This window comes from Cicer arietinum, chromosome 4 (genome assembly GCF_000331145.2).
Source record: "Cicer arietinum cultivar CDC Frontier isolate Library 1 chromosome 4, Cicar.CDCFrontier_v2.0, whole genome shotgun sequence".
Classification (NCBI taxonomy): domain Eukaryota; kingdom Viridiplantae; phylum Streptophyta; class Magnoliopsida; order Fabales; family Fabaceae; genus Cicer; species Cicer arietinum.
Genome location: NC_021163.2, coordinates 50,234,973 through 50,307,061, shown reverse-complemented (window position 1 = coordinate 50,307,061; position 72,089 = coordinate 50,234,973). Strand labels below are relative to the sequence as shown.

Below are 72,089 nucleotides of genomic sequence, written 5' to 3'. Positions count from 1 at the left end.
TCTGTATTTAATTCTTCATCTACTTTTTCTTTTCCCTCTTTTATTTCCCATTACAAAATTTAAATACTCAAATTTTAAATATGTTTTACAAAAAAATGATTTTTTTTAAAACACTAATTATGATTTACTCAAATTCTCTTCTACTTTTTCTTTTCCCTCTTCTCTCTTGTCCTTTCAAATTTCAAAAGTTCAAGACTTTAATTTTCCCTCTTTTTTTTCCCACATTCAAAAAAATATTTGTCATTGATCAATTAGGTATGAGAGAAAATAACAATTTGACTATGAATATGTCTATTGAAATTTTTTAGATGAAAGTGAATAAAACATTATCATAACTATATATATAATGTAATATATAAATCATACACGGAAATATATGTTTGTCACTAGTCAATTAGTTAAAATGTAATTATTCATGAATAAAATAGTTAAGAAAAGAAATATGTATTTTATTACTTGTGTATTTCTTCAAACAGGGTACTTTATTAATCAATTAGTCAATAGATAAATGTGTATTTTATTATCACTGATTCTATTGAAATTACACTAATTATAGTTTAATATAAAATTATCATAATAAATGTTAATTATTAATTAGTTAAGTTGTGATCATTCATGAATCAATTAATTAACAGACAAATGTGCATTTGATTATTTGTGTATCTCTTTAATATTTAATAGACATAAGTGTAGAACATTCTAATACCTAATTAAAATTTATGGTACAAATCTTACACGTGATTAATATTTATCACTAATCAATTGGTTAAAAGATGTAATTTTAGACACCAATTAATTAAGAGTATGGTGTACATTTAAATATTTCAATGTCTCTGGAATATATATACACAATAAGAAAGAATTTTAGAAAAATAATATTAAATGGATAAACCATGTGTTCAAATGATACACGTGACAAATATTTATCAATGATCCATTAGTTAATACATAATCATTTACAGATCAATTAATTAAGAGAGAAATGTATATGATATACTAATTATAATTTACTATACAAATCACACACGAGATCAATATTGTCATAGTCAATTTTTTGAAAAATGATTTATCACAAATCAATTAGTTAAAAGATAAAAGTCTAGTAGATTTTTATTGTGTCTCTTGAATATCTATTCGATATAGATGTGAACAAAATTATAGTTATAATTGTAATTGACGAGTTATAATTTAATGTAAAAAATATTCATCGGACAAACATTACAAACTAATCAATTAGTTGAAAGGTGGTCATTCACAAGTTAATTAGTTAAGAGAGAAAATGGAGAAGAAAAATGCTTGTCCCGACTCTTTTTCAAAATATGTTTGTCCAAGTTACTTAGAGCATCTACAACGGGAGTGAAAATGAGTTCGTCCGCCAGCGTGTAATTACTTAACTTCCAGTTTTTTGTGGGTTCACCGTTAGAGTTGTGCCAATGTGTCATCACGGTACTGTCAGGAAGGAACGGTGCTTCATAGCAGTTACCTTTTTTTTTGTTTTTTCTATCTACTTTCACAATTTAATAATAATATAATTATAACCGCTACCTTTTATTAATTTATTAATAATAATAAATTTATCATTTTTTATTAATTTATAGCCGTTAACTTCTTTTTAATTTATTAAATAATAATAATTTTGTAACCATTAGCTTTTGTTTAGTTAATATACCACCGTTAGCCTTTTTTTCTCATTTAATTACGATTGTTAACTCATTAATAGAAACAATTTGTTACTCATACTTTTTCTTCACAATTTTTGTTACAAAAGTTTATTAAAGTTTTTATTAACGTACTTTTTTATTTATTTTTCCATTTAAATGAATATTTTAAGTTATAATAAAATTAAATATTAATGTATAAATTAAAGTAATGGAATATAGTATGATTTTTTAAAAGTTAAACCGTAAAAAATGAATGAGTTGATTTAAGGTGATGTGGCATAGTAGAACTTGAATTATGTTGAGTTCACCGTTGGAGTAGAAAATGAGTGAATTGCTTCAAGATGATGTGGCACAGTGGACCCCATCTAAAGAACCCATATTGAGTTCACCGTTGTAGATGCTCTTAGTTAATAGATGGTCTTAGGTTAATTAAAAGAGAAATATATATATATATATATTTGATTTTTTTTTTATGACTCAAAATATATATTTGGTTATAGTGTGTCTTTTGAATATTATAGATTAAAGTTAAAGAAAATTATAATGCATTAGCTATAATTTATTGTACAAATCATACTTAGGATAAATGTTTATTGTCGAACCATAAAAAATGTTTAAGATGTTATAATACAATTATAATAGTTTACTATACAAACATACACAAGATAAATGTTTATCGTTAATTAAATAGTTACAAGATTGTTATTCACAAATAATCAAGTTAATAGATAAGATATCACGTTTATATTTAGTAACTGTTTTCAATTTTTTTTCAACTTTGTTTTATATTTTAATTATATTAGACAGATAATAAGTTTCACTAATGAATTTTTTATTTTTCATTTTGATTTTAACTTCCAATTTGTATTCACTACTTCAAGCCAAATAAAATTTTCATGACTTCCAGTGTAGTATTTTGTCGACAAATGATTGAAATAATCTTCGTGTTGAATATTAAGTTTCTTTTTACTATAGAAGTCATACACAAAATGAATGTTTCTCACAATCAATTATTTAAAAGATAATTTTTCATGGATCAATTAATTAAAAGATAAATTAGCAATTGATTATTATAGTGTCACTCGAATATGTATTTTATAAAAATATAAAATAATTAAAATACACTTACTAACATTTACTTACAAGTGTAAACTACTTTGTAACTGCTTGATAAGCCATGAGATTTTCTCTACCTTGGATTGAAGTATCATCCTACAATATTTTCATAAAAAAAGCATTTACTTAAAAACATACATGCGACACATATTTGTCATGGATTAATTAGTTAAAAGTTGACTATTCGCATGTTAATTAATTAACATAGAAAGGTGTATTTGTTTATAATTTATGTCTTGAATATCTTATTGATATCATATAAGGAAAATTATAATATATTAATTATGATTTTTCGTACAATTCATACGCGGAATAACAATATTGAAAATTTATAATACATTAGTTATAATTTTCTCTTCCTTTGACAAATAATATACAAAATAAATATTTGTCATTGGTCAATTAATTCCAAAACATAAATCAATTAGTTAAAAGAAATGTATATTTAATTATTAACATATATATTTTGAATAACTAATTAAAGACAAAAATATAAGAAAAATTATAATACATCAATTGTAATTTATTATACAAACTATACACATAACAAAAGTTTATCATTGATACATAAATCTAAAAATTTATAATTTACAAATTATAATTTACTATACAACCATACTAGAGACATTTGTCTTATCACAAAAAAGATAATTAATAGGAACATTTGTAAGGATTAAATCAATCCATTTTTAAATTAAAGAATAATTTCAAATTTCTAATATTCAATTTTATCTAAATTTTTTATTACTATATCTATTCTACTATTAAAATTATTTCTAAAAATTAATATTTATTTATATAAAGTTGGACTATTTAATTTACACTCGGGTATTTTGGTAGTTTAATCTATAATAATAACAAATAGACCCAATATGGTAAAAAAAATTCAAATAATACATGTTTACTATCCGTACAAATTAGAATTTGCGCTTGCGAAGTCAAGCAAACTGTGATTCCACTTGCATTGATGTACATTGCAAATTTTTATATACACTCATTTAATATCTCATTTAATTTTCTTTCTTTCTTTCTATCACATAATCAACTTATTACATTAGTTTATTTTTATCTTTCTCTCAAACCCTTATATGACTAAACATTTTTCTTCCACGAGTGGGTTTAATTATCCAATCACGAAAAGGAGAAAAAAATATGCTTAATTTAGACCAAGAAAATCGATGATAATTCAGTCAATACTCAGGCCCACTATATTACAGTTTGATATTCAGCACTGATTGATGAGTTATAAGCACTGAGTTTTTGTCCCTTCTCATTCAAATGAAAATTGAACTAAAGTTTGCACAAAGATTAATTATAAGAAGACAAAAGTCCCACAAGTGTGCTCAGAATTTCCTTTTCAACAAACCCATTAGCCATTTTCTAAGGGTCAAAGCCACACTAAATGGATCATGCTTATCTTATTTTTTTCTTTTGGTGTAAATCTTTTTAAAATATATAATATAAAATGGAATATATTTTCTGGCAAGCTAATCTCTCAAGTATTGTGAAATTCAGACTTTGAATTTTTAAAAAAGTTTAAATTCACACTCATTTAAAGTAGGTTTAATTCGTTGAAGTCAGATGTTTAATAAATACCTACAAATGCATACTGTGTTGTCATGTTTAATCAGTAAATTTATTTATTTCTGATCGAAACAAATAAAATCATGGCTGCACTAATAATATTGAATAAAATCATTTGTAAAAAATTAAATGCAATGTAATGAAAGATAAACTATTGAATGTTTGTTTGATCACATACATATAGAAATATATGTTTGATTGTGCTGACTAATTAAGTTAAAAATATTCAGATAAAAAATAATTAGTGAACATTCAAACACTTATTTAATTGCTTAAAAGAGAAAGAAATAGAAATAATAGTGTAATAAATTAGTAATATAATGCGAAGACAGATAAAGAGTAAATAAAATATAAATGAGTTTATAAAAATTTAGGGTATAGAAATATAAATATAAAAGTGGATTCATATAAGCTTATCTCAAGGCTCTTCTATTGCTAAGCAAATGAGAGGAATTAAAAGAAACACCATAATGAGATGGGACACAACTACATAGATGAGGAAGCAAAGGGCAAGACTAATGGGAAAATGGTGCCCTCTTCTTATGGGAAACTCTCATTGAGTGGATGAAATGGAGTCTTGTACTATATTCAAATTCCAAAGATGGTGAAACAACTACCCAATTGTGCATATATGAAAAATGACATGATTCGCATATTTGTTCAATTTTCAAATAAGGTTTTAGTGGAATATTTGATTATGAGCACCAATACAAGTAATGTGTAGACACTAGGGGGGACTTAATTTGACTTGAAGATGACATATCAATCACAAAGTGCTTGACTTCTAAAGTGAAGATTTCAACAATTTCCAAATCTTACATCAAATTAATCCTTCTCCAACTTTTTCCAATAATGAGTCTGATTGATATAGATTTGTAATAAGTGACATTAATTTTATGTTTTCAAAAATAATTTTTATCACAACTTACTCAAAAATAGAAGAAATTATTTCGTACTCATTTATTAAAAATTAAAAAATAATTTAATAATTTATAATTTAAATATTATATATTTATTATTAAATATTATGATACAATAAAAATTGTATTTTAAAAAAATATTCATAAGACAAAATTAATCTCATATTTAAACTAATAAAAAATAATATAACATCAAATAATTGAATATTGAGTAATACCATACTCAACCATAGGTACTACCTAAAACCAATTTTCTCTCTCAAAATTTGAAATTGTAATATGAAACAAAGAGAATCAGTCCCAAGAATTTCAACTAAAAAAAGGTCATTCCCCCTTCTTTTGAGAAAATTGCACTATCTTCAATCATTGTAAAATTGGGACAGTGACCAGTTACAAAATTATTTTATATGATCTAAATTTAATAGAGCTACACAGGTTACCATAATTGCATCCTATAAATGGAGCTAAATTTAATAATATTAATTGCTGCCGCTTACTATAATTGTTAAATATTTGTGCATATTGTCGGTTATTTTTTTAAATTATAAAGGAAGGTAGTACATTTGGATTAGAAGTAAAGATTTCATTCTAAGTTTATGTATACTTTTTTATGCTCTTAAAAAAATTCTAGTTGAATATAAAATTATTGATGTTTGAATATAATTATAATGTTAAATTTATGTTTAAAATTCAAAAATTATAAATTTTAGTTTTAAATTAAAATTAATTATAAAAACAAAATTATATTAATTTCTTATCGTTAACAAATACAACCAAGCATGCACAGCTCAAGAAGAAAATGAAGCAATTTTATATTCTTTGGAATCTTTGGAATATGTTGCTCAAAGCCACAGGTGCACGCTTCAGCTATTTATTTGATAACAAAAGATTCCATGTTAGCGATCACGATCACTGCCACTAATTTCAAGTGTATAAGCTCCTACTTACCTTAATTAGGAATAGTAATAGTCTTTAGTTGTTATATTCATAAATAGTATTTGATGATTGATGACATTATTTCATTGATAGTGGGGTGGACCTATGTGATGTGATGGGTGCATTTTTTTTTATTAAATGATAAGTGTATTTTGTTTAGGCTTGTCATAAGATCAGATATCTAGTTTCATGTTATAATTTTTGTCAAAAAAAAAAAAAGTTTTGAAAATATTTAAAATGTAGAATTTAGGAAAAAAATAAAAATTAATGTGTTAATCAACTATCTTAATTTTTAATTTAAAATTAATTTTTATCATTTTTTAATATAGTTTTGTTAAGATCTCTTCTAATAAATAAATTATTTGATTAGAACAATACATTTATTTCCGTGTACTTTTTATTTATTATATTCATAAATAAATAAATAATAATTGATTTATTATAAATAAATAAATAAATATTACGAGAGTTTGATTTTCATTATGAATTACCTTAATAATATTCATATGGACAAAAAAAATAATATCAATTCAAGTATTTTGAAATAAATTAAACATAATTTAGAAACATGTGACAACAAGCCTCCAATGGCTATATTGTGTTTTTTCAAGAATCAAAACATGTATCTATTTATTTATCTAGATATTGTTTGTTTAAGGTATTGTGTGAGTCCTTACGGTTTTATCGTTTTCGTAAAAGGCATATTGATAAAATGAATGTGAATGTTTATATATTATGTTTAGTCTCAATTTACAAGTAATATGAGATTTTGTGTGTGTATCAAGACAGTAGTAGTCTTCGACTTGAAACTAAGAGGGTAAAGGATTTGTTAGTCATATTGTGTGAGAGACCTTCGAGGGTTCTTTCTAAAAGTTAGTGCCAACATTCCAACCTCAAGTTTGCATCACTTTATTTCTAATGTATTGTCCGCTTTAGATCTTACGTGAGTTCTCATGATTTTGTCCTTTATGAAAATATATCTCAATGTATTAATGAGTAGGTGTGTTTATAAACTATCGTTTGATTTGATCCCCAAACAATATTAGCATATTATTTATCTAAGTAATATGAGAATCATTTACAAGAATATAGTCATTCAAACTCATAATTATTCTCTTAATCCTATCCACAAAAACATATTAGAGGAACACCCCTGTCAAGTGTGTTAAAAATCAACTCTTTATTCTCATCCTATTACATAACAAAGTCACAATCTTCTTACTTATATCATATTATTTTTACATTATTTTCATTTATTTGAACTAATATCAACATGATAATTTTTACAATCTAACTATTCTCACTCCATATTTTCCTTAAGAGTATAAGTTTACTGTGTATAGCAATGAGAATAAATCAGACCAATCAATAGGAGTCTATGGTCTAACTTACGTCAGACTCAAACCAGACTTTTTTCTTAAACAGATAAAGCCAAATCTTCTAAAAAAAATATATTTAATTAAAAAGACCAGACTACATGGCATATAATAAGCATTTTAGGCCTACTAGGACGACCTATTTAAATATAAATAATAAGCATTTTATATAAATTTTATTCTTTTTGTTATATATTTAATTTTGAGTACTTTACGCATATTAATCTCATTTAGTTTATGACATATTTAAATGTATTATTATAAAATATAATTTAAGTATAATGTATATAAAGTCACATTCTTCAAAATGTGATGTTAAATATCAAAATAAAACTTAGCTTCATTGACATATTAACTCGTTAATCTATTTAGAGATATGTTTGATTACTTATTCAAAAATATTAAAATAAAATAAAATTTTAAGTAGGTTAACACGTCATATCAGACTTTTATGAAGGTTAGATATAAAAAATAAGCATATGACAGATCACAGGTCAAGCTTAGACCTTGAAATTTTTGTCAGGCCAGACTCAGACTTACTAAAGTCTAGCTCGGTCCAACCTATTTTTACCTCTAACTATGTAAAAAGGGCCATATTTCAACCTTTTCTCTTATAAGTTCAAGATAAACTTGGGGATGAAAAATGCATGTGCACTGTGAGTTATAATTTAAAATTTTGTCTTAGGAAAGAAAAAATAAGCTAATTGTACAAATATTGTTAATGTTATAAAACATGCCCAATTAAATTGAATCTGAGAAAATATAAAGGGCTAATTAACTTCAAATCAAAAATTAAAGATTTACGGAGAACTCATGCAATAAGTAAATCATAAATTAAAGGAATATATTAACATAAATATACAGGTAGTATATCATAGGTTTTTTCTCTCTCTATATTACCACTAATAAATTATTGGTATAATTGATCTTGTGGCCCTTTAATTAAATTTCAAATAATATTTCAGTTTTTTTTTATTTGGTCCTTTATTTAGCTTTAAGTAAATAATTTGTGTTGAGACAAAATCTCTCTCAATTGGTTTTAATGATAACAAAATTAATTAATAGATTATGATTGAGGTTAATGACTAATTTGTGCTTTTTTGAGTGTATTCATATAAGAAAACAGGTTATCATTCATTAAGGAAAAAGAAGAAAATTATGAGTTAAATGCTAAGTATGGAAAATGCCGAGGATGGCCTCACGAGCTGGTGAAACTGCAGTTCTGCATCCTCGCTGATTTGAATTCATTAAACAAAGGCATAATAGTATTAAAGAATGAATTATTTGAATTCATTCAACAAAGGCAGAATAGTATTAAAGAATGAATTGTTTGATTCATTCAATAAATGCAAAATACTATTAAAAAATGATTAAAGAAAGGCCTTTGAAGAAAAGGAGCAAGATTGCAAAAGAAAGGTACGAGGAATGATTATATTAGCACGTGCCTATAGTCAACATCTTGAAAAGTATCCCAACACTTTATGAAAGCAACTCATCATGTCATAGGCAAATGCTACATGTACTATTGTGTGATTTAAAAAGATTATAAAGTCAATCTTCAAAAAGGCAACAACAAACAAGTCCAAAATAATTTGCTCACATGTCTTAAGGCAAGGAAAGAAGAAAAAGACTTCACGTGAAGCCTTTACAAAGTCTTGAAGAAAGGAATGAAAAGAACATCATATGTTCTTACAAGCATTAAATGAAGGAAAGAGAAAAAAGCTCACATGTGAAGCTTTATCAAGGCATTGAAGAAAGGAGAATGAAAATGACTTCACATAATCTTCAAACATTAAAGAAAGGAAAGAGAAAAGGACAACACGTGTCCCCAAGTACCCAGAAAACAGCTACCTCGTACTTGAACATGGAATGCATATATCCAATGAGTTGAATGACATTTTTGTAATTATGAAGAAAAACCTTGGCATTTCTAAAATGGATTTTCCAACTGTCATAAAAGGCTTGGAATATGAAATGAACATTACAAGACCTCTATAAATTGCAGCAAGCTGGTCTTCATCAACACATTGCATTAAAAAGATCAAAGATCTTAAAGCTTTCAAGAAGCAACATCCATTATATCTTCATATTTTCTACAAATCCTACATTAGATCTTTGTTAATCTTTTGAGAAAGTATTTAGAAACAATCACTCTCTTATCATACTGTAATTTCCACGTGAGATACACTTGAAAACATTTGAAATCTGATTGTAAGCTTGGTGAAGCTTAAGAATACACAAGTTGTAATCATCCTCTGTCTGAGGTTGATCTGTTTGAACATTAGTGAAATCTCACAAGGGTGTGAGGACTGGAGGTAGCCATCTTTGGGTGAACCAGTATAAAAACAAAGTGTGTCAATCTTATATTTCTCCTTCACTCTTTAACTCAGTTCGAATATGAAGTTTTTGAAAATCCATCATCGGGCTTGCCATCCTCTACAAGAGGATAGTTTTTAAAACACTTGAAAACTATTTTTAAACAGCAAAATCCCTATCCAACCCCCCTTCTAGTGATATTTAGCTACATCAATTGGCATCAGAGCAAGGTCCTCTATAAGAATACACCTAACAGTGTAAGAGAAAAAGATCCAAAAATGTCTAAAGCTAAGTATATTCCGGAAGGAGGATCATCCAACCGACCTCCCTACTTTGATGGTACAGATTACTACCACTGGAAAGGTAAGATGAGACTATTTCTCATATCACAAGACAACAATATATGGTCTATGGTGGAAAATGGAGATCATGTCATCAGAACCAACAACGCAGATGCAACCTCTGATGTGAAACCTCAAGCACAATGGACAACTGATGAAAATGCAAATGTACTCCTAAACTCTAAAGCTCATTTATTTCTAACGTGTGCTTTGTATAGGGAAGAGTATGATAGAGTCGAAGAGTGCAAAAGCTCTAAGGAGCTCTGAGACACTCTAAGGATCCATCATGAAAGAACAAGTCACGTGAAAGAAGTAAGAATTGACATGGGAGTAAGAGATTTCTAACTATTCGAAATGAAGGAAGAGGAAACTATTGATGAAATGTTCTCAAGGTTAACAATCATATTAAATAACTTGAGATCTCTTGGAAAGGTATACTCCGTTCAAGAAAGGATAAGAAAAATCCTAAGGAGTTTACCAAAAGAATGGAGGCCAATGGTGACTGCCATTACATAAGCAAGAGACTTGACCAACATGAAATTAGAACATCTAGTTGGTACTCTAAGAGCTCATGAACCATTGTTGCTGGCTGACAAACCCAGCAGAAAAGGAAAAATGATAGCGCTAAAAACAAGCCAAGCAGAAAGTTCATCCCTTAAGAAGACGGAAGAGGTCATGAAAAAGGAAAGCTCGGGGTATCCTCTATCTGAGGAAGAGGATGAACTGGCTCTGATTTCCAGAAGAATCCAGAGGATAATAAATCGAAGAGGACAAGATAGAAGATCTCCTCAAAAAGAAAAAAACTGACAAAAGTCAAATAACGTGTTTTGGATGCAACAAGATGGGAAACTACATAACTGAGTGTCCTCTCAACAAAAAGAACTCAAGAAGATTTCCATACAAAAACAAATCCATGTTGATTACTTGGGATGACAGTGACGAGTCATCCTCTGAGCAAGAAAAGGACGAAGAAGCCAACCTATGTCTTATGGCTAAATCAGAAACTAAAAAAGTAAGTATTTCAGAACTATGTCCTTCTTGTGAACAATTAGAAATTGAATTTGACAATCTTTTAAATGACTCAAATACTTTATCTCATAAATGTGATTTTCTCAAAAATCAACTTTATGAAATAAAGAAACGCAATGAGGAACTTCAAGCCAAGAATGAGAAATATGAAAAAATCATTCTAGATTTGCAGTTATCTCATGAGAAATTATCTGAGCAGCAAGCAATTTTAAATAAAAATAATGTCAAAATTCATCCTCTAGAAGAGGACACAGAAAAGGAGATTTTAAAAGTAGAATTTGAAGAACTAAAAAATGACATTACCAACTTTGTTAAATCTACTGAAACTTTTCAAAAGATAATGGGATCTCAATCTGGAATATTTGACAAAGCTGGTATTGGCTTTAAAAGTTCTCAAAAACAAAAATTGTATGAAAATTTTTTCTTGCCTAAAAAATAAGAGGATAGGCCAAAATGTACTTTTGCAAAAAAACTTGGGCACACTTTCAAAATCTGTCACGCTAAGAAGAAAGCTGAAAATATAAAGAAAGTTTGTTCATTTTGTGGTAAACATGGGCACCATGATTCTATTTGTTATCACAAAAGAAAAATCCTCACAAGAGGAAAAACTAACCAACAAGGTCCTAATGCTATATGGGTACCTAAGTTATTTTTAAAACCTAACACAGGTTCATCCTCTGATCAACAAAAGAAAGCCTTGGTACTCGGACAGTGGTTGCTCAAATGATATGACAGGAGATAAGCATTGCTTTATTTCCTTGGAGATAAAGGATAGAGGATCAGTCACACTTGGTACATGTATTATTGGTAAAAATAATTCTGCTAAAATAAAAAATGTCCAGTATGTGGATGGTCTAAAACATAACATGCTAAGCATTAGTCAATTATGTGATAGCGGTTTTGAAGTTATTTTTAAGCCTACTCTTTGTGAGGTTAAACATTCATCCTCGGGTAGAGTTTTCTTCTCCGGTTTTAGAAAAAAGAATTTATATGAACTTTATCTGGATGATTTACCCACTGAATCTTGTTTTGTATCCATTGATAAAGATAAATAGATTTGGCACAAAAGAGTTGGTCACACAAGCTTAAAAACTATTTCTAATTTATCAAAGTTAGAATTAGTTAAAGGTCTTCCAAAAATTAATTTTGAGAAAGACAAAGTTTGTGAAGCTTGTGTTAAAGGAAAACAAGTTAAAAGTAGTTTTCACTCAAAAAATATTGTTTCAACAAAACATCCTCTTGAACTTATTCATATTGACCTTTTTGGTCCCATCAAAACTCGAAGTCTTAGTGGTAAAAGATATGGCTTTGTTATCGTTGATGATTTTTCTCGTTTTACTTGGATTTTATTCTTGAAACATAAAGATGAAGCTTTTGAGGCGTTTCACCATTTTTGCAAAAAGATTCAAAACAAAAATGGATCAAAAATTGTCTCGGTAAGAAGTGACCATGGGGGTGAATTTGAAAATGAATCCTTTAAAAATCTTTGCAATGAAAATGGTATTTCTCACAACTTTTCTTGTCCAAGAACTCCCCAACAAAATGGGGTTGTTGAAAGGAAAAATAGAACTTTACAAGAAATGGCTAGAACCATTTTAAATGAAGCCAATATTGAAAAATATTTTTGGGCCGAAGCCATTAACGCTGCTTGTTATGTTTCTAATCGTGCATCCATTAGAAAAATTTTAAACAAAACTCCATACGAGCTATGGAAAGGGAGAAAACCAAATATTTCCTATTTTCATATTTTTGGGTGTTATTGCTACATTCTCAATAATAAAGAAAATTTGGGAAAGTTTGATCCAAAATCTGATAAAGGAATTTTTCTAGGATACTCCACAACGTCAAAAGGTTATAGAATATATAATCTTAGGACTCAAACTGTGGAGGAATCCATGCATGTTATTTTTGATGAGTTTGATGACTTGTGTTTAGAAAAAATGGATAAAAATGAAGAAGATGAACCTTCATCCTCTCGAGTACCCGGTCCTCATGATGAGGATGAGTCTGACCCAACCTCACAACAACCTCCAAGAGGATGGAGAACAGTCACACATCATCCTCCAGATCTAATCATTGGAAATATTGAAGATGGTGTTAGAACCAGAAATTCTCTAAGGGAAAACACTACCAACATGGCGATGATATCACAAGTTGAACCCAAAACGATTGATCAAGCTATTGGTGACAAATCATGGGTTGAAGCTATGATGGAAGAACTCTCACAATTTGAAAGAAACAAGGTTTGGAATCTTGTACCCCATCCTCCGGATAAATCCATTATTGGGACTAAATGGATATTTGGAAACAAACTAAATGAGGATGGAGAAGTCATTAGAAATAAAGCAAGACTAGTGGCACAAGGGTACAATCAACAAGAAGGAATTGATTATGATGAAACGTTTGCACCCGTAGCAAGACTTGAAACAATAAGAATCCTCTTAGCTTATGCTACTCATAAAGGTATAAAACTATTTCAAATGGATGTCAAAAGTGTCTTTTTGAATGGGTTCTTAAATGAAGAAGTGTATGTTCGTCAACCTCCGGGTTTTGAGGATTTGAAGAGGCCGAATCATGTGTCCAAACTCTCAAAAGCTCTTTATGGCTTAAAGCAAGCTCCTCGAGCTTGGTATGAGAGGTTAAGCTCTTTTCTAAAAGAGAATGGATTCATTAGAGGTCAAATTGATACAACTCTTTTCAAGAAGACTCTTGAGAAAGATTTATTGATTGTTCAAATATATGTCGATGACATAATATTTGGATCCACAAATGAAATGATGTGCAAAGATTTCTCCAACCTCATGCAAAGTGAGTTTGAGATGAGTATGATGGGAGAATTAAATTTTTTCCTTGGTTTGCAAATTAAACAACGAGATGATGGTATCTTCATATCTCAAAAAAAAATACACCAAGGATCTACTCAACAAATACAAAATGAGTTCAACCAAAAGTATGGGAACTCCTATGCATCCATCCTCCATACTCCACAAAGATGATGAAGGAACTCCAATATCTGAAAAAGAGTATAGAGGGATGATTGGATCCTTGCTATATTTAACAGCCAGTAGGCCGAACATAGTCTTTGCAATCGGTCTTTGTGCAAGATTTCAATATTCTCCTAAAGAATCTCATCTTACTGCAATAAAAAGGATTTTTAGATATCTTGTGGGCACTATTAATCTGGGAATTTGATACAAAAAATGTTCAAATCTTGATCTCACTGCTTATTGTGATGTCAATTATGCTGGAGATAAAGTTGAAAGGAAGAGCACAAGCGGAGCTTGCCAACTTCTGGGTAAATCTCTAATAAGTTGGTCATGCAAAAAACAAAGTATTATCGCTCTTTCAACTACAGAGGTTGAATATGTGTCAGCTGCTCAATGTTGCTCACAACTACTATGGATAAAGAACCAACTAGAAGATTACTCTTTAAGGTACACAAAAATTCCCATCCTCTGTGATAATACAAGTGCCATTAATCTTTCTAAAAATCCCATTCAACATTCAAGATCCAAGCATATTGAAATTAAACATCATTTCATAAGAGATCATGTTCAAAAGGGTGATATAGAATTAATTTTCATTGACACTGAAAATCAATTGGCTGATATTTTTACCAAACCTCTCCAAGAGGATCGGTTTAAATTAATCTTAGAAGAACTCTCCATCATAAATTTTCCCAAAGTTATTTAAATATTTTAATTCTGTTATTTTTTTTTTTGTTATTTGTTATTGTTAATGTTATTTTTAGTTTTTATTATTTTAATTTTGTGTGGCAAATATATGACAAATCTGATCCCTCAAATAAAGTCAAAAAATTAGATAGGAAGACTTTAGGTACTTTTAGGTGAAACTTCCTCTTGACAAGTCAGGCCATGCACATGCCTCCCTTTTCCATTGGTCAAATGGATGACACGTGTTGGATACTTCCCATTCCTCATAAATGCGCAGACTGTATTAAATGCAGTTCATCGTGATTCCCGCATCATCATCATCACGCCTCATCAACGGCTCTCGTTTCTCCTCTCTCTCACGTTTTTAATTTTTTTTCTCTTTTCTCTCTCATGTTTAATTTTTTCTCTCTCCATCAATCAATCAGTTTTCCCTCTCTGTCACATTTTCAACTTCCCACTCAAATCTCTCTCTCTCTCATTTATTATTTTCTCTCTCCGTTTTATTTCTTTCTCTCTCCGTTTTAATTTTTTTCTCTTTCTCTTCCATACGTTTCTCTCTCTCAAATTAATCAGTTTCCATTTCTCCCTCTCTTCACCACGAACCCCATTCTCGTCCGTTTCTTCCTCTCAACAAAAATGGCACGCATCAAAACTACTGCCAAGAGAAAAATGTCTCCTTTTGATCCAGTAATAAACTCACAAAACTATTCAAGCTCTGAATCCGCTGGCCAAAGAATAAAACACAAGTTTGTCTCTCCTCCTAGGGCACCTCCTCAACCTCCTTCTCAAAAAACCAAAAAACCCTCATCTTCAAAACCCACTGCCTCAACCAGACGATCTTCAAGAGTTCAATCTGGGGTTGTCCATTCAAACAAAAAGGTTACTTAGGACTCTACTGTGCATGTGATTGATTCGGACGATTCCAAAGGAAATACCTTGGCTAAATGGATCCCTAAATCATCCTCCAAACCTTCCACTCCAAAAAGGTCAAAAACTAAGTCATCTGAACAAAGTAAACCGACTCCAAAGAAATCTCGTTCATCCAAACCAACTCCTGTTCATCTTTTTGACTCCACAGATTCAGAGTTAAATTACACCTCAAAATGGTTTAATAAATCTGTGGTTCATGGCAAGCACATTGACCTAATTAATTTGAAAAATGGTGGATTTAATGTTGTAGAAGTGTTTGATAAGTTAGGATGGACCTCCTTTTTTAGAGTAAATGAACCACAATACCATCGACTGGTAAAGGCATTCTATGCTGCATGCAATGGCTGTAAAGGAAGCCCTGGTTTCAATTTTGTACGTAAACCCCACTTCATTATGCAAAATCCTTGACATACAAGATGTTGGAGCCCACTGTTTTGCTGAAACTTGGTATATGCAGTATATGGTCACTCGAACCTCCGTTCTTCAAAATATCCTGATAAATCCTCGTAAACCTCTCGTAGCTTCAAACCTTCCTCCTATGTGTCGAATTTATCACAACATATGTGTTCACTCGATAGTGCCTCGAGCTGGGAGCTTTGAAAAGGTAACATAACTTGATATTATGATTATTCATCATCTGTTGACTGGAACACCCCTTCATTTGGGCAATATTATATTTAGCTACATGTTGAATGTTGCCATTGTGGGTCGATCAGCTCCCTATGGATGATCTTGACCAAAATCTTTAAGTTCTTTAAGGTACCCTTGATGATGAAGAGAGTATTCAGTGCAATAACTTCTTTTCTATGAAAAATATCAAAAAAATGCGTATTGATCTGCCTGAACAAATCCCCACCTCAAGGAAGAAGAAAACTGCCTTAAAGAAACAGAAGTCTGCCTCTCCACTATCTCATTCTCGCACCCCCTCATTTAACTCCGTTGGCTCAACACTTCCTCAATCTCCACAAGTTAGTAACAATCCATCAACACATACTGCCGCTCCTTCAGTTAAGGATGGTGAAGACTTATTCTTTGATCTGAACGTATCATATGATCACCATACTTCAAAAAGCCCTCATAGGAACATGCATGCGGAAGAATCCACATTACCATCTCAAGTAAGTATAAACTCTTCTCATATCTCTCCAAAAATTGCTCCATCTAATTCTAATCCGGATTTACAAGAAAAATTCAAATCTCCTTCGGCTCCACATTTTGAAAATTTCTCCAAGGATAAGGCTAAAAGTTCAAAATCCAAAAGTGCACGTGATGATTCAACAACCAGCATGAAATCGGCAGGAACTGAGAACAAAAAGTTTTTAAAGCTACTAAAGACCATTAGGAAAGACCAAAAGAAATTGTTGGTTAACTTTTCTCACTTTCAAAAAACCATCGCTCAGTTTGGACTCATTCTGGAATGGGTTACCAAACATTTGGGTTCATCAGCTGCTGCCAATGATCAACCTCCTGTGCTACCGGCCCAGTTCTCCTTTGCCCCCAACTCTACATCTTCATCATCTGAAGATTCATCATCCGCTGAATGACTATGTTTTAATTTTTTTTATACTTTTTGATGTTGACTTAATTCAGGGGGAGTCAGATTATGGATTATATTTTGTCTTATGTTGGTTAACTCTTTGATAGTATGGTTAAACTCATATTATGTTTTGCTGACTGATGTTATGGTAGTTTAAACTCAAAGTATGTTTGCTGATGTTATGGTTGAATTCATGAACCTATGGTATTTTGCTTAAGTTGCTGGAATTTATTTTAGGTGTTTATGAATGTTCTATTTACCTCAATATTGCATAATTTCAAAAAATTGCTTTTACTTGAATGTTAAAAGGGAAATTTTTCACAATTATCACTTGTATGATTAAGGGGGAGTTTAATTATTTCATTCTTACATAAAACAAAAATTATAATCTAAAGAATTTTGTCATCATAAAAAGGGGGAGATTGTTGAGACAAAATCTCTCTCAATTGGTTTTAATGATAACAAAATTAATTAATAGATTATGATTGAGGTTAATGACTAATATGTGCTTTTGAGTGTATTCATATAAGAAAACAGGTTATCATTCATTAAGGAAAAAGAAGAAAATTATGAGTTAAATGCTATGTATGGAAAATGCCGAGGATGGCCTCACGAGCTGGTGAAACTGCAGTTCTGCATCCTCGCTGATTTGAATTCATTAAACAAAGGCATAATAGTATTAAAGAATGAATTATTTGAATTCATTCAACAAAGGCATAATAGTATTAAAGAATGAATTGTTTGATTCATTCAATAAAGGCAAAATACTATTAAAAAATGATTAAAGAAAGACCTTTGAAGAAAAGGAGCAAGATTGCAAAAGAAAGGTACGAGGAATGATTATATTAGCATGTGCCTATAGTCAACATCTTGAAAAGCATCCCAACACTTTATGAAAGCAACTCATCATGTCATAGGCAAAGGCTACATGTACTATTGTGTGATTTAAAAAGATTATAAAGTCAATCTTCAAAAAGGCAACAACAAAGTCCAAAATAATTTGCTCACATGTCTTAAGGCAAGGAAAGAAGAAAAAGACTTCACGTGAAGCCTTTACAAAGTCTTGAAGAAAGGAATGAAAAGAACATCACATGTTCTTACAAGCATTAAATGAAGGAAAGAGAAAAAAGCTCACATGTGAAACTTTATCAAGACATTGAAAAAAGGAGAATGTAAATGACTTCACATAATCTTCAAACATTAAAGAAAGGAAAGAGAAAAGGACAGCACGTGTCCCCAAGTACCCATAAAACAGCTACCTCGTACTTGAACATGGAATGCATATATCTAATGAGCTGAATGACATTTTCGTAACTATGAAGAAAAACCTTGGCATTTCTAAAATGGATTTTCCAACGGTCATAAAAGGCTTGACATATGAAATGAACATTACAAGACCTCTATAAATTGCAGCAAGCTGATCTTTATCAACACACAACACATTGCATTAAAAAGATCAAAGATCTTAAAGCTTTCAAGAAGCAACATCCATTATATCTTCATACTTTCTAAAAATCCTACATTAGATCTTTGTTAATCTTTTGAGAAAGTATTTAGAATCAATCACTCTCTTATCATACTGTAATTTCCACGTGAGATACACTTGGAAACATTTGAATTCTGATTGTAAGCTTGGTGAAGCTTAAGAATACACAAGTTGTAATCATCCTCTGTCTGAGGTTGATCTGTTTGAACATTAGTGAAATCTCACAAGGGTGTGAGGACTGGAAGTAGCCATCTTTGGGTGAACCAGTATAAAAACAGTGTGTGTCAATCTTATATTTCTCCTTCACTCTTTAACTCAGTTCGAATCTGAAGGTTTTGAAAAACCCATCCTCGGGCTTGCCATCCTCTGCAAGAGGATAGTTTTTAAAACACTTGAAAACTATTTTTAAACAGCAAAATCCCTATTCAACCCCCCTTCTAGTGATATTTAGCTACACCAATTTGATCTTTTATGTTTTAAAATGTTATCATTTTTTTACAAAAGTTCATCAAATTTTCAAACAAAACTCATAAAATTAATTATCATCTTCAATATAATGCAAATTTCATCAAGTTTATAATTGAAATCTTCAAATAAACAAACTCATATTTTCATTCTTTATATTTTTAAATTTTTATAATAAAATTAAATAAAGGACCAAATCAAAAAGAAAAAAAAATGACTGAAGTGTTATATGAAATTAAATTACAGAACCGCATAAGCAATTGTGTCAAAATTATTTAAGTACCAATGTACCCCTTTTTTCAAAAAAGAAAACTTAAAAGTAAGAAATCATTTTGCAATAAATCAATGTGTCATATGACTTTTTTTTTTTCAATGAAAGAAGGGAAATCGGTTCTCACCATCCTGATTTTTCAATGTGCACTTTTTTTTTTAAAGGAAATATAGGTATTTGTTTATTATTTGTATAAATTTTTTTATTAGCAATGTTAATTAGTTCGAAAGAGAAAATTAATGCACAAATATAGGAGTTTGACTCATGACATAACTGTACGAGAGTAGTAGTTATTATTTGTAAGTGTAAGGTAGTTTTAATTTATAATTTGACCGATCACAAATTATTCTTCTCTTTCATAATAATTAGTAAATTATTTTCTTTCTTTATTTTAATTAAATAATTTAGATAAGTTTTATTATTATTTAAATTAAATAAATAAATATAAAGTTAATTATTTTTATAATAATTATTTAATTAAATTTTAATTTTATTAAATAAATATTAAAATAAATAAATAAACATAGCCTATTAAAATAACAAAATTTAATTAAAAATAAAAAAAAAACAAAAAAAGTGAAAATAAAATAAATACAATTTTGATTACAATTAACTAATTTTCATCGGAAGAATCAGTATGGTAAGAACATTTATTGTTATTATGTCTTTTATTCCGAGATAAACCACATCTCTTTGGGGGTGTATTTTTCTCCTTTTGATTATTCATTTCAATATGATTGCGAGTAGATTATGGATGACCTTTTGGATCTTTTCTTATGGTTGGATTGTGACACAATTAAATTCTATTATATTATGTCCAATATGATTGAAGAGGAATTGCTTGGAAATATTCTTTGTAAGTGCCAAAAATATATTGCAATGTGTATTTGGAAGACATGTACATCATTTAGTCACAATAAATAAACGAACAAGTGACGATGACATGTGAACATGGATAGTGTAATGCTTGAAATTCACAACAATTACACAATCGTTTGTCGAGGTCTACCTTGAATGTCTCCACAGGACGACCGCTTGGTGGACAAAAATTCGTTATTCATATATGGGTTGATGTACATTGCTCCTTCAATCATGGGAATAGTATCGCATGTCGTTCATTGCTCTATATTACAATAGAGATATATCATTTCCAATAGCAAAGCGGTAAAAAAAACTTTTCATATTAACACAATATATTAAGTATAATATACTTGCTAAACTATGGATACATTGTCAGTTATAGTTCAAACATTTATCACATGCAACATTATTAGGTTAAAAAATTCATTATTCAACAAATTTATATTACTTATAATTTTGTCGCCTTACTAATATATTTGTTTTTATTTTTCTCTAGTTTATATGGATGTCTTACAAGGGTCTTGAAAACATCATGGACTGCCAAAACCGTTTTAATTTATTTCTCAATGGTAGAATGACATCAAACAGGCAGAGTCAAACTGTAGTTTAGACTTTTCCAGTAATACTAGAGGATCCTGAAAATATTGATACACTTCAGTGACAAGATATCAGAGGGAATCACCTAGAAAATTAGAAAGATATACATGTTGCATGTATTCAGTTTTGGAACGAACGCCAAAGTCGTTGTCTTACCGATCAACCGATACGTGGACACCCCATACTGACATAAGAGTATATGTTGTGGTTTAGACACAACTTCAATATGAAACTATTAGTTCTGCAACTACTGCGGGACCTATGATGTGGTGTTGCAGAAGAGCCAAATATTGGTCCGAGTAAAACGACCCAACCATCAAAGCGACAAAGGGGTAATAGGCCTCATCCTCCGACTCCCCATGTGCTTTTTGAAAATGAAACGCTAGAACCACATCACCATTCATTTTCTTTCACCCAACACATCAACAATTTGAACCACCAAGACAATTATTTCAATTTACGTCAACTCAACAATATGATCGCTAATAATCTCTACATTCAAACGACCAAGATTTTGTGAATAATTTATTTGGTGTAGACCTCGGTATGCATGAGTCGATTGCTCGTTATATTGTTAATTTGTACTCATTTGGTGTTTCGTCGTTCCCCTTATAATTTGTACTCCTTTTGTGTTCCGTCGTTCCCCAAATAGATCCTAGTTCTTCCATGCATGTCCATCTGCTAAGTGAGAATGTGCAGAAGATGCATGCCCCTGTTGACAAATGAAATCAACCTCCGCATAGTCCACGCCATATTTGGCTAGCACCATGATGTGGAACTGAACACCATATCAGATATTAATGTAATAAAATTTATGTTTATTTTATTTTCACTCATTTTATATTTGTGTTTTTAATATTTAATCAAATTTTGTTATTTTTATGGGCTGCATTTTATTTAAATTTTTTAATAATTACTTAATGAAAGGAAAATTTAATTAGATAATCATTATAAAAATAAATAAATTTGTATTTATTTAATTAAAATAATAATTAATGAAACTTACCTTAATTATTTAATTAAAATAATAACTATATAATTAAAATAAAGAAAAGAAAATGTTTACTTATTATTATCGAAGAGAAGAATAGTATGTGGCATACATTTACAAATTATAACTACTCATTATCTCACATATGGTTATGCCATTAGTTAAATTCTCTATGCATTCTTCTCTTTCGTGCTAAATAGCACTGCTAATAAAAAATTTAATACAAATAATAAATAAATATCTATATTTCTTAGTTAAAAAATTAAATAAATAAGTGCACATTGGAAAATTGGTGTGATCAGAATCGATTTTCCTGCTCTCCTTAAATAAAATTCATATGAAAAATCGGTATATTGAAATATGATTTATTAACTTAAAAAAAAGTAAAAAGTGGTATAGTGGTATTTAATTAAAAAGTACCGATAGTTTGGTAGTTAAATAAATTTTTAGTGGTAATATAAAAAAAGGTCTATCTCTCAAGTGAGGAAACTCTTTTTATATGGGAGTGGGAGGAATCTTTCTTGACCTTTATATGATAATACACAATTGAGATTATTAAGTTTAATTAGGGGTGATAATTGGATCTAATTATCCATCACTCATTTATAGGGGTGTAACAGGTCGAGTTTGTTTGATTTTTTTTTGTAAGAAATTAATTCAAATCAATGAAATTTGCACGAATAGGTTTGATTTGGTTTTACTTGTTTTTTATGACTGAATCTGAACCAAACTATCCTGATAATATAGGGGTGATTGAAAATAAATTATTTTAAGAATAATTAAAATTATTATTTATCTTTTTGCTACAATAAATAAAAAACATTATTATTATTGTAGGTATATAATTTTATTAATATTAAAAAAAAATTATTAAGTCGACTGGATGAATATCCATCCATTAAAATATAAAAATTGATGGATTGAATGATTTTTAATTTTAATGAATAGTTTGGATTGACTTTTTTTAAATAATTTTTAGTGGATTGTAAATGGGTTAATGAATTATTTTGATTCACCCATTACAATCCAAATTCATATCCATCAATTTTGCCACCTCTAAGTTCAATTAAGTGTGAGAGGACTTTTATAATGATAGTTTAAGATGACTTATATCAAATGTGAGAACAATGTGGGAGTCGATTATATATTTGCAGCATAAAAATTATCAGTCTCTCGTAGATAGTATCTTTAGGAGTATTCTATAGGGATGACCCATTCTAATTGGTGCAGTGGGTGCACATTTATTGTTTGTGTTCCTGTTAACTTGTTAATGGTCGTGATAATAATAAAATTAATATTGTTCGTTTTATGTATTATAGTTGTTAAGTTTTTTTGTATTATATTTTATTTGATCTCAGTGGAGTGAAATTTTTAAGTCATTTATTTAAGTTGATTCGCTTTATTTTACCATTTTTTAGACAAAATGACAACAAACGAAATAAACAAAATAGATCAATTCACTTTGACGCCTCTTAAAAATAGATAGCAATTGCATTCTAATAATAAATTTGGTGGTGTGGAAAGTAAAACTCAAAATATACTTCCTTTGGTGAGTATTATAACCATTTTTTTTTTTAATAAATATTAGTGACTATTATAAGTAAAAGACAACTTTTAAATTATTTAATGTTATTATTTCTAATATAGATTTTATTTAGTTTAAAATATTTAATTTCATAATTAGATATCTCACAATAAAAAATGACAATTTAGTAAATTTGATTTGTTTTTTACATAAAATATACAAAATTAATTAGACTTAACTATTTTTCTTAATATATGTAAAAGTTATTTTTTTTACTTGTAATAATGAAGGGAGGGAATAAGTTAGTATATTGGGCCTTGTTGCTTCTTATTTGAACAGCAGAAGTAAAAAAGAATTGGGAAAAGAAATGAGAAATATTGACAAAATAAAAAAACAAAGAAATGAGAACAATGTTGACCAAAAACAAAAGAGAACAATAAAACATATCATAAAATAAATATAAATATAAATATGAATAAAATAAAAGTTATACCATACCACTCACGTCAAGTAGATTCAAATCCTTCTTGTGATAACAACAGTAGAACAGAAACGAAAACCTAAAATCTCATTTCTAAGTCTCAAATCTTGAAACCCTAACTTCGGAATTCGCAGCACTTTGTGAAAAAAATGAGTATACGGAAATTGGGCTTCGAAGAATCGCGAGGACTCTATGCTCTCCTCAAAGCTGAGCAGCGTCCAATCAATGAAATCCTCTCCGAATTCAACTCCACCGTCCCTCACTCTCGCCATTTCACTATCTGTTCTTACCTCCTCATGCTCCTCCAGGTAAATTTCTCTTCAATTTCAACCTTTCTTCTTGTATTTTACTTCATTAGGGTTTTAGGATTTTAGTTTTTCTTTTAGGATTTTGTATTAATTTTTTTCTAATTAATCACAATCAAGGTTTTTATTGAGCTCATGTAGCTAATGACCTTTAGTTAAAGACGAATTCTTTGGGAGAACCAGAGTTTGAATCTTCCCTGTAACAATTTTTGGTCAGTTTACTTCCCTCCATTCCGAACTTTGCATTACTACAGCCAGATTCCCCCAAGAACCAGAGGTTAAAACAAAACTAAGGTTTTAAATCGCATCATGGTAATTATTATGGTCTTTGATATTGTGAAAAGTTGCTGTCAACTGCGACTTCGTTCGCAGTTGCGTTCCGATTGCAGAGACATGAAATTCTTGATGCTGCTCCCAAAATTTGACCTTTGTTTAAAACATAGATTGCAATTCAGGTAATGGTGTGCTGGGGTTTTCGTAGATGCAAATGGTAATGAGGTAAAATAATGGGGTAGACTGAGGATTTCTTTCTTTCTTTTATTTGTTCTCTGATCATTGTCAAGGTTTTTAAATCATGGTCATATCATTATTGTGGTCATGTTGTGGTATTATATATTGTGACAAATCACGGTCCTGCAACCTCAATTGCAGAGACATACAATACCCTAATTTTGCAGCCAGATTCCAATCTTTATTTAAAAGCTTGATTGGTTTCAATTTAGGTAATGGTGTGGTGGGTTTTTCATAGATGGAAATGGTATCAAGTGAAAATAATATAGGGGATGGGGTTTTTGTTGTTGTTGATATTATTGCATATATGATTGTGTGTGTTTAATTGGTTTTTTTGCCTTTCTATTGGAAGATAGTTTTAAATGTTCTTTAATTGGAATCTTTTACGTGCAGGACAATAAGATACTCAGCACTACTGAACGATTAATAGCTTTTGCTCTACTAGTTGATGCTTATTCATCCCAGAATCCTGCTTCAAATCCCTTCATAAGCTTTATCATTAATGTGAGCTACTTTTTGAATAACTCTTATCTTTTTTATCTGTTTATTTTTTAATAATTGTGCACTACACGGCTTGTCCAAATGTTAGAAATTAGAACCATTTTTTAAATTAAAGGAAGAAGACAAAGGTGATTTGCTAGGAGGATAAGATTCCTTCACAAAAACACAATGAAGAATCAAAGAAATAATGGACAAATCTCTTAAATAAAGCTTTAGCATTGAAATTAGTTGAAAGATTGTCAATATGATCAGAGAGATAGTAAATGGCTCTACAAAATGGTAAAAACTGTTCATTAGAAGCACATTTGTAGCGCTGTACATTTATGCCTGATCAGGGAACCTTCCTTATGGAACCTGCCTGAATCTAGGGTAAAACTTGCGAAGAAACTGTCTTTTGGACTCGGAGCTACAGAGAGAAACTGCTGATGGAGCTAGTGTGTTGAAAATGCATTACCCCTGATGATTAAATTACTGCTGCACATAGAGGAAGCATTGCAACAAGAAGTTGATGAGAGTTTTGTTGATCAGAAACACCCTGTTTGAGAGAATGTGTGTCGATGCCTGGATAGGCTTTACTATCTCATATAAGCTGGAATTATTTGAGAATATGCAGTCTACAAATAAGTTAAATTCACAAATTTATCCTTGAACTCTTGAGTTTATGCAAGTAGAATTTAGACCATGTACACCGAGTTTATCGTATGGTGAGTGTCCTGAGTTAAAATGATTTTTTTACTTATTCATGAACTTTACAAGTTTATGGTTAAGACTTGTGATTTGACATCCATGCTTGCTAGAAAAATGGACTAAATGGATGATAGTCTAATTAAATGGAGAGAAAGGCAAAACAAATTAGGAAGAAACAGTTAGCAAAAACATATTGCAAACGTTATTTTGTTGAAATTTCAATTTTCGTTTACCCATGCAGTCTTTGGCGATTTATGTAGCCAATCTTGCCTACTAAGATTATAGGTTGTTGTATGTTCTTTAATTTGTGTTTTTTTCTCTATGCATGTTCTATAATATTTTATTAATATATCTAATGGATTTTTGCGGTGTTATTGCACATGTGATGTTTGAGACAAGGGTAATTTTTTTTTTTTCAGGCGTCCAGTCTTGAAGGGTCCAAAAAAGTTGAGAAGGCATTTATTCTGCAACTATTAGGCATTGATGGCTCAAAAAATGGCAAAGAGGTTATATTCTGTCTTATTTTCTTATTAACACCACTGATATGCATTGTCATCACTTACTGTCTATATCGATTTTTTTTTTCCATTCAATGTTGTCTTTTCCTTTTTATTTTGTTGAACCTCTAACCTATTAGCTACAGTTTTTTTCAACTTGTCTGGGATGACATAAGGAGACTTGTGGACATTATTGTTAGGCATGTAAACAGAAAAAAATTGATAAAGGTGTGCATTGTTTTCAGTAACTAGGGTGCTGTGCATTGTTTTCTGTAACTAGAAGTTTTAATCAGATGATGTATGTTTAGGAAATCAATTTTTTACAGGATATATTTATAAGAGGCTGCTGGTTTGATTGTTCTAATATATTTCGTTTCAGCTAGTTTATTTGTCTGATTTATTTGTTGTGGTTCTTATCCTCTCTGAAACAAGTACCTTGATAAAGCTGTCCTCTTATTATCCGTTAAATTTCATTTTAGATTGAAACATTTGTATATGAGATGTTCTTGTTGGTTAAACATGCTATTAGCAAGTTTCCTGTATTAGACTCTAGTGCTTGTTTCACCTTCAACATGCATGTAATTTTTCTGTGTGCCAGTTATACATGGCATCATGTGTTTGCTGTTTGTGCACGCATGATCAAATGTTTATCTTAGTGGTTTATAATTCCTGATATTAATTTTTATTTTGCTGGAGGATTGCAGTTTCTTAAACAGTCTGCATCAGATTATGTGACAAAATTTGATCAGTCATTAAATGTAAGTTATTTGTATATGGCAAAGTACTGACCCATAATATATCTACTATTTCCCTTCCATAATATCTAAATTTTATGAGATGCACTCCTAGTTTTCCAAGGGTTTGTTCTTCTCTTGCTTTACAACATTTGAACTTTTATACTTTCTGTCTTCTCTCATTCCAGGAGTTGCCTCCACTAGATCAGTTGCAGCAGCAGTTTTCTGATAAAGTTCATCAAGAACCAAATCATTGTTTATCTAAAGATGGTTCTGTAAAAAATGTAGTCCCTGACCCGGATGTTCCTCCAAATTGTGATACAGATTCATCAGAGTATGGCTATATCCAGTGGATCGTTGAATTTATGAACCATTTCATTTTTTTTATTTCTTTTACTCTCATCAGTAGTTTTGGATAGCTAAAATCCAGGTTTATGTGCATTATACTAATGATGATCTGTTAATAGGTTTGATTTGCGACCTGGAACAAAACCTAAACTTGGCACTGGAAATAAAGATGAAGCAGTAGTTGGCTTATTGTCAAATCTTTCACTGGAAGGACTAAATCCTCACTGGATCAGGCCTCTTCCACCAAGGCTCCCAATACTTGATGGGGAGGTACTGCATATCTGTGTCTGCAATGTTTAGTTTTTGAGGCTTAATTATTCTAAATTGTTATGCTGGGAAATCCGTTTCAGCTAGTTTGGGTCAACCCTGAAGAAAATCACGAGCTTATGTGGGATTATGCTATGTGCGTTGATACTAGTAGAGGGGCTGCGATAAGGGACTTAATTTCAAAAGCTCTGAAAGGAGCCCTTGCTCCCACACAGCAACAGGTAATTATAATTATTCTTTAATTATTATTTGATAGAAGAAATTCATTAAGAATAAGAGAAGAGATCAAAAGAGCAAAGATTCCCAATGCTGTGGATATCTGTTGAGGACCTTATGATATGCACCAGATTTGGCTCCTTTTAAAATGCATTCACTTTTTATTTGTAGAGAAAAGTGAGGCATCTAAACCATTAATTAGAAAATTAAGGATTGATGTCAACAAATCTATGATTTGTTTTCAAGTCATTGATTACATATTGTTGGTTTTCTTGTCAATAGTTGAAATTTCTTACTTTTACATCTTAGAGTGTTTTCTCACGCAGGCCGTCAAATCTCTCTATGCTTTATTAGAGATGGCACCTAACATAACATATTTAGGGAAAAGAGACTTGTATCCTGCAACTTTGTTTGTAAAATGAGATCGCAAAATGGTCGTTTGCTTGATTTGTAAGGAAAACATTTTTTCTCTTTTAGGTTGGGTTTCAAAGGAAAGAGTCTTCCTTTTTTCAATAGCACAGATGATATGCTTGACAAATTCCTTACTGCAAATTGAATCACATTGCAGTTTGAAAAGTGATTTATGTGCCTTAGTTCTTCTTTTCTCAAGTGTTTATTAAAGAATAAGTTGTTTTTGATTCTTTTTACCCCAATTCAGCAAGTCCTGGTGCAGCTGGTAAAGGATTCAAAGCTCGTATATCACTGTGGACTGACTCCAAAAAAGTTACCGGTGTGTGTTTTTGAAATCTTTTTGATGAATCATATTGAGCAAGTTAGGTTTTGATGTTTTGTTCTCATTTATTCTTTATCAGGAACTGGTGGAAAACAATCCCCTCATTGCAGTTGAAATTCTCACTAAGTTGATAAATTCTCCCGACATATCAGAGTATGCATTTTACCTCATATGTCGTCTGTCTTTTAGCTTATACCCAGTCACTATTATTTTCTTTATTTCTATTTGCTTATTTATGGATACAGATACTTTACAGTGCTTGTCAACATGGAAATGAGTCTCCACTCAATGGAAGTTGTGAACAGGCTTACAACAGCGGTTGAACTGCCATCAGAATTCATTCACATGTACATTACTAATTGTATATCATCCTGTGTGAACATCAAGGTACTTCACTTTGCCTTTGTGCTGTAATATGTAGCACCGACACTTTAGGTTGAAGTTGAATGTGTGTGTCCGAGTCTCCCACACTTGTATGACACATGTCAGACACTCCATTCTTGTGTCGGAACTCGAAAGGTAAATTATTATTTTTATGTTCCAATGCATTTAAGGATACAAATCCGACACCAAGTCAACACTTCCATATGGCTAGACATAGACAGTGACATGACTAGTAGAGGGAGGGGGAGTGGTGGTGAATGGCTTTTAAATTGAGTAGATCGGACCCTTTTTAGTTTTTTTGGTAGCAGATGGATCACAAATGAGTTGAAGGTGATAGTTCAATATTTCATAATCTTGATTTAAATTTTGTTGTTGTAATGAAACAAAATATTTCAATTTTATAATGATGTCTCATTAAATCAACATCCTTTTTAAATAGCACCACCAATCCATTTGCTGTCTTCTGGTATTATAGAACTGCTTTCTGAATAGCACCTTTAATTCAACAAAACATTGCTCGAACTGGACTAACACGTGTCCTCATGGAAGGAGGATGCATGTAGATCAGTATATGCAATTATGCTTGTTAGTTATTCAAGTGCCCTTATCTAAATCATCCCTACAAATGTATAGTCGATGGTAATAATTGTCCCCACATCTGACGTTATAATTTTTCTACTGTTTGTTTGACCTTTAAGTGGTCTCTTATTACTAACCTTTATGCAAGATCATATCTTCAAAATGTTGAGCGTTATACCTTGTTTTCTCATGGCATATAAAAAACTGAACAGGCATGGAGGGTTAAATAACCTAGTGAAACGTGTCCTACCATGGCTTATGTTTTAATGTAACTGTTTTTGTACTGCAAATCTTTGCGGTTGCTCCTTTTTTATTTTTAGCACTAGTATGTTGTATCCATACAAATAATCTGGTGCTATGAAAATGCTAACTTAAAACTGTTTTTGCTATTTGAAATTTAGTATGTTGTATCCATTCTATTGCTATTTATGTAATTAACACCTGAGCTTTCTACTTTTTTCCCTCAGGATAAATACATGCAGAACAGGCTTGTAAGACTTGTTTGTGTTTTTCTGCAAAGCCTGATTCGGAACAACATTATTAATGGTGAGTTTATTCAGTTTTTCTTGAACCCTGAAAACTCTTGATTGGGAGGGCATTTCTATTATTGTATATATTGCTGATCTTAGAGAGACAAGTGGTTGCATTTATGTTTATCATTATTGATTATGATTATTGATGCAATAATGCAAAATGTCTACTGGTTTAAGTGTATAGCTTAATTGCATAATTATGCAATATTTCTATTCTATTGGGTATTGAATTAAAGCTTAATTTTGTTTCTTGTTACATTATTGTCTTAAAAAATGTGAGTCCCAAGAAAAGAAGAAAATAAAGAAATTGGTGGTATCTTGTTACATTATTCGAGTTGTGTAGGTTGTCCATTGTTTCCTGTGCATATCTAGAAATTTTTGTATCATGTGAAATTTCATGTAATATGCTCTTGAATTTTTAAGCTAGTACATATATTGGGAGGTAGACCTCCAATGTTTTTTTTTTTGGGCTTCCTATTCATAATACTCAAACTTTCAGATTCAGAAGGCTTACCAACAGGTTGTCATGTATAACCATTTTATTGGATATAATCATTAATCATATACAAACACTGTTCTCTCTGTGGTTATAGATACTTCATTTTTAAAATCATTATCATTGCACTGTTAATTTAACCATGGTTGTTGACCTTATGTCCCCATTACATGAATAGTTGGAAAAAATTATTATTGAGCCTTTATTTTGCTTGGTTTCTGTGGATTGCTTGTTTGTTGTTCGTCCACAAAATGATCTGTTATTGGCTAGTCTCTTTAATGTGTTTGCTTTGGATGTTTGCTAACAAATGATCTAATGTCACTTTTTTTTAAGAAGTTGAATTTCACTTAAAGAATTAAGAAATGGAAAATATTTATTGAAGTCTAAAACATTTAATACATTGGTAACTTGAAAAGTTGTACTTTTAAATGGATAGATTTGATTTTTTAATTCCTTTATTTGGATCGTAAGGATATTTGTCAGTATTATCTTTCTGTATATTACTAATGCATAAATAGAGGAAAGTCACTGATTTTTTTAATGTGATCCTACCTTGCAGTTAAAGATCTCTTCATTGAAGTTCAAGCGTTTTGCATTGAGTTTTCGCGGATTAGAGAGGCGGCTGCGTTATTTAGACTTCTCAAATCATTGGAATGATTACTGCTTTAGGCGGTTATTTTGTACTCCTTTCATGTCCTACCCTTGAAAGACTTCACTGTAGATATATGTTCTACCAGATCTGGGTAGTGAAATTTGGTTACTTTCACATTATGGAAAATAAAAATCAGCTTTAGCGTTATTTGCATTTATCAAGGTTAATGAATTAGACCTTATAGTTTACTAAAAAAATTAATTAAGTTCCTATAGTTTAAAATGATATTAAAAGATCCTTGTAGCTTGTATCTTTTAGTTGGTTAATTGTGTTAATACTCTGTTATGTTTCATGGACCAGCTTCTGTTATAGCCAGTGTGAAACCTGACTTGAGGGTGTATGGATCCCCTCTTAGTGCAGTTCTCAGTAGCAATAAAAATGAGAACATAAAGAAGAGGGAGAAAAATAATCAGAGTGATATGATTAGACCATACAAATGGTGGCAATTGATAGCGCGTTATTTGAGTAGTTCATTTGGAAGCAAGTCACCATCCTACCTTTATATACGTGAATGACTCTCATTTATGTTCCACAATTCATATTTTGTTGCAGATAGATAGTGAGAATGAATTGTGAAGAAGATCTGGATTGACTTGAAGGCATTGCTCTCAGAACACATTGTAGTTTCTTGTGTTTTTGTTAATATTTTATTTGATTAATCAAGGCATCGCATGAGCAACAACATATTTATTTCATGCAATTTTTACAAAATTTGCCTTCATCAGCTTCACTTAGCATTGGGCTACTACTAACTATCAATCCCTGCATACAGACTTAAAATAATGAAGCTTTAAGAGAAGAGTGTGGTTACAACTATTTGAACCTCAAGATTTGCCTGTATAATCCAAAGAGGAGTTTTTATTTTTTTTTATTTTTATTTTATTTTTTTTTAAATAATGTAAAAGTTTAATTATCAATGAAAACTATCGATCTCATTAATGGAATTTAAACTAGTGAAATTTCGAAGTTGAATCAAAGTCGTAGGAATCATGAAATATAATGGTGTAATAACAGCATTAATTTAACAAATTTATGATTTGTTATGTACTTATAATATAACTATATAATATTTACTCTTAATTTATTAATTATTTATGGATATTATTCATTTGATTTTATAAAATTAGTTCTTTATTTTAGAGGATTTAGATAAATTTCAAATACTCAAATCTATTTTAATATTTAATTAAAATAATATAGTTATAATCCACCTCATTTCCTCGATCATTCTTCCTCTGCACTTTTCCAACAACACGATGACTCTTCTGCGCTCATTTCTCCCTAATTCCTCTGCCCTCGATTTCACAGCCTTTTCTCCATCCCTCAATAAAGCTTATACAAAATATTTAGTGGAGGTTTCGTTATTTATTCTTCATTCTATATTTTGCCATTTCAACGTTTTTTTGGTCTAACATGTGAAGTTTTGATATTGTGTTATTTGTCGATATTTAGTGTTCTTCGTGTTCTATTGAAGTTTGATTTTGTGTCCTTTGTGTTCTACTGAAGTTGTTTTCTAGTAGAAAATAGAATTATTTATGCTAAGAGATAAACATTGAATATTCTACTTCTACCTCGAACTTAATTGTGGAGACCGACCTAATATCAAAGTTAAACAACTCAAGAAAAATAAGTGATTTTGTTTACATGGTTTATACTATGCAGTTTGTTACGTTAATGTGGATAAAGAGTATGACTTTTTTTCTGTTTGAAGTATTTAACTTGATTATTGACAATAAAGATTTCATGAAATTGGACAGTGATTGATGTTGGATCAAGTAGGTTCATTAACTATCTTAATTTTTGTTGTTCTAATTTAACTCATCGACTGATTGATCAATTTATGGTTATATGAAAATGTATTTTACGATTATTTGTTTATGTTGAATGTTCTGCCCCGACATAAGAATGTCCTTTGCGAAGTATCTTTTGTTTGTGTATTTGTCTGTGTTTTGTTGCATCTCCGTACTTAATCTAAATAAAGATAGAGAAATATCTTGAAGATTCAATAGTATAAAACGTGCATCTGTTAATTTGTTTATTAATTTTCCTTTAATGATGAATCATGTTTATGAGGTGTTTGAGAGAAGGTTTTGTGATTCTAGGTATTGTTTGTGGTTGTTGGTTTTGGCTGAGTTTGGTGGCACTTTTGGCTGATTTTCTGTTTGAAGTAGTATGTGTGTTGTTCTTGGATTTGTGTTACCTGCTTTGTTTCATTGTATGGTTTTCAAGGAGGAGTTGGGTTGGAGATGCATCGTTTCTGATGGGACAGTTATGGATTTTGGATTTTTTGTTGTTGTTACCGGAACTTTTACTTCTTTCAATCACAGAGATTCTTTCCCCTAAGGCCTAATTGATTTTTGGCTGAAAATGTTTGTGAAAGATGAAAACTTCTTTGGTCTTGATTGCTAATTGGGCAACTTGGGTCATCCATTGGATTTATGTATATATTATCATCTTTGGTTTTGATTGCTAATTGGGCAACTTTGGTCATTATATATATATTATCATCTTGTTAGTTTAGTATCTCTTTTTTTACTATAAAGGGATAAGAATGAACATTGATACATAATGAATAGGTTGTTCAGATTTTGGAGTATAAATTCAAACTTTGCTTTGTGTATGTTTTCTTTTATTCTCTTTTGGCCATGTGCAATTAAGTGCAACATGGCCATACAGACTCTGTTCTTATGACCATAAATTTCTAGATATGGAGAAAGTTGCAAGAGAAAAATTATCAATTAACATACTCTAAGTTAGACTATTGGTTAGTGATAGATCTCAAATTGATTGAGAAACTTCACTATTAGTTTTAAAAAGATGACATTTTATGGTTTGTGTCATAAAAATGGGAGTTCAATTAATCTAAAAAGTTTCTGCTTCAACATCAATTTACCAACTGAAAATAATGATATGGGAATCCTTTGGGGTAAGCCATGTTTTTCTGTATCGATATCATTTCATACTTCACATGTTGGCTGGCTAAGTTCATATGGTTAAAAATGGTTACAAGTTTCTCGGTCATTTAGGCATAGAAAAATCCTCCCATTGATCACATTGTTCATGTCGCTACCTGCACAGTCACCTAGATCCTCCTCCCTCTGTATTATATGTTTGTGTGAAAGCATCATATCATAGTGAACCTAAACTGACTAGTAGACCTAAATTAGGGGTTATTGCTTGCTAAACTGAAAAATAGATGTGGCTGCGTAAATTTTGTTCCTACATCTGGTATTTGTTTTCACTTCTCAAGTTGTCAAGGAAAACCATATACTATAAAAAGGTGATAGAAAATTGATAACAATGACGAAAATGCTACACTTGTGGACATTTTAAACCTAGTTTATTATCTTAAGCCTTTTATTAAGTGATTTTATGTTCCTATATTGTAATTGTAGTTCCAGTATTATCTTAGGTCTCTTATTAAGTGATTTTGTGTACTTGAATTAGTTGACATGTTTTTTTTAACTTAACTTTTGGAATTATATTGTTACTGCAACAACCAGTAACATTACATCAAGATGGGTGATCAATCTGAGGTAGTAGATTTGTTTGCTTCTCCTCAACCAGTTGTCAACACGAACACTATGTTACTACTTAGAACCAGAGGTCGTAAAAACCAATCTTCTGTTTGGAATGATTTCATAGTAAATCATAACTTAGACGGGACCTCTATTTGCAACCATTGCAGCACGAAGCTCAAGGGTGATAACGGGACGAGTTCGATGATACAACATAAAAAGGATGTTAGAAAAACCCTAATAGTGAATTTAACAAGAGGAAGAGAACATTGAATGCAATGAATGTTGAAGGGCATGCTATTTCTTTCTCTTCAGTGCCAAGGTTTGATCAAGAAAAATTGTGTCATTTACTCGTGAATATGTTTATAGGCATGAAATTGCTTTTCCGACAAGTGGAGCATTCGAATTTCCAAGAATTTGTAAGTGGCTTGAACCCAAAATTCAATCTTATATTACACTACACTTGCACACAATACTTTGTTGTTATGAGATGTTGAAAAGTTAAAATTGAAAAACTATATGTCCCAACATTGCCAAAAGGTTTGCCTCATTGCCGACAGATGGACGTCTATTCAAAATATCTCTTACATGTGTGTCACTGCTCACTTTGTTGACAATAATTGGAACTTGCAAAAATAGGATTCTAACATTTTGCCAAGTCCTAGGCCACACAACATGTTATGACAAACACAATTGACACGTGCTTGACTAATTGGGGGATGAATCGTGTTTTGACTGTGACACTTGACAATGCCTCATTGAATGATATTGAAATCAAACAATTGAAGAAAAGACTAATGTCTTGTAACACCTTAGTTTTTAATGGAGAGTACATGCATATGCGTTATTGTGCGCACATCTTAAATATCATTGTTAGTGAGGGGTTGAGTGATTTGTACATGTCAATTTTAAGAATTTGTGGTGTTGTGAAATATGCTAGGTGGTCAAACTCTGAATACAAATGCCTTGTTTGCCTTGACATGGAAACTAGGTGGAACTAAAAGTATTTAGTGTTAGACTAGACATTGAAGCATCAAAATGAATTTGAAGGGTTTGAAATTCATGATCTCAAGTATTCTGAGGAACTACTTAAGGGGAAGGGGAAAGGTGAGCCTACTAGTTTAAATTGGGTGAAAGCACAATCAATTATGCCATTTTTAAGAATCTTTTACGGTGCTACCTTACGGGTACCTGGTTCCTCCTATGTTGCCTATAATATGTATATGTTAGAGGTTTTTGGAATAGGTGAAAATATATTTAAAATGTGTAATTCCAAGGATATATGCTTAAAAGTAATGACTCATAAGGTGAAAATAAAATATGACAAATATGGGGAAAACATCAAAATTTGAACATGTTGATTTCTTCTATCTTAGGTCCCAAGAACAAATTAAAGTTTGTGAATTGGTTGATCACTCAAAACTTTAATTCATTGGATGCAACCAAATTACAAGATTTGTTGAAAACTCGTTTGAACGAACTAATTGTGGAGTATACTGGTGTTGGAGAAGAGTTCCAAAGTGAATCACAATCGACTCAATTTGATTTAAGTGGTAAGGAAGATCTTTACAGTTATAATCGATTTTTACTGAGCACTTGATTCGTCCTCCGACTTTGATGTTTTAAATTGGTTGAGGTTACACTACACTTGCGCGAGATATTTTGTTGTTATGGGATATAGAAAAGTTAAAATTGAAAAACTATGTCTTAATATTGCCAAAAGATTTGCCTCATTGCTGACACAAGACCGTCTATCCAAAATCTCTCTTACACGTGTGTCCCTCACTTTGTTGACAATAATTGAAACTTGCAAAAATATAGTTCTAACATTTTGTCAAGTCCCAGACCACACGACATATGCTGTGACAAACACAATTGATTGAGGGCTGAATCCTGTTTTGATTGTAAATCGTGCAATGTCCATTCATTAAGCACAAGTGCAATGCTTGTGCTACTTTTAGAAACTGAAACAATTTGAATATTATTCCTTTCAGATTGTAGGGTTGTCCTTTCAAGATGAACTGATGACTCATTTTGCTTTTTCCTTTTAGGTTCAAATATTTGAACATTAATTTTTAGTTGTTTTTCAAGATAATGGACTATAATTTACACAAGGAATGATAAATGTGACTGACTGACTTTGTTTGAAATAATTTTGTTTGAAAGAGAGTGTTGGTATTCTTTCTATCTCTAAAATTGTTGGAATAGTTTTTTGCATATCCTTTTTATCCATTTATGTTAGTGGCCCCTTCAATTATTCTCACTTATGTTAATGGTGTATGGAAGAGACCGTTGTTTTATATCTCGTGGATATTTATATCATGCTTGGGAAAGTTTTCTTGCCATATTTGGAAGGGTTTAATAGCATACAATTGGAGTTGTTTTCTTGCCATATGTCGGTGGATATTTAATTCTTTTTGTATTTCATTTTATATGAGGATAAATGTCAGATTTGGAGAGTGCTGTTGGCTGTAATGTAATACGATGTATTTTATCTTATTTGAAGATAAATGTCAGATTCGGAGAGTGCTGTTGGCTGTGATGTAATACTATGCATAAATTTTAATTTATATACACTAAGTATTGATTCGATTATATGGTAAGAATTTGTTTAAGATAATGAAAATAAGTATATGCTCAAATTTGTTCATAGTTTTGTCATCATAGTTTTATAATGGATTAAATTCTTGAAATTAATAAATTATATTAAGTTTTCAAATCAATTAAAAATATGCAAGTTAAAAAAATTATTTAATTTTAACTGATTTTGAGAAAAAATTAATTTTAAAATTAGATTTGTCAAAAATTAATTACATAATCAAAACCTGATTATTTGGCCATAATTCATTTTACATCTGATTATATAACTAATTTTTAACAAAAAAGTAAATTTAATTATAAATCTTAATTAATATAATAATTTTAAATATATACGATTTGAAGATAAAAAAAAAATTTGATTTTTTTAAAGAAAACCAACCATAAAGTTCTAGATTTAAATACGATTTTATGACTTTCCTCCATTTGCTGTATTTGCACATGTGTAACAATTTTCATGTGTACCAATTAAGACTATTCACATCTACCTTCCTACATTTTGCAAACAACACTCCACATTCTTAAAATTGTAAATATCTTCTAGTAAAAAGCAACCGACACCACACCCACTTTTTCAGCTGTCTAAAAAGTCATATTTTGTAACGCAAAGAAATTCAATTATTTGCAACATAATAAGCTGTTATTTTTGAATCAATTTATTATTATTTTTAGATATTAAAATTCAAAATGTAAAATTGTAATATAGAGTTATCTTTAGAGAATGTAATAAAATTTGGAAAAAGAAAAATTGAATTCTAAAAATTATTTTACAGAAAATTTAAAATGTGTAAAGTTTACAAAACAAAATGGTGAAGACTACGTTACAACCTTCGATTTTTTTAAATTATTAAAATATTTTCAAATATTAAATAGCATCTGCGATTTCTTAATTTAATTTTAGTAGTTAATGTTTTAGTCTTTTATCTTTTTTTTTTCTCTCCAATTTGATCATTTATTTTAATTTTAAGTGACAATTTAATCTTTAATGTTTTAAAATGTCAATATTATTTTTTTTACAAAAATTTGAAAAATTCATCAAAATTTTCAAACAAAATCCATAAAATTAATTATCATCTTCAATATAATGCAAATTTTATCAAATTCATAACTTGTTGGAGATGAAAATATGAATTTATTTGAATATTTGAGTTATGCATTTGATGAAACTTGCATATATTGAAGATAATAATTAATTTTATGAGTTTTGTTTAAAAATTTTGAAGAATTTTTGTAAAAAAAAAAATAACATCGTTGACATCTTAAAACATAAAAGATCAAATTGTCTCTCAAAATTAAAATAAAGAACTAAATAAAATAAAAAATAACTAAAATATTAACTGAAATTAATTTAAAAAACAACCGTGCTATTTAGCCTATTTTCAAATTTGTATTCTATTGAACAATAATCTGAAAAAAAACAAAATCTCAAAACGACTAGCTTTAGGTTAGTTGGAGCAACACATTGGACACTTCATAATGCATCATCAATTACTTGTTTTTGGGAAAACTAGAATGAAGTAGTTAGATAATCTAGTGTTGTCATGCTCATTGAATAACATTCAAGTCAGTAAGTGCCGTGTTTGTTAGATCTTTTACAGATTTTTGTATTACTGGTCCAGCAGCATAGGACATATATTTCATCTATAATTTAGGATATTTTTATTTCCTTGCTTTTACTTTTGTTCTTTCTCTCTCTTTACACTAAGTTTTGAATAGAAAAATGAAAGGACAAAGAATTAGACTTAATTATAATTTTAATCATTTATTTTTATTATTTTGGAGAACTTGTTACTCTAATTAAAAATTTGATAGTTTTGGTTATTTCTTTTAGATTTTTTAACTCAAAAAAATATTTGATATATTTTAAATAATATAATATATAATTTCATGACGTAAAACTATCAAGATGCATTAGATATTTATTATTATTAATTAAATTATAAAATAAATAATTTCAGAAGTTGAAACTGATATTTTTGAAGAGTTTTATTGCAGTTTTATGAGTATTAATCATTGAACATTATACATATTATATTTCACATTGTTTAAAATATATCACATCATATTTTTTTAGTTAAAATATTCGACGGAGACCATAACTATTGAGTTTTAAAACAGGGAACCAATTTCACAAATTAATGAAATTATGGACATCAAAATTACAATTAAACTAAAATAAAATAAAATATAGAAAGTAAGAGGAGTTCTTAGTTGTTTACCATGACAAAGTGAAAGGAAAGAAATTAACATTTTTCTTTTGTTTTGTTTGATTGATAGAAAGTGAGAAGAAATAAACAAATATTTTATTTATGAAAATTACAAAAAAAACGTTAAGTAAATATGGAATGTGATAAAGAGAATAGAAAGGATCATTATTGCTAAAAATTATGAATGAATAGCACAAGTTTTCATTGTTTTACTATCATTTTTTATTTTATTTTTAATAATAAATGAAATTTTAAGTGTAAAATAACTGATTTTGATTTTTTTTAATAAAAAGAAGATGAAATATGTTGAGTTATAGTGCTTTAAGGTCTTTCAATTACTCAAAACTGTTAGGAATTAGAACAATTTATAGTATTTATAGTGCAACTTGCTTGTATGGATTACTCAATAACTTGTTAGTATTGTCATTTTAAATTGTTAATTTTTTAGCTCCATCGCATGGCTAAATTGAAGACAAACCAAGCTTCATCATATGATATTATTGGATCTCATGGAAAATTATACAAGTTTTAAGAAAATTTAGTCACTTAGTTGGTTCCTTTGGCAAAGCATGACCTTGTTGTCTTTTCTCTCTTCTATTGTTATGTGTAGCTAGATTTTTAGATTGGATTAGAGGTGATGAACCTTTGCTACATTCTTTTGTAATATGACTTTTAGTATTTAATACTAGTTGTATTCTAATGTTTGAAATGATGTTTTTTCTATCTTGGTGCAGAATTTGAGGTTTTAATCAATGACTTTTCCTTATCTTATCATATTCATAGGTTTTATCTTATTTTTGTTTTGTAGGTATTTTTTTGTTTTATGCTATTGACTTGAATGTTTAAATTCCTTATCTTATCATATTCATAGGTTTTATCTTATTTTTGTTTCGTAGGTATTTTTTTGTTTTATGCTATTGACTTGAATGTTTAAATTTATTCGTAGAATTTTTGATTTTATCAAACTTTGAATTTGTATTGTTATTCTACCTATTTAAGACTACAAGGGAAATACTACAAGCACTTGAGATAAATAAAACCTTCTCGATTAAAATAGTCACAACACTTGGGAGCACAAAAATTTATAACACCCTTAATCACCAATATTCTCTAGAATAATTGTACAAAGTGAATGAGAAAAAGCAAGGCTTAATACATATCATATCCATATATCTCTTTTAAATACTAGAAGATATAATGACTAAAAATGTCGTGTGATTAGACCCTATATCTCTAACCAATGGCATAAAGTGAAAAACTTCTAATACCAATGACTCTGTATCTTTGTCATGACCATAATCAGCAAGACCAACCAAAGGGATCTTCCTTGTAGAATTGAACTAGCTGATAAACACAAAAAAGTCAAATATCAAAAGGAAAAAAAGGAATCATGACATGGAAAAGGTATTGAGTAGGATTTATATTATGTTATAATAAAATGCCTAGAACAATGAACAAAAAGTAGTTTGACAAGTTGATTTTTGGCTAGAGAAATTAGAAAAACAATGCTAATTGTAATTTTGAATACTATATGTTTGTCAAGAGAATTAAAAAGTTTGATTTTTTAAAAGTTTTTAGTTATGTTTCCTGCTAGATTATTTACCAGATCAAAGTTTAACTTTTCTTGATATTTTAGAAAAGTATAGTTATTTTCGTCTCTAAATGTGTGATACAATAATGTGTGATACAATGCCATTATAATCCTTGAGTGTATCAAAACTTCAAAAACATCACTGTGTGTCTTCTGTTAATAATTTTATGAACCAAACTGACAAACAGTAACCACATTGGAGGACCAAACTAATTAACAAAAGACATATTTGAAGATCAAACTGCCTAGTAAAAGACTTATTGGGACATGTATTTGTATTTTTTATTCATTTGAGAATATTTTAAAACATATACTCTTTCCGAAATAAAATATAAGCAAAATTAGCCTATATTTTTTGAAATGAAATATAAAGAAAAATCAACAACCTCTCTCTTATTTAATGATAGCATCTCTAAAATATCCTTTATATAATTTAAATTTATCTATTTCCAATGTTCCAGTTTATTGATCATGGAGGGTAATTTAGGCAATAGACTCAGGTTTTTATTGAGATTTCATATATTAAATTTAGTCAACTACCATTCCTAATATGTGTAATCTAACCTATTTTTGCTTATAATTTATTTCGAAGGGAGTATGCAAGGATTCAATAAAAGACCAACTTAATGAAGCTAAATTTTGTTTATCCTTTCAATGAGCTTTTGAATGATTAGAAAAAACCAAATGATGAATTGAAGTGCTGATTTAGCTATACAGTTGTGAGTTGTGAAAATTACCCTCATTCTTACTATCCTCATTCAATGCAGGTGGTGGTGCAGGAGGTGATGATGAGTTTGTCATTGATATTCCAAGGTCAGAGCATCCTATGCCAAGAGAACCTTCAATAAAAATTGAAAATCTCAAGTAAGTATTTTCTAACTACTTTAAGGTACAATGTGAAGTAACATAGATTATAACAATTTTCAAGGGGAGGAATTTTTTCCACCTCCTAAAGTAACTTCGGAAGTACATATCCATAAAAAAACATAGGTTTTATGGGATCCAGATTGCTTGCAGATAGCAATTCCAAGAATTCGCGCCAACTCGCCAGTGGCTGTTGGATAGAGATCAGACAGATTAGAAAAACTGAAATACCGAGTTTGAAATCTGGATTATCTGGTCTTGATCCAACAACTACCGATGTGCTGACTGCGTGAATGTGTGGATTGCTAATTGCAGGAAATCTAAATCCCTTTCGGTGTTATGCTATCCATATGTGTACTTCCGGACAAAAACACAGTTTCTTTTTGTTTGAATATATACCTTTGGAGTCATGTGTGCTGTTTTCAGAAATGAGGAGGTGGGTAAAATTACACCTTTTTTCAAATAATAATCAATCATAGAACTAATGATTTTAACAATGAGTGAGGCTTGTAATCTTACATTGCCTGAAGCAAGCAAAGGAAGTGACATTGAGGAGATTGTAATAGCCTGAATCACATTGACAAGTATAGTTGAATGCTGATGTCTTCTTGCATGTGCCACCTCCACAATCAACCCAATGGCAAGCTAGAAAAACATATGAACAAAATGCTATAATACCACCCAAAAATCAAAATCAAAAAGAAATTTCAGATGCTTATGGTTATATCTTTTTTTAGTTACCATCAAATATTGAGTCACTAGCATTTCTTGCTTTTTCTGGAGCAGGGGAAGGAGCTTTTGAGCAAGAGTAGTCCATAGTACCTAAAAAAGGATATCATTTCAGCATCCAAGAAAATAAAGTACTTTTTATAATCATGAAGAGAATTCAAGAACTATAAGTCAATTTGAATATATTCTTCATCTATGTTTTTATAAATTAATTAGTAAATATTTGATAAAACTACAAGCATAGTTTTAAATCGCGGTCACAATCCTCATGTTGTAGAAAACTATAGTCAAATAAGGCTAATGTGGTTGCAATTGTGGCTGGAGATATAGAAAACCTTGACATTGCGGTCACAACTGCAGTTGCGGATTTTGCTATCGATACAGCAGAAACATCACTACTGATGTTCATTAGTAAGTTTCGAAGTTCCATCAGGTATTTACTGATTGTATAAAATTAGAGTCTGAAGCAATTTTCCACAAACATTGCATTTCCATTGCAGGTTTCATTGTGTGTGATTAGTGAATAGTGAACTACAATTTTGATTTTGACTTAAAGCTCTCACCTAATTTCCTCCAAAAGCAGCAAATGAAAAGTTGACAGATTATCATATAATCGTAATAATCCTCTACTTGACCACTTTATAATGTGATTAAACCATGTTACAAATTGAAGATAAATCATCTTGAAAATAATGAATTTGTAATAGTTACTATTATGTCTTCATATGACTTTAACATCATACCAGAGTTTACACTGACTAAGATCCAAACATATCAAGAAAATCTCTAGTATTAAGCAATAAAAGTTTGGTAAAATTTCCACCTCCTTTATTATTTGTTGATTCCTTGCTCCTTAATATTTCACCTATGTAACACCTACATTTTAGATTGAAGGTGCGTCCACTATATGATACATGTCAGCATTAAACTTAGACACCATCACAACAGTAACACATTATTACATTAAGTCACTTCTATTTTCTCAAATTACTATTCTATTTTCTCAAATTACTATTAGTATCTAGTGTTAGTGCTTCAGAGCATTTCATCAAACACCATGGATGTATTCAATCACATACACAGATTCGGCTAAATTAGACAACAAGAAGAAACATACCACCTATATAACTGTTTTTGTTTTGCAAAATTACCAATTTCAAAAAAAGAAGAAACTCCCTTTGAATCAGTTTCAAGATTAAATCAACATAGTACACAAAAAGAAAGAGGGAGTTCTTACAATTAGGAACGATGCAAGGAAGAAACTTCAAACCCCCATTATCATTGGAATCAAGAGCTTGCTTCCAACCTTGATCACACTCACATTCAAAAGAAAAAGTACTATTTGTAGAAGCTTTGCATGTTCCTTTTCCACACTCCACTTCCTTGCACACATCATCTAAACTCAAAACAAAACAAATTATCAGAGAAATTCAGAAATCCAAACTACTTATTATATCAAAAAAAAAAAAAAAACACTTGCGATGACCCTTTTGATGATCCCTCGTGAAACCTCAAGACCCACAAATTAAAATAAAAAAATAAAAAAATATACCAATAAATAAATCAATTAAAAAATATTATAGAGTATATAGAAGAAAGAGTTACAAACCAAAGAAAGGAGAAAGGAAGTCACTTCTAGCTAAAAGAGGTTGTTGAAGAAGAAGAAATGCAACAAGAGCTATGAAACTTGCATAAACCATTTGGAACATTAATTAACAATACATAAAAATTAAGAAAGCTATAAAATATGAGGACTTATATAAATGATGACTATAGTTAGGCAATTTTGAAAGTGAAACATTTATTTAATGTAGGAATTTATTGTAGAACGTGGCTAAAACCTGAAAAGGGTATGTGTCGATGAACATAGTAAGTGGTTGGAGGTTGAGAGTTTGACAAATCTACGAGATTGTGTTTAAGGTCTTGGTCTTGTTACCAATTGAGATGGTGCACGTGGTCATCCCAGCCATTAAGGGTATTTTTTGGTCATGCAACCGGCCAATGCGTATTTTAACGTGATATAAGTGGATATTCTTAGAAAAAGTCAACCTACTTTTTTTAATTGAATAATTCAACTAATTTTGACCTAAGAGTTGTGAACTAAAGTTTGAAGGAAATAATTACTAACATAACTGATTATTAATATTTATCTATTAAAAAATTAATATTTTTATTGGAGCTTCAAAGAATGTACTCCATCTAATTTTATTTATAGTAAGAAATTTTTTATTAGAAGTTTCTAATCCTATTTATTAAAAAAAGTTTAACTTTAAATGTGTATTTATTGTTTAGTTTTTTTTTAATCTCATTTTAATATATTTGTCGTTTCAATGTTAGTGACGGTATTAAATGTCTCACAATTTTTTATAAAGGTATATATGAAAAAAACATCTAAAAGTTAGAATAATAATTAAAATAATTTATTTTGATATTTTTGATCTAGTATTTTTTAATAGAGATTCGAGAAAACCACTAAATATCTTGAAATATGAAAAATTAATTTTTATTATATAAAAAGACATTTAAAGTATATTTATACATAAAATAGATCGTTCGAGAAGATGATAACAAAATTAGTTTTTTGGTTCACACGTCAAAAGAGAATAGTTTAACAAAACATATGGCCTACAACTCAAAACAACTATGGTCCAATACAAATTAAAATTGCTAAAATACTACACACTTATTACGTCATATAAGATTTAATTACCATATAAAAATCATCCTAATTCAGTCTTCTACTTATAAAATATTAAGCTAACTTCTCAATTCCATAAACCTCTCACCATTGAGTGGTTTTGTAAATATATCTCTGAAATTTAGTGTTGCAGTAGATTACTTCAAGCCCTTCCTTTTCCTACTTGATCTCTAAAAATTGATACTAGGTTTTTATGTGTTTACTTTTCTCATGTGAGATTTGATTCCTTGCCAAAATGATTGTTGATTTAATGTCTACCTCTAGATGTATTGGACTCTTTTACTCAAACTTCAACTCATTAAGCAATGAGCCTAACCAAAGAGCCTTACAAACAACATCTGAGGCTGCAATATACTCAACCTCACTAGATGATAATGCTACTACATTCTACTTAGAACACCATTATATTTTTTTAGTACTTCGCCAATATACTTCCTCTAATGCAACATTACACCTTCAACTTTGTAAGCAAACTCAAAATCAAGAAAGTAGCACAATGTTCCTAGATATGACATTTCAATCAAGAAAGTAGCACAATGTTCCTAGATATGACATTTCAAATTCAATCATCAATTTCTTCATAAAGTCATTAATTGTTGTCTTGTTGGTGCCTATCACTAGAAGGTCATCAACATCAGACAAATGAGAATGACATCAGATCCTTCTTTTCATCTAACATATTCTCCAATTTTCTTATTCTAAGAGGAGATTGTTTCATGCCACACAATGTTTTTCTTAGTTTATACCTCTCACGGAACTTGCAATGAAAATGAGAAGCTTTCTGATTTCCATTCTAGCCACTGGTGCATATAGTTAAGTAAAATCAATTCTAGCCAAATTCTAGCCAATATCTACGTGTTAGTGCTTCATAGAATTTCATAAAATACCATGGACATATTCAATCATATACACAGATGCATCTAAAAGAGATAACAAAAAGAAAACATACCACATATAAGTGTTGCTTTGTTAAATTAATATAGTACATAATACATATTAAAAACAATTATCTCTTAAGATGCAGTGTCAAGATTAAATCATCTGAGAGCAAAAAGAAAATGAGAGTTCTTACAATTAGGAATGATGCAAGGAAGAAACTTCAAGTCCCCATCATGATTAGAATCAAGAGTTTGCTTCCAACCTTGATCACACTCACATTCAAAAGGAAAAGTACTGTTGGAAGGTTTGCATGTTCCTTTTCCACAATCCACCCCGTTGCACACATCATCTAAAATTAAAACAAACCATGTAAGAAAAATTTCAAAATCTCAAACTACTTAATATTAAAAAGAAACTTGAAATGACCATTTTGATGATCCATCATGAAACCTGACTCACCAATGAAATTAATAAAAATGGTATTATAATAAATAAATAAATTAAAACATAGTATAGAAAAAATAGATGAAAGATTTACAAACAAAACATTAGAGAAATATATATATATATATATATATATATATAAATATATATATATATATATATATATATATATTTTACGATACACAACACCATTTATTAAATTAGATAAAGATATTACAAGCATAAACATAATGTGTTAGGATATTTCTCATCCACATTTTAACAACAATACCACTAGTTATGCCGACCAAAATTTGAGCCTCAATTAACTATGAGAACTTAGAACCCAATAGAGCATTATCAAACTAACAGCTTTATCAAGCAACCAAATAAAGTTTTTCAACATGGGATAAATGAGTTAAGGAATCAGAGTCTTTAAATTTATCGAATTACATATCATTTCTTTAATTTTTGGATGTACAGTCCGACAATATGGGTTCTCGAAATTGCTTAAACTCACCACATGTAAAGAAACCATTTGTTGAATAAAAATTGCAGCATCCACTATTAGATAACAACTCAAAACACATTTTCCTACACTCAAACCTCTTTGGAGCTTTCTATCAAACACCATGATAGCAAACTTGGAATAATTAAAACTTAAGAGAAAAACACAAAACTAAACCATAAACAAAACAATAACAACTAAAAGGTCCCAATTCAAACTCCATTGCTTCTCATATATTATTCTACTTTAATTGAAAACATGTGGATAACAGATGAAAAAACATATACTTCTAAATTTTAAAGCTCAATTATTTCTAACATGTGCTTTAAGCGGAAGTGAATATGATATAATAGAAGAAAAGGAAATTGCCAAAGAAATACGGGAAGCTTAACAAACTCATAATGAAGGAACCAATCGTGTGAAAGAAACCAATCGTGTGAAAGAAACAATAATAGATGTATGTGTAAGAGAATTTTAAATGAATGAAATTGAAAATATAGGTAAAATGTTTTCAAGATTCACAGATATAACTAATGAGTTGTGATCTCTTGAAAAAATATATTCAACTCATGATAGACTAAGAAAAATTCTAAGAAGTCTCCCTTATTATTGTTGCTAACTTATTTCTTTTTATTTATCGATTTCTAAACTTGTTATTGCTCAATTTATTTGATTATTGAATGTTAAAATTGAGGGAAAACTTTTTGAAAAATTATGCAAGCTTTATTATCCGTTTATTGAAATCAGAATCACAAATTAAAAATATAATTTTAGAAGTTTGTCGTCGTATATATTGTTGAGGCAAAATTCCAAATTGATATTTTAAGATAATAAATATCTTAAATTTTATTTTTAAGATTATGATCATTTTACGATCTAACCTGTGCTTTTGAGTATCTTAAGATTGAAAATATGAATTGATTTTAATTAATTATCTTACTCACAAAAGAACAAAACATTGCTCAAAATTACATAGAAAGAAGATTCTCTTTCCTGGTTTTTATGACATAATATTTTTTCTCATATTGAATCAAGTTTCACACACTTATTTATATATTTGTTAAAATATCTCAAATCCTTTTATGTGATTGTTGAAAGTGATATTGTATTAAGTCTCTTTGGGTTGAATTTGTAAGTTTGCTGAGGTTTGATAATACAAGTGTATTAAATCAAGTTGTGATCAAATGAAAAGATTGTACAACTGTGCTGAAAGAATAGTCTGTCCAGTAAGATAAGAAAAACCTCATAATGTGTGAGGATTAGATGTAACCAAAGGTTAATGGTGAACTATGATAAATTTGAGTGTGTTTCTCTTTATTTTAATCCTTTCCTTTTGCATATTGATGTCACCACATCACTGCCATTTAATTTTTTAATTATACACTTCTAATAAAGAACATTTTCTTTGTTTTTAATCTAACATTCTTATCCAAATAACAAATTGAAATATTTTCTTTTGATTTTAATTTTAATTTTAAAATATCCCAATTCAAACCCTATTTTTGTGACATAATATTCTACTTGAATAAGTGTTAGTGTGTTAAATTAATGTAGTATTTGATACATAATTGTTTTTTAAAAAGGAAGTGTCTCTAAAGCTGTCGTGTCAATATTAAATCAAAAGAAAAAACATATAGTGAGATTTCTTACAATTAGGAATGATGCAAGGAAGAAACTTCAAGGCACCATCATCATTGGAATTAAGTGTTTGCTTCCAACCTTGATCACACTCACATTCAAAATGAAAAGTACTATTCTCAGAAAGTTTGCATGTTCCTTTTCCACAATTCACCCCGTTGCACGCATTATCTAAACTCAAAACAAAATAACATATAAGAGAAAGTCTGAAATTCCAAACTACTTTTATTATAAATAAACTTTATATGACAATTTTGATAATCCATCATGAAACATCAAGACCGACATATTAAAATCAATAAAAATAGTATTATTATAAAGAAATCAATTTAAACATATTATAGAAGAAATAGAAGAAAGATTTAAAAACAAAAGATAGGGGAAATATATTTATAATAATTATATAAGCTGTTTATCGATTAGCAAATTGATTAGTGATCAAATTAAGTAATAAGACTAATTCTATTTTTAATAGTTTGATTAATTAAATAATTAATTCATATGAGTTCAAATATGAGTAGATGTTACATATGACTAATTTTAAAATAATGAGAACCTTAATTGATTATCACCTAACACATAAGCTATGATCTTCCATATACAAAACACACTGCATATTGTCGCTTCATCTCATATAAAGAGTGTATAAAAAATAAGAAGTCTAAATTGAGGAAGAGTCACAAATAAACATGTGCTCATTATCTGACTTTTTTTCTATGTATTCCACGATCATCGTCAACAAACTATAAACTCATAAATCCAGACATTTCTAATATCTTTAATATATGAACATATCATAAATCATTAAGTTATCAAAATTTTGTATTTATTCTTGATGTTCATAAGATACTTATTTGACTATTTAGTTTCTACCTTATAACATATAGTAAATGTTAAAGCATGTCTTTTGTGATTAATTATTAAATTAATTACAACAATACTTTTTTTTTTCACAAGTACATACATAATGAAATGCAACTAAAATGTAAAACAAGTAGAAAACATACCACATATAATTGTTATAATTGTTAGTGTTAAATCCACTAATAATTGATCTCTAGATTATATTTTCGTTTGTCAAGTTAGTAATTTCTACAAAATAAAAAGCTATGTTTTGAACATGTGTCTTCTCCTACATCTCACTCATCTTGAAATCCATAAATTTTTTATTTTCTTCAAACTAAAAAAAACCTAAAAAAAAATTCATCAAACCTATTATTACATTTAAACTCGTAACATTTCAAACCCATAATTTACAAATTCAAATCGATAAACTTTTAAACTCATAACAAAATGAAAAACACCCAAAATCATTCTTCATCTTAAGAAAAATGAAAAAATATAAAGATTTTGTTATAACTTAATTGAAAACTGAAAAATAGTTGTGAATGGTGAAGATGTGAAATTCGAGTATGTGAGGAGGGTGAGTCAGATGGGTGGAGTTGTGGTAGATCTAAGTCTTAATTGGATTTGAGTTTGAAGGTTAAGAGTTTGGATTTAAGTTTGAATTGGAAAGTTATGAGTTTGAGCATTTATGAGTTCATTATTCAAGGAGATTTATGGATTTGAATTGACTTTTATTAAATGATTAAATTAATAAGGATTTCTTCTTCCTTTTTAACATTATTTTTTATTAGAAGTTGAAACATTACTCAATTCATTGTCTAGATTTGGGAAAAAGATGTCTAAGATTAAGAAAATGAATGAGATGAAGGTTAAGAGAGAAGAATGAGTTTGGAGATTTTTCATTCTTCAATTTTGTTAGTTTGAAAAGTTAGAATTGAATTCGGTGGTCATAAAGTTGATGAATTTTTTAAATTTTTAGATGGAAGAGGCCATAAATTCCTAGGTTTATGGGTTAGTGAGATGAAAGAGATAACAATTGTACTAAACTTAACGTTTTTTTTTTACAAAAATTAATAGAAATAATTAATTTGATTAACCGAAATATAGTTAAATGACAAAAATAGAAAAAAATAATAATTAAAAGATTAAAGTGAAATTACAACATAAATTAAATGACTAAAATAATAACTTAACCTAAACTAATATACATTAAATTACTAAAATAGCAATTTCCATTCTAACCACTAGTGCATATACTTAAGTAAAATCAATTATAGCCAAATTCTATGTGCTAATTGTTTCATAGAATTTCATAAAATACCATGGATATATTCATATATACACAAATGCAACTAAAAGATATAACAAGAAGAAAACATACCACATATGAGTGTTGATTTGTTAAATTAATATAATACATAATACATAAATTTTTTCAAAAATAATTATCTCTTAAGATGTAGTGTCAAGATTAAATCATCTAAGATCAAAAAGAAAGAGGGAGTTCTTACAATTAGGAATGATGCAGGGAAGAAACTTCATGTCCCCATCATTATTGGAATCAAGAGTTTGCTTCCAACCTTGATCACACTCACATTCAAAAGGAAAAGTACTGTTCTCAGAAGGTTTACACGTTCCTTTTCCACAATCCACCCCGTTGCACACATCATCTAAGATCAACACAAAACGTGTAAGAAAAATTTCAAATTCTCAAACTACTTAATATTTAAAAGAAATTTGAGATGACCATTTTGATGATCTATCATTAAACCTGACTCACCAATTAAATTAATAAAAATAGTATTATAATAAATAAATAAATTAAAACATAGTATAGAAAAAATAGATAAAACATTTACAAAAGAAAGATTGGAGAAATATCTTCTTCTTCATCATTTTTTATTTTATTTTATTTTTTAAGTTTTTTTAATGATAAACAACATCATTTATTAAGTTAGATAAAGATATTACAAGTATAAACATAATCTGTTAGGATATTTCTCATCCACATTTTAACAACAACGCCACTATTTAAGACAACCAAAATTTGAGCCTCAATTAACTTTGAGAACTTAAAACACAATAATGCATTATCAAACTAATAGCTTTATCCAAGCAACCAAATAAAGTTTTTTAACATGTGATAAGTGGGTTAACGAATCAAATTCTTTAAATTTATCCAATTACATATCATTTCTTTGATTTTTGGATGCACGTTCCGACAAAACAGGTTATCGAAATTGGTTAAACTCACCACATGTGAAGAAACCATTTGTTGAATAAAAAAAAAAGATTAGTTTGCAGCAGCTATTATAAAACAATAACTCAAAAAACACATTTTCCTACACTCAAACCTCTTTGGAGCTTTCTGTCAAACATCATGATAGCCAACTTGGGATAAGTTAAACTTAAGAGAAAAACACAAAACTCAACCATAAACAAAACAATAACAACTAAAAGGTCGCAATTCCAAATCCATTGCTTCTGAATATTATTCTACTTTAATTTGCATCAAAGCTCTATCTCTAAGGGTTTGAACACCAAACAAGTGTTAAAGGGAAAATATCTAGGAAGAAATCTTGTTAAAAGCAAAGTTTATACTAGAAGGAAGATCCTAAAACATACCTCCTTATTACTTTGATGACACTAACTATTATTTCTAAAAAGGAAAAATGAAATTGTTCGTTAAATCTCCAGACAATGACATGTGACCCATAGTAGAAAAAGGAAACTTTGTACCTAGAGTGGATCAAAATGATCCAACATCAACTGCAAAAGAGAAAAACATGTGCATAACAGATGAAAAAAATAAAGGTACTTCTAAATTCTGAAGCTCAATTATTTTTAACATGTACTTTGAGCAGAAGTGAATATGATATAATAGAAGAAAAGGAAATTGCCAAAGAAATACGGGAAACTTAACAAACTCATAATGAAGGAATCAATCGTGTGAAAGAAACAATAATAGATGTATGTGTAAGAGAATTTTAAATGAATGAAATTGAAAATATAGATAAAATGTTTTCAAGATTCACATAGAAAAAATATATTCAACTCATGATAGACTAAGAAAAATTCTAAGAAGTCTTTCTTATTATTGTTGCTAACTTATTTCTTTTTATTTCTCAATTTCTAAACTAGGACTTTTAATTTTTGAACTATGATTATCGTTCATGTAAAATCATTTTATGGTACTATACCAGTTTGAAATGAATGAAATAGATTTATGGTTCACAAAATTGTCTTTGCTTGTTATTGCTCAATGTATTTTAATTATTGAATATTAAAATTGAACGAGGAGCTTTTTGAAAAATTATGCATGGTTTATTATCCGTTTACTGAAATCAGAATCACAAATTAAAAATATAATTCAAAAAGTTTGTCGTCATATAAAACGGGATATTGTTGAGGCAAAATTTAAAATTGATATTTTAAACATAATAAATATCTTAAATTATATTTTTAAGATTATGATCATTTTACGATCTAACGTGTGCTTTTGAGTGTCTTAAGATTGATAGTATGAATTGATTTTAATTAATCATCTCACTCACAAAAGAACAAAACATTGCTCAATATTACATAGAATGAAGGTTGTCTTTGTACTACTAGAATTTTCGTCTATAGTGACCGATTTAGAGACCGAATATTTTCAGTCACACTAGCGACCGAGATAGAGACCGTAATTTTGAACGTAGAAACTAAATATTTTTTCGTCACTAAATTGGTCGCTAATGAAATTTAGAGACTGAAATCGCAACTGAATTTTAGTGACAAAAACTTCAATCGTTAAATGTTACTAATAGAAAATTTTTCTTTCACACTAGCGACCGAAATAGAGACTGTAATTTTAAACGTTGAAACTAAATATTATTTCGTCAATAAATCGGTCGCTAACAAAATTTAGAGATTGAAATAGTAACTAAATTTTAGCGACCAAAATTTCAGTCGCTAACTATTTTTTAATTACTTAATTTAGCTTTCTTTATTAATAAAAAAAAATGTGAAATAGTTTTTGTAGACAAAATATGTAGAGATCAATCAAGTTCTTTTTTCTTCTTTGAAAATTAAATTTTTCTAAATCTCTATATTCACAAAAAAGAAAAATTAGATTTATACTCTCACTGCTGCAGCTGCAACATGTAATCATTTTTATTATTTTCACTCATACTTTTTTTGATAGAATTATTTTGGGTGAAATTGAGGGTATAAATGCAAGACTTAGCATCAGATTTTGGATTTTAAAATTTGAAATTGGTATTAGAGCATTGCCATTAGTAAATCTAATGGTCTCAACACTTGCAATGTGTAATTACTATAGGAGATCTATAGGATTAATCTTACAATTTAACTTTAGAGTATATATCTCGACTATCAAGTTAGTTCAATTGTTGACTGTATTTTGGTTTGCTATTGACTGTATTTTGATTTTGGTTAGATCTGGTGTTATTATGACATTGGAGCTCGAAGGCTTCAACCTGTTTCAAAGCTTGAAGGTAATAAAACTACTAAGTTAAACTTTACAATTTTGTTCAAATGATTTTTCACTTCTGATTACTCTTTATAATTGCTTAGCACGTGTGACTTAGAGGTAAATATGAAGGGAGTTCTGGCATAAATTGTTTGAGCTTCCTCTCAATGTTCAATGGCTTGCTGAACGTGTTCTCAACATTTTGTCCGAGAAATCACAAGCTTATGCTCTGCAGGTACATATCTCTCACCCCTGGCTTTATTCTTTATTTTGTTGTACACAACTAGATTGTGATGATGATGTATACTCTATATCATTAGATAACATTTTTTGTGCTTTTCAAATTACAAATTACTCCATGTAGTTGATACATGCTGAGGTTGTCTACAGCGTCAAATGGTTGAACCAATTTGTATATTGAGTCTGTTACATGTGTTTTTATATAAACTTTTTCTATGGTAACTTCCCCATGTGTTTTTAATGTATTGGCTTCTTTTGAGTCTTTTTATACCCAATATGAAATTAAGAGTTGTTTCATTGTTTCAGGTGAGTGTACAAGTCAGGGATAATGAAGATCATAATGTTATTATGAGTATTGAGAACCTGCTCAAACACTTCAGAAATGAAGCTGTAGCTTTCCACTGATTATATCTGTTTACTTTGCTACCGACCTAGTGCTACCACTGCAGTACAACATAGAGACAATTTTCCACTGATTATATCTGTTAGTTTTTTATTTTTTATTTTTTTTTATAATTATTTAGATTTTTATAATTGAATAAAAGAAATATTGTATTTGGCATTTTTTTTTTGTATTTGTAATTGCTATGTTAGTTTGTTTATTTTATTATTTTGAATGATTTTTATCTTATGGGGTGTACTTTTATTGGTGTGACATAGCAAATTAATTCAAAGTGGTTGTTAATTTAGTCTCAAACTTTAGTCACTAATTCAGTCTCAAACATCGGTCACAAAATCGATCACAAATTTCAGTCACAAAATCGCTCACAAAATTCAATCACTAAATCGGTCACTAAATTTGGTCGCTGGTTTGGTCACAACAGTTAGCGACTAGCAGTTTATCTACTGATTTAAATTGGTCAGTAAATCGGTCGCTATTGAATTTAGTGACCGAAAAATTGGTCTCTAAAAGCATTTTTTTCTAGTAGTGTTGCTGGTTTTTATGACATAATATTTTTTCTCATATTAAATCAAGTTTCACACACTTATTTATATACTTGTAAAAAACTCTCAAATCCTTTTTTGTGATTGTTGAGAGTGATATTGTATTAAGTCTCGTTAGGCTAAGTTTATAAGTCTGTTGAGGTTTAGTACTACAAGGTGTATTAGATCAAGTTGTGATTTAAAGAACAAATTGTAAAATTGTGCTGAAAGAACATTATGTTCAGTAAGATAATGGAGAACCTCATAATGTGGGAGGATTGGATACAATCCAAGGTTAATGGTGTACCATGAGAAATTTGAGTGCGATTATCTTTATTTTAATCCTTTACTTTTGCATATTGATTACATTACATCACTGTCATTTACATTTGTTATTATACACTTCTAACAAAGAACATTTTCTTTGTTTTTAAACTAACATTCTTATCCAAATAAAAAATTAAAATCTTTTCTTTTGATTTTAATTTTAAAATATTCCAACTCAAATCTTATTTTTGTGACATAATATTTTACTTGAAGTGTTAGTGTGTGAAAATAATGTAGTATTAGATACATAATATTGTTTTATAAAAAAGAAGTATCTCTAAAGATGTCGTGTCAATATTAAATCAAAAGAAAAAAAAAAATATAGTGAGAGTTCTTACAATTTGGAATGATGCAAGGAAGAAACTCTAAGGCCCCAACATGATTGGAACTAAGTGTTTGCTTCCAACCTTGATCACACTCACATTCGAAATGAAAAGTACTATTCTCAAAAAGTTTGCATGTTCCTTTTCCACAATTCACCCCGTTGCACGCGTTATCTAAACTCAAAACAAAATAACATATAAGAGAAAATATGAAATTTCAAACTACTTTTATTATAAATAAACTTTATACGACGATTTTGATAATCCATCATGAAACCTCAAGATCCACATATTAAAATCAATAAAAAAAAGTATCACTATAAAGAAATCAATTTAAACATATTATAGAATAAATAGAAAAAAGATTTACAAACAAAAGATAAGGAAAATATAAGACTAATTAATTAGTGATCAAATTAAGTAATAAGACTAATTACAGTTTTAATAGTTTAATTAATTAAATAATTTATTGATATAAGTTCAAATATGAGTAGATATTACATATGACTAATTTTAAAATAATGAGAACCTTAATTGATTGTCACAAATACATAAGTTGTGATCTTCAATATACTAAACACACTGCATATTGTCGCTTCATCTTATCTGAAGAGTGTATAAAAAATAAAGAGTCTAAATTGAGGAAGAATCACAAGTCAACATGTGCTCATTATCCAACTTTTTTTCTATGTGTTCCAGAATCATCGTCAACAAAGTATCAACTCATAAATCCAGACATTTCTAATATCTTTAATAAATCAGCGTGCTATATATCTTAAAGTTATCAAGATTTAGTATTTATTCTTGATGTTAATAACATACTTATTTGACTATTTAGTTTCTACGTTATAACATATAGTACATGTTAAAGCATGTCTTTTATGATTAATTATTAAATTAATTACAACAATACTTTTTTTTACAAGTACATAAATAATGAAATGCAACTAAAATATAAAACAAGTAGAAAACATAGCACATATAATGGTTAGTGTGTTAAATCCACTAATAATTGATCCCTTAACTAATTCATCAAACTTATTATTACATTTAAATTCGTAACATTTCAAATCCATAATTTATAAATTCAAATCCATAAACTTTTAAACTCATAACAAAATGAAAAACAACCAAAATCATTCTTCTTTTTATTGTTCATGTTTGTGTTTCCACTATTGTCAATGCAGAAAAATGAAAAAACAGAAAGATGTTGTTATAACTGAATTGAAAACTTTGTGAATGATAAAGATGTGAAATCCGAGTATGTGAGGGGTGGGAGAGATGGATGGAGTTCTGGTAGATCTAAGTTTTAATTGGATTTGAGTTTGAAGGTTAAGAGTTTGAATTTAAGTTTGAATTTGAAATAGATTTTTATTAAATGATTAAATTAATATTGATTTCTTCTTCCTTTTTAGCATTATTTTTTATTAGGAGTTGAAACATTACTAAATTGATTGTCTAGATTTGCGCAGAAGATGACTAAGGTTAAGAAAGTGAAACAGATGAAGGCTATGGGAGATGAATGTGTTCGAAGATTTTTCATTCTTCATTTTTCATAGTTTAAAAAGTTGAATTTGAATTTGTAAGTTATAAATTCGATGGTCATACATTTAATGAATTTTTTGCATTTTTAGATTGAAGAGACCATAAATTTATGGGTTTATGAGTTAGTGAGTTGAAAGAGATAACAATTGTACCAATAACGTTTTTTGATAAATTAATATAAATGACCAATTTGACTAACGGAAATGTAGTTAAAGGACAAAAACAGTAAGAAAAATAATTAGAAGTCTAAAGTGAAATCACAAAATAAATTAAATAACTAAAATAGTAATTTTACCTAAATTAATATAGTATCTAACAGTGAATACAAATTATTTTTTCAAAAAATATCCTTAAATTATTAAGATGCAGTGGCAAGATTAAATCAACCGAAAACATAAAAAAATATGGAGTTGTTAAAATTAGGAATGATGCAGCGAAGAAACTTAAGCCTCCATCACGATTTAAATCAAGGTTTTGTTTTCAACCTTGATCCTAAGGGGTAATACTATTTTCAGAAGATTTACAAGTTCCTTTCCCACATTGCACTTCCTTGCACACATCATATTAACTCAAGTTTTTTTTTTTTTTAATTTTATTTTGAGATTTCAAATTTGCACATATATTTTTTTATTTTCTTCTGTTTTGAGTTAAGAATATAGGTGCAAATTAGAAATCTCAAAATAAAATTAAAAAAAACTTAAGTTATTAAAAACTTCATGAAATCTCAAGACCAACAAATTAAAATTAAAAAAATAGTATTACAATAAAGAAATTAATTAAAACACATTAGAGTATATAGAAGACAGAGTTACAAACCAAATATAGGGGAAAAGGAAGGAGAGAGGAAGCCACTTGAAGTTGAAGAAGGTTGTTGGAGAAGAAGAAATGCAACAAGAACTACGACACTTGCTATAGCCATTTAAAATATTAATTAACAATACAAATAAATTAACCAAAATTAATAGCCGTTTGTTGCATACTTTATACTAATATACATAAATGATGACTATAGTTAGGCAAGTAAGAAAATGAAACAATTTTTTAATATAGGCATTTATTATCTATGGTTAGAGTGTGGCTATATCTAATAAAGGTTATGTCATGTGGTGGAAAGTTAAGTCTTTGACAAATCTTCCTGATTGTGTTTAAACTTTAAGCATTGGTTTTGTTACCTATTGTGATGGTGCACGTAGTCATAGCAATTAAGGTTTTTTTTCTTTTTTCTTTCTTTCACAATCTAACATCTTATTTTTTATTTATTGTAAATTATTTGTAATGTTTGTGTAAGTGATAAATTTTAAGCATTATGAGTAGATAATTAAAATAGGTAGTTATTTTTGAACTATTTAAGAGAGATAGAGTCAATCTACTTTGACCATCTTTGATGTGAAGGTTTGTCACGGTGTGATGCGTAATAGTTGGTTTTGCCGTACGACGCAAGTATCTTGTGTTAGTTGAGTAAAACTAGTGTCACTGTACAAAAACATTTTGTTGTGCGACAAGCTAGTAATTTCTTGATTCAATATATTGTTTACCGTGCGAATTAATGTTCTCATTATACGAAAATGTAAGTTATTGATTTTTTTAATGAGTGTTTCCTCATGCAATGGTATCGTGTCGTCGTACGAAGATAACGAAAATTTGACTCTATAAATAGAGTTCGAGACCAGACTTCTTGAAATCATTTTTTATCGTCACTGGTATCGAACCCCTACTTGTTCGTCGACACATCATTTTTCTTCCAAACACTTACACAAAACTCAACCTTCATTTCCATATCGGTCAATAAGTCTCATTTCAATTTGTTGCCTCTTTGGTTACTATCTCTATCCTACTCTTTGTTACTATATCTATCCTATACCGATTGAGATACTATCTATTCAACCATGTTGAAATTCTTAGTTTGTTTTGAAACATTTGATGCAGACCAATAAGCCTTATTCTATTAATTCCATAATGTAGTTCATTTAATCTTCAATTTCTCTTTCTTCCTAGTTATCCAAATAATGGTGAATTTAATACGATTGAATCATTGATACAAAACAAGAATATTTTATTTTCCAACCAGTTGGGATTTGCCAAGTTCGATGCCCTAGTGAGGTTAATAAATGAATTAAGAATGTCACTTAAAAAAAATAGTAATAAAATGAGTTAGAAACAATTATAGATTGTTGATGTTAATATTGAGTTGGTGTCAATGTGTGATATATGTCTAATTGATTTATTAATATATGAACATGGTTACGCTATATGATAACTATTGTGCAAATTTGTATTGAATAAATGTGAATATGTTTCTATAACTATGATATTTTGTTGCGTTGAAGTATGTGACGTGAACTGTGTTGTGATATGATACATGAAACAATTGGATTATTTGAACTAGGGTGGACAACGAGTCGGGTTAGATGGGTAACGGGTGGGTTTATGCGGGTTTACCTTTTTTTGACATATTTGTTTTTTTGGCCCAATAACATTTTTTGGCCAATTTAATTTTTGTCCATTCATTTTTTGATCATTTTTTAATTAAAAAGTAATTTTATCTATTTTTATTTTTTTTTCAAAATTTCTATTTATTTAACCATTCTAATTTTTTGTTTAAAATTGAGTAATTGTTTTTCCCAATTTCTTTTTATAATGAGCATTCTAGAGCTTTAATTTTTAGACGTTATAGATAAACATAACCATTAAAGCAACATTGATATATACTCCACCAATTTATAACTGAAATGCAAACATATTTATAATTCTAACCATTAAAATGTAAACTTAATATACATTGTACATTCATGTTTATAAAATCTAAAGATCGTAAACTAAATATCCAATGTCCTTTTAAAAAATCAATACAAATAGTGTCAATGTCTACCCTTATCATCTTTGTTGGCCAATCTAAAAAATTGAACAGAAAATAATTAGTAATCACTAATTAGAGTATAAAATAACAATGCCACAAACTTAATATAGCTATTTTGCTATTCTCTTTCAAATTCAATGGATGACTATAAAACAACATCAGTCCAACGCGAGCAAAATATCAAAGCAGTAGTTAGAAATCATAACTATTAATTATCTTTACAAATGTAAAACTTAAATTCAATAAAAAAAATATAATACAAATATATGAATAGTACCTTTGTTTTCTTTTAACAATGCTTATAAAGGCAGTAAATCTGCAAAACAATCACACTCATTAACATATAAAAAACACACAAAAACATAGAATATAAAACCAATAAACAAAGAAAATGAAAAAAAAGGAAAGAAGTTAGTCATTCCAATTAAAATTGGTAAATCTAAAAAATAACAACAATGAATATATTAAGATTTAATTTTACCTCTCAAATATGTGAAAAACACACAAATATATGGAAAACACAGAGACAAATCCATGCAAAATATTAAACAAACATAATGAAATAAAAAAAAAAATTAGTGATATAAATTAAAATCAATAAATAAAGAAAATACAATAAATGTATTATGACTGTGTATCACCTCTAAAATATGGAAAATACATAAGTCTGCTTTGAGTATTTTGACAACAATCTAAAAACAAATAAGCATATAAAATAAAAGCAAAAATATTGTTAGTCAAACCCTACCAAAAAAATGACATGAAAAAAAAAGCTAAACTTTATTAACACAAAAATTAAAACAAGACTCATATAGTTTTAAACGTGAAATCACATAGTTTAAAAAGAAAGATAAGTGATAAAAACTTGAACGAATATCCTTCGTTTTACGCCACTGACTGTTGCTCCTTTTAGGGTTGAGCAATAGAGAGGTCGACAAATGAATCATTGAAGATGATAACCGAGACTCTGAGTGTGGGAGAGAGAGAGGGAAGTGTGAACGATTGAAGTGGAAGTGAGAGAGAGACTGATGAGATGAGGGATGTGAAAGTGAGGGTGGCCGTTGAAAGTGAAGTGTTGGCTAGGATTTAGAAAAATGACAATGAAATTAGGGTTGAGCTTGAAGTGGTAAGTGACCTAGCCCAACAAATACAAGATTAATTACTAATATTAATAATAATAATATATATTTCTATACGAGCGAGTCGGTTACCGACGGTTTGAAATCCTAGACCCGGTCCCGCCCAGGTCAACCTCCTCAAACCCTAAAATGTTACCCGCAAATTCGATTGGGCCGATCCAACCCGCCAATTTCCTTTTCACCCGAAGCGGGTCGAGCGGTGGCAGCCAAGTCGCGCACCCTTGTCCAGCCCTAATTTGAACTGTGAACATGTGTTACGTCTGACCATATCGATGATGATGCCATTTTGTATAAAGGAATGACTTATGGAGACGAGGGGAGGAAGGTAATTGTGAGAGTCTTATACCCATTGTGCATCAATATTTTAGCAGTACGAAGACCTTTGATCTGTGTTTGGGAAGAACAACTAAATGAGCCTAACAGTGGAGGTCACCGTCGAACTTGTGGGGGAGATAAGATCTTAGGGGTATTCTAAGAGGAATTCTTAAGTGACTTGAGATGATTCCTCATTATCGGGATCATATATTCACTTGCGTAGTGGTATAGGATTGCATCTTCTTACCAAATACTTCAAGTTTGGGGTATAAGATGACATTGAAGTCTTGCATTTGGTAATGATTATATTGTATTGATATCATTCATACATTACCTATAAAATGACTTATGTGTCCATGTGTTATATGTGATATGTGAATTTGTATACTTATTATATTAATTTGTTCTATTATTTGATTTTCAATATACTCTCTATATTGAGTTTAAATGCATTTTTTGTTCCTCTGTTATAGTCAATCCTCCATTTTGTCTACATAATATTTTTTAATGCAATATCATTCCCATGATTTTTAAAATTTCAAGACATTTTATCCAACTCTCAATTTTTTGACTATTGATTTTGATGATATGACACTATATAAAAAGGAGTATAACTACTCTTTTGAAACAAACAAAAAAATTCCCATCAAACAAAAACTCAGTTTTTTCTATACTACACCATATCCAAAGAAAAGAAAAACTAATTTTTGAACTAAAATACTATATTATGTGAGACATGATACATGATTTGCATCTCCATTTGGCATAGTGATTGAGTTCAACATTGTATTGTAATGATGCATATCAAAGGCATAATAATATTTCCCTTTTCTTTTTATTTTTCTTGTGCAAGGATAATAAATAAGACATTATAATGCAATAAAGACTCAAACATGACCTCTGGTGAAAACAATGCATCTTAACCATTACGCCAATAGTAGATTCCTAAAACAACTAGTATAAATGTTTATATACTATTAACGAATAATACTCGTACGTTCCATGGGTTTTTTATATTATGTATTAATAATTTAAGTTATAATATAAAATAACTATTTAAAAAAATGCATATAATATTTTTAATTTTGAAACTCTTATTATTATTATTATTATTATTATTAATAATATTATTATTATTATCATTATTATTATTGTTATTATTATTATTATTATTATTATTATTATTATTATTATTATTATTATTATTATTATTATTATTATACATAATTGCTCATGCGGTCCTTTAACTTAATTTTAAATGACACTTCAGTCTTTTATCTTTTTTTTCTTTCCGATTTGGTCCTTTATTTAATTTTAAGTAAACAAATTGATCTTTTATGTTTTAAAATGTTAACAATGTTATCCTTTTTTTTACAAAAATTCATCAAAACTTTCAAATAAAACTCATAAAATTAATTATCATCTTCAATATAATGCAAATTTCATCAAATTTATAACTCAAATATTTAAATAAACTCATATTTTTATTCTTTATATTTTCAAATTTTTGTAATAAAATTAAATAAATGACTAAATTGGAAAATAAAATAAAAAATAAAGATAAAAGACTAAAGTGTTATCTGAAATTAAGTTAAAGGACTGCATGTGCAATTGTGTCATATTATTATAAGATGTGTAATATATTTCTTATTTATATGAAATTTATGTTATGTTGTTTTTTTTTTTTTTGTAATATATTTCTTATTTATATGAAATTTATTTTATGTTCTTTTTTCATAAAATAAGGATAAATATATTTTTAGTTTTTATAAATTTTAACCTATTACTCTTAGTCTTTATAATATAAAATATAATTATTAGTCCCTGTAAGTCATTTTAGTTTCTATTTAACGAAATATTTTTTTAATTGTCTTCAATTTTAAAACTTTTGAATGACTTTTTGTTAGTATGTTTATAATATTATAAAAAAATTCTCCACAAAATTTTAATTTTTTAACTTGGGATGAATTAATATATGCATTTTTTAGATATTAAAAACTTAAGATAAAAGTAACAAAAATAGAAAAATAGAAATCGAATTTTGATCTTATTTTTTATCAAAGAACTTTTTATATTATTATAAATATGACTGCAAAAATTTATTCATAATATATGTTGAATTAACTGTATGAATTAAAACTGAATAATTGATAATTTTATAGACTAAAAATTATTTTTTATTTTATAAGGACTAAAATTGAAAGGTTAAATTTTTTAAGACTCAAATCATATTTAACCTTTTAAAAATATATATCACAAATAGTCTCATTTGAATTCCTATAATTGTAAATTTATTTTTATTTTAATATTAATATGCATCCTTACTTTATGTTTATGTATATAACAAAATTGATGCGCGCAAAATTAGATAAAACTGCTATTGAATTTTGTTTAAATTTACTCGATAATATTAAGATGATAAATTTATCACACAAAACACTTGTTTAATTTTCACTTTAATGATTATTTTATAGTTTTATGAATAATATTATTATTTTTATTATATTTAACATTTTATCTTTTACTATGAAAAATACTTTTTTCAATGATTAATATATTCATATCATGAACATATTTCTTTTTATTCTATTTTTTTATACTAATTTGTCATGTTTTTCATATAAAAAGATTAATGCGTTCTGTTTTTAAGGAAGACTAATGTATTATTCATCAAATAAATTATATTTATTTAAATGAGAGGACAATTGACATGCGTATCACCTAAATTTCTCTGAATTTTAAAGAAATAATTTTTTAGTAAATATTCCCTTACTAATATTTTTCAGAAATTTTCAATATTGATCATATAACTATTTTCAATTTAAAATAAATTTTATATTAAAAAAATTCATGATAATTACAAAATACAAATGTGTTAATGTAATTTATAAATACCAAAATATTTGAGGCTTCAATATATCACTATAAACATTATTTAAATGGTAACTATGTTACAAACTCAATAGTAACTGAAAGTTACAAAAAAAATTAATAAGATATTTAAAAGTTGAGATTGGTAGAATTAAAATATAAAGATAAAAGTAGTAACGAGAGAGTGGAATAATTATGAAATTTTTGATAGACTAATATATATATATATATATATATAATATGAGTTTTATAATTTTTTAGTCATTTTTTCTAAAGATGAAACATAAACAACACCATTTCATGTATCTAATATACGGACAAAAATACAATTTTTTTCTCTACTAACAAATAAAAACTATATTTTTAACATGCATGCATCCAAAACATTTCTTACCACCAAACAACCAGAACAAAATTTTATTGTAAAAATTCTCAAACCAACATATATGCACAAATTTTTGAAGAAATTCCATTAAAAAAATTAGGAACTCACACAAGGTTAAGGATCAAAGTCTTAGACATATTTTTTTTTTTCTTTCTTTTTTTTCTTCTTTTGAATCGATGTGATGATTAAGGATAATATATGAAACTGGCAACAAATAGATGATGAAGGAAAAGGACAAAAAGAAGGTAATCAGGGACACCTGGTGAATGATCCTTGCATCATGGAGCGAATGAGGGGCAAGAGAGAGAGAATCCCTAACATAAAATATTCCTCTTGTTAGTACAAATAGAGGCAATGAAGGAATGATTGGGGGATCATTTTGGATACAAATTTTCTCCTTCTCTAGTGGCATTCCTTGTGAGTGAATCTCTTTTAAATTATGTTGCAATAAACTTTTACCTTTTCATTTCAAGAATTGATTGAGTAATCATATTCAATCAAACATTTTTTAAATTCTTCATATGTACTTGCTCTTAATATAGTGAAGAGATTTTTGTGAATTGTTTTATGCTCACAGAACTTTACTATTGTTACATTTGGAGATTTCATTGACCTTATTATGTCGGAAAATACTCGTATGAAAGGTTTGGAAGCTGCAATCAACAACATCAACGCCGCGATGCAGAAGATGATGGAGGACGTTGACACACGACATAAATACTACATGCAACGTGAAGCTTGATTTTTCCAGATTTGACGACACTGAGGTATTAAACTGAATCTTTATAGCTGAGCAATTCTTTGATTATTACTCAACGTTGGACAACCACTGGCTCACCATAAGAACAATGAATTTGGACAAAGATGTGGTGCCTTGGTATCAAATGATTACTCATAACAACCCTTTTAGATCTTGGGTAGCTTTCGCTCATGCTTTGGAATTGGAATATGGACTATCGCCGTATGAATCTCTCAGACCCACCATTTTCAAGTCTCTGAATATTATTCCACCTTCACCACACTTGTTAATCACACCCATGGTCTCTCACCAAATGCAATTTTGGATTGTGTTATGAGTGAGCTTAAGCTTGACCTTTGACGCGACGTTATAGCCCAAAACCTTATCTCATGATCCAAAGCCCTATCTCTAGCCAAATAATTTGAGGAAAAATACACCTCACTTACTAAGCTCACCCCCCGACCCACATAATCTTTCTCCAATTCCAGCCCACACTCCCTAACCCGACCCACAAACGCTCTCTTACCCACTCTGTCAACCCGTTCCCAAACCCAACCTCCAACTTCTTCAGATCGTCCCATTCGTAGTGTCATGGAAGCTGAGATACAACTTCAGTGAGACAAAGGACAATGTTTCTATTGTGATGAAAATTTTTCCCCTACCTACCGTTGTCCTAATAAACACTACCTCTTGTTGCAAGTCGATGATTCTGATCCACCAGAGCCAAAAACGGATCCTCCAGATTCTGATACATTACTCGATGTCCTTGAGTCAGAGCACCATATCTCATTCCATGCTCTCAAATGAGCGTATAGTGCTGGTACAATTTGTTTTCAAGGTCAAATTCAAGGCGTCCAAATACAAGTTTTACTTGATAGTGGTAGCTCTAATAACTTTCTCCAACCACGTATTTCTCAATGTTTGAAACTAACAATCCACGAAGCTCCTCAATTTCAAGTCCTCTGGGAAATGGTAGCACATTGACAACTTATGTGTTGATTCAGGACTTACCAGTAACCATTCAAGGTCATACTCTCCACTTTCCGGTGTATCTGCTACCAATTACTGGCGCTGATTTGGTTTTAGGCGCGTCGTGGCTTAAGAATTTGGGTCCTTACATTGCGGATTATGAGGCATTGTCTATTAAATTCTACCTCAACAACAAATTCATCACTCTTAGAGGTAATCAAGTCACAGAACCAGGACATTCCCAATTTCATCACATTCATCGTCTTCAGAATACTCATTCTATTGATTTATCATATACATTGCAGTTCCATTCCATAGCACAACCATCATCAACAATTTCTCTTTAGGATCTCTTGGTTGACTTGGCTACTCTATAACACAATTATTGGATTGTGTTCTAGGAACCCACATGCTTACCGCCACCTAGAGATCAGGATCATTTGATCCATCTCATTGATGGGAGTAACCCTGTGAAGGTCAAATCCTACCATTATCCATACAGTCAGAAGGCTGAGATTGAAAAGATGGTGTTTGAGACATTGACGCAAGGCATTATTCAACCTAGCACGAGTCCATTTTCCTCACCGGTTTTGTTAGTAAAAAAGAAGGACGGATCTTGGCGTTTTTGCAGTGATTATTGTGCATTAAATGCGATTACAATCAATGACAGTTTTCTCATACCAACGGTGGATGAATTGTTAGACGAATTGTTTGGACTTGCTTACGTTTCTAAGTTGGATTTGCACTCTCGGTATCACCAAATCCTAGTCCATGTTGAGGATCGTCATAAGATTTCTTTTAGAACTCATCAAGGGTTGTATGAATGGCTTGTCATGCCTTTTGGGTTAACCAATGCCCCGACTTTGTTGCAAAGTCTTATGAACTCTACTTTTCATGACCAGTTATGCAAGTTTGTACTGATTTTTTTTTTTTTTTATGATATACTTGTGTACAACCACTCTTAGTCTTCCCACCTTGAACATTTCGAAGTTGTGTTAGGATTGTTGCAACAACATGAATTGTTTTCCAAATTCTCCAAATGTTGTTTTGGTTTCACCTCAGTGGATTATCTAGGCCACACCATATCCAGTCAAGGGATTGAGATGGATAAATATAAAATTCAAATTGTATTGGAATGGAAAATCCCTACTTCAATCAAACAATTTTGTGGGTTTTTAGGGTTATTTGGCTATTATCGGCGCTTTATTCGCAATTATACTACTATTGCTTCACCACTGACAGAATTGTTAAAGAAAGATATTTTTATTTGGACACCAGCTGCTACTGATGCTTTTAACAAGCTCAAACAGGCCATCACACAAGCCCCCGTTTCAACTTTGTCAGATTTTCGATTACCCTTCACCTTGGAAACAGATGCATCAGGTTTGGACATTAGAGCTGTGCTCATTCAAGCTCACCATCCTATTGCTTATTTCTCAAAGAAATTGTGCCCTCGAATGCAAAAACAATCCGCTTATGTGCGAGAGTTGTATGCCATCACCGAAGCTTTGGCAAAATTTCATCATTATCTCATTGGCCATAAGTTTGTTATCAAAACTGATCAACACAACCTTAAATCCCTCATTGATCAGTCAATTCAAACCCCAAAGCAATCACATTGACTTCACAAATTCCTTGGCTATGATTTACTATTGAATACAAATCTAGTGTTCATAACATATCAGTTGATAGTCTATCATGTTCCTTCTGCTTGGCGTTGTCTGTGCAAACTCCTCAACTTATCTCAATGATATATATAGTTGTGAACAATGATCATTCTTTAGCTGACATTCAAAATCAATGCTTGTTAGGAACCAATTCTACACCACATTATTAGGTCAAGCATGACATGTTATATTGGAAAAATAGGCTGGTGATACCTCAGAAATCCGACTTGATTCACATCATCTTGACTGAATTTCACTCTTCTGCTGTTAGGGGCCATGTTGGAGTTACACGAACCAAAGCTCGCATAGCCTCTCAATTCTTTTGGCCTACTATGGCAAAGGAAATAAAGGAGTTCATTTCTAAATGCTTAATTTATCAACAAGCAAAGCATTATACTGCCTTGCCAGGAGGGTTACTAAAGCCACTACCCCTTCCAAAAAAAATTTGGGGGAATTTATCAACGGACTTCATAACTTGATCGCCTTCATCCAATACTTAGACTATCATTTTTGTGGTTGTTGACTGACTTTCCAAATATAGCCACTTGATGCCGCTCAAAGCTGATTATAATAGCTCCAAAGTTGCTAAAGGTTTCCTTCACACAGTAGTTAAACTTCATGGGTTTCCTAAGAAAATTGTATCTGACAGAGATCGTATATTTACCAGTTAGTTTTGGCAGTATTTGTTCAAACTCATTGGCACTACCTTGACTATGAGTGCCGCCTATCACCCCCAAATTGATGGGCAATCTAAAGTTGTTAACAAATGTTTTGAGCTTTACCTACGTTGTTTCACTAGTGAATCACCTCGATAGTGGTCCAAATTGTTTTCTTAGGCCAAGTTTTGGTACAACATTTCCTTCCACACTAGTATTGGAATGACACCTTTCAAAGTAGTGTATGGTCCCGATCTTCCCACACTAATTCGTTATGAAGTTAACAATGATGATCATCCCTTGCTGCAACAAATGTTAACTGAAAGAGATTATACCATTACAGCTCTCAAATCTAATATGGCGCGTGCTCAACAAATTATGAAAAAGTTTGCCAACACAAAATGTTGTTTTGTTGACTTTCAAGTCGGTGATATGGTTCCTGTCAAATTGCAACCATATAGACAACACTCACTTGTTTTAAGGCGTAATCACAAGCTTAGTATGTTGAAACCAATTTGGTTTTACATTTAGAGTTTTGATGTTAATAAAAATATTGTATGAAAACAATATATTTGACTTCAAAGAATATGAAAGAAGATTCATGTAATTGAATTTAAAATAAGATTTGATTCCAAATTATAATTGATGAAAATATAAAATAATATTTGATTCAAATTTATAATTGAGTAAAATCTAAAATAAGATTTGATTCATATTTATAATTGAAGAAAATCTTTGACCAGGTTGAAAAGAAGATATGATCAAGATTTGAATATTATTTGATCAATATTTAATGAAGATTTGAAGAATATTTTATCAACATTTAATGAAGATTTAAAGAATATTTGATCAACATTTAATAAAGATTTGAAGAATATTTTATTAACATTTAATGAAGATTTGAAAAATATTTGATCAACATTTAATGAAGATTTGAAAAACATTTGATCATAAATTGAAGAAGAGTTTATTTGAAGAATTTACAAACTCAATCTACACAAAATAGGAACAGAATCAATATGAAGAATTTAGAAACTCAATCTACACAAAATAAAAATAGAATCAATTTGAAGAATTTACAAACTCAATCTGAACAAGATACAATTCAGAATTAAACAAGAACTAAATTAAAGCCCTAATTTTCACTATAAATATACATCGCTGAAGGAGAAAAACATCGAAAAGCATAAAAGAGTAAAAGAACTCAAGCTCAAAGTTCTCAATTCATCTTCGAGTTCAAAGAGAGAAACACTTGTTCAAGTTAGAAATATTTTCTAAGTGTTATTTTCTTAGAGTGTGAGAGTTATTATTATTATTATTAGTTTTGTTAGAAGCAACTACTCAAGTTCTAATCCTTTGTATCCAACCTGATAGTGGTTTAGTTCCTTCTTCAAACCAAGGTTGTTAGGAGAAGACTTGGTTTGTAGGGTCAAGGTGGTTAGTTCCTCAAAAGTTTGGGGTTGTCAGGTTATTTGGAAAGACTTGGCTTGTAGGGTCAAGGTGGTTAGTTCCTCGAAAGTTTGAGGTTGTCAGATTGTTTGGGAAGACTTGATTTGTAGGGTCAAGGTAGTTAGTTCCTCAAAAGTCTGGGGTTGTCAGGCTGTTTGGGAAGACTGACTTGGAGGATTAGGTGCTTTGTAATTCAAGGTATTTGAATTGGTGGATTAAAGCCTTCTGAATGAAGGGACTGGATGTAGCCAAGTAAGTGGTGAACCAGGATAAAGCCATGTGTCAAATTATTTATGTTTTTGTTGTTTGTTGCTTTTGAATCTGATTGCTTCTTATCTAAGTAATTCATACAAATCAACCAACCTTCATCAAATTAGCAAAAAGTTATCAAATTTACCAAACACAATTCAACCCCCATTCTCGTGTTTGCACCTTCATAGTATGCGTTACTTTGGTCTTTTTCCCATGATAGAATGAATTGGTCAGGTTGCTTATAAACTCAAGCTTCCTCCTACTGCCAAAATTCACCCCGTGTTCCATATTTCTTCTTTGAAATTATGTAAGGGAGATCATTCTACACAGTTGTTGGCACTACCATTGACCACCACTGAGCAAGGACAATAGTGCTGCCCCTTGCCATTATTGATCATTGTACTGTCATTCAAAATGGCCAACCAGTGCGCCAGGTACAAGTGTAGTGGGAAGACGTGTCACCAACCAAAACTATTTGGGAAAATTAGTCTGAGTTTCATACTAATTATCCTAACCTTGATGACAAGGTTCTTGTTAATGAGGGGAGTAATGTGATGATTAAGGATAATATATGGAGCTGGAAACAAATGGATGCTAAAGGAAAAGGACAAAAAGAAGGTAATTAAGGACATGTGGTGAATGATCCTTGCATCATGGAACGAAAAAAGGGCAAGAGAGATATAATCCTTAACATAAAATATTCCTCTTGTCAGTACAAATAGAGGGAATGAAGGAATGATTGGGGGATCATTTTGGATACAAGTCTTCCCCTTCTCTAGTGGCAATCCTTATGAATGAATCTCGTTTAAGTTATGTTGCAATAAACTTAAATTGAGTAATCATATTCAATCTAATATTTCTTAAAGTCTTCATTTGTACTTGTTCTTAATATAGTGAAGAGACTTTTGTGAATCGTTTTCTG

General features: G+C 29.6%; 2 protein-coding genes and 1 long non-coding RNA gene across 6 annotated transcripts; 2 read left to right on the top strand and 1 right to left on the bottom strand.

Annotated features, from left to right (window-relative positions):
• The first annotated feature begins 24,083 nt into the window (after positions 1-24,083).
• LOC101498404 (uncharacterized) lies at positions 24,084-31,692 on the top strand. Of its 3 annotated transcripts, none has more exons than XR_189718.4 (12): positions 24,084-24,405; positions 25,306-25,416; positions 26,520-26,606; positions 27,302-27,355; positions 27,520-27,665; positions 27,799-27,949; positions 28,030-28,167; positions 28,821-28,892; positions 28,975-29,048; positions 29,152-29,282; positions 30,326-30,404; positions 31,447-31,692. XR_189718.4 is itself a non-coding variant. In XM_004497929.4 (12 exons), the coding sequence occupies exons 1-12, from the start codon at positions 24,247-24,249 to the stop codon at positions 31,542-31,544; spliced, it is 1,311 nt and encodes a 436-aa protein (XP_004497986.1). In that variant the 5' UTR covers positions 24,084-24,246; the 3' UTR covers positions 31,545-31,692. The 3 variants fall into 3 exon arrangements, 2 of the variants coding, with proteins under 2 accessions (XP_004497986.1, XP_027189648.1); XM_004497929.4 differs by having other exon boundaries at positions 29,141-29,282; XM_027333847.2 differs by lacking the exon at positions 28,821-28,892 and having other exon boundaries at positions 29,141-29,282.
• A 1,043-nt stretch (positions 31,693-32,735) lies between these two features.
• On the top strand, positions 32,736-37,652 carry LOC113786210 (uncharacterized). Its single transcript, XR_003472378.2, has 2 exons — positions 32,736-32,894; positions 33,642-37,652. It is a non-coding gene; the product is annotated as an uncharacterized lncRNA (long non-coding RNA).
• A 3,240-nt stretch (positions 37,653-40,892) lies between these two features.
• LOC101512946 (uncharacterized) lies at positions 40,893-58,836 on the bottom strand. 2 transcript variants are annotated; one of them, XM_027333125.2, is made up of 10 exons: positions 58,685-58,836; positions 56,339-56,497; positions 51,550-51,708; positions 49,205-49,363; positions 46,817-46,972; positions 44,284-44,442; positions 43,059-43,139; positions 42,837-42,962; positions 42,191-42,292; positions 40,893-41,206 (listed from the first exon to the last, which is right to left on the bottom strand). In XM_027333125.2, exons 1-10 carry the CDS (start codon positions 58,785-58,787, stop codon positions 41,124-41,126), a joined length of 1,287 nt encoding a protein of 428 aa, XP_027188926.1. In that variant the 5' UTR covers positions 58,788-58,836; the 3' UTR covers positions 40,893-41,123. The 2 variants fall into 2 exon arrangements, with proteins under 2 accessions (XP_027188926.1, XP_073224183.1); XM_073368082.1 differs by lacking the exon at positions 56,339-56,497 and having other exon boundaries at positions 58,685-58,802.
• Between the last annotated feature and the right edge of the window lie 13,253 nt (positions 58,837-72,089).

What these genes read in the sequence shown, in the direction of transcription:
- LOC101498404 (XM_004497929.4), top strand. Translation starts at nt 24,247, where the DNA reads ATGAGTATACGGAAATTGGGCTTCGAAGAATCGCGAGGACTCTATGCT. An exon ending in TCCCAATACTTGATGGGGAG is followed by an intron (nt 27,950 to 28,029) that starts GTACTGCATATC and finishes AATCCGTTTCAG; the next exon opens with CTAGTTTGGGTCAACCCTGA. An exon ending in AATTCTCCCGACATATCAGA is followed by an intron (nt 29,049 to 29,140) that starts GTATGCATTTTA and finishes TTATGGATACAG; the next exon opens with ATACTTTACAGTGCTTGTCA.
- LOC101512946 (XM_027333125.2), bottom strand. Translation starts at nt 58,787, where the DNA reads ATGGCTATAGCAAGTGTCGTAGTTCTTGTTGCATTTCTTCTTCTCCAA. An exon ending in TTCCTTTTCCCCTATATTTG is followed by an intron (nt 56,498 to 58,684) that starts GTTTGTAACTCT and finishes TTTTGAGTTTAG; the next exon opens with ATAACGCGTGCAACGGGGTG. An exon ending in TAGTGACTCAATATTTGATG is followed by an intron (nt 42,963 to 43,058) that starts GTAACTAAAAAA and finishes ATGTTTTTCTAG; the next exon opens with CTTGCCATTGGGTTGATTGT.